At 37.9% G+C, this 72,089-nt stretch overlaps 5 protein-coding genes across 5 annotated transcripts in view; 3 read left to right on the top strand and 2 right to left on the bottom strand.

Moving 5' to 3' along the window:
* The window catches only part of LOC139721603 (G2/mitotic-specific cyclin-A-like), an 8,415-nt gene extending 2,859 nt beyond the window's left edge, over nucleotides 1-5,556 (top strand). Inside the window, exons 5-8 of the mRNA XM_071632934.1 lie at nucleotides 1,500-1,704; nucleotides 2,219-2,329; nucleotides 3,601-3,734; nucleotides 4,666-5,556. Of these exons, the coding sequence (XP_071489035.1) occupies nucleotides 1,500-1,704; nucleotides 2,219-2,329; nucleotides 3,601-3,734; nucleotides 4,666-4,717 (502 nt within the window). The 3' untranslated portion in view covers nucleotides 4,718-5,556. The remainder of the gene's footprint in view (nucleotides 1-1,499; nucleotides 1,705-2,218; nucleotides 2,330-3,600; nucleotides 3,735-4,665) is intronic.
* Nucleotides 5,557-32,699: 27,143 nt separating this feature from the next.
* LOC139721638 (neuromedin-U receptor 2-like) lies at nucleotides 32,700-33,911 on the top strand. The gene has a single exon (XM_071632969.1). It carries the CDS (start codon nucleotides 32,700-32,702, stop codon nucleotides 33,909-33,911), a length of 1,212 nt encoding a protein of 403 aa, XP_071489070.1.
* Nucleotides 33,912-42,771: 8,860 nt separating this feature from the next.
* On the top strand, nucleotides 42,772-53,259 carry LOC139721637 (acid-sensing ion channel 2-like). Its single transcript, XM_071632968.1, has 10 exons — nucleotides 42,772-43,154; nucleotides 44,354-44,521; nucleotides 45,021-45,182; nucleotides 45,922-46,046; nucleotides 47,034-47,218; nucleotides 49,221-49,365; nucleotides 49,877-49,933; nucleotides 50,842-51,004; nucleotides 51,661-51,755; nucleotides 53,138-53,259. Exons 1-10 carry the CDS (start codon nucleotides 42,772-42,774, stop codon nucleotides 53,257-53,259), a joined length of 1,605 nt encoding a protein of 534 aa, XP_071489069.1.
* A 4,247-nt stretch (nucleotides 53,260-57,506) lies between these two features.
* LOC139721636 (uncharacterized) lies at nucleotides 57,507-59,829 on the bottom strand. The gene is made up of 3 exons (XM_071632967.1): nucleotides 59,512-59,829; nucleotides 58,483-58,666; nucleotides 57,507-57,916 (listed from the first exon to the last, which is right to left on the bottom strand). Exons 1-3 carry the CDS (start codon nucleotides 59,827-59,829, stop codon nucleotides 57,507-57,509), a joined length of 912 nt encoding a protein of 303 aa, XP_071489068.1.
* A 1,037-nt stretch (nucleotides 59,830-60,866) lies between these two features.
* On the bottom strand, nucleotides 60,867-71,309 carry LOC139721635 (uncharacterized). Its single transcript, XM_071632965.1, has 5 exons — nucleotides 71,175-71,309; nucleotides 64,231-64,366; nucleotides 63,037-63,300; nucleotides 61,824-61,934; nucleotides 60,867-61,063 (listed from the first exon to the last, which is right to left on the bottom strand). The coding sequence occupies exons 2-5, from the start codon at nucleotides 64,286-64,288 to the stop codon at nucleotides 60,867-60,869; spliced, it is 630 nt and encodes a 209-aa protein (XP_071489066.1). The 5' UTR covers nucleotides 64,289-64,366; nucleotides 71,175-71,309.
* Between the last annotated feature and the right edge of the window lie 780 nt (nucleotides 71,310-72,089).

Raw genomic sequence — 72,089 nt, 5'->3', positions numbered from 1 at the left:
ATGAAATAATAACAATTTTGGTCTGGATTTGCCCTTTAGCAAAAATAAGCATGTAGACTGACATTTTAATGCAGTTTAGAAATAGTTAATAAGATTTGCTGGGATGTAGGAGGAAGAAATCCTCACTGCATGGGATGGTGAGTTGACGGTGCGGGTGGTGGTGTACTCGGTGCCCGAATAGCGAATACCGAATACTTCTATGTGAACACAGCCTAATAGAAGGGTAAACTGCACATGGTTCACACCCAAGATTCCAGCACTCTTCATAGAAAACTTCCTTTCAATATGGGCTACCACTTTAAGACTCGCTAGTCCTAATCCTGTTTTTAACACATTTCTAAAGCTGAGCTGTTTTTCTAAAGTTGTTCAATCTCTGCAAGTTTTCAAGTGCTTCTAAACCCCTGGAAGGTTAAGTTTGTCCACTACAAGACATCTTCGGTTGACAATGTAACATTATCCTGTGTTTTGCAACATGGTCAAGGACACTTTTCCCCATTTACTTTGTTACTTCTACTACTTAAGGCAGAAAGGGAAAAAAATCCAGAGCCTTGCAAAGGCTGGAGTTGGATAGGAGGAGGCATGTGATACTCATTATTGTGTAGATGCTCCAAGCAGTATCCATTGTCTGTATCTGTAAAGAGGAGACCTGCATGTGTTTTAAAATCAAACCCCTGAGATAAAAGCTTGGGAAGCCATTGTTCGCTAAAAGGTTGCATGCTCCAGTGAACATGACTTGTATGATAGATGAATGAAAGCCACCACAATGCACTATTGTCTGATCCTTTTTGCTGGCTTCATCCACAAGCAGCAGTTAAGCACACAAGGTATAATATTCCCCCTCCCCTCAGATGGTCCAAACTTGTGTCCGAGTTGCATGGCTTATTTGAGAATCCAGAAGTTTTATAAAGGATTTGAGAATGTACTAATCCTTGTTAGCATGCACAAAGCATTGCTTGATTGCCTTATGAGGGAGGTTAAAAAAATCAGTAAAAAGGGAGGGGGCATGGTCATCCTGAAAGTGTGCTCAATTGCCCAATTTGCTGGTGTCCAAACTTTGTGCATACATCAACAACAAACCTTATTCCCTGGAACCAGAAAGCTTGCAGGAGGTGTGTTTGACATATAGCAACCATGAATAATATGCAAAGTGGCTTCAAAACATTTTGCAATCGGAGCAATTGAAAAGCTCATTTATAGGTACTTAGGAGATTTGAATTAATAAATGCATACAAATATCAATTCATATAATACAGAGAACCTCGGTTTAACAAGGACATGAAAATCGTGACAATTACCTTGTTATTGGTATCGGGTTTCTCATTGAATGAGGGCACACAAAAAAATATGGCCTGCAAAATCGTCATTTTGTTATATCTGGCCTCTTGTAATATATTGAAAGGTTTGGCTGTAAACGGGCCTTAAAAATATTTTCCTGTTTATCTTCCAAAATATTTCATAGTATCGTTGAAGCAAATTTCTTGCTGATCCTAAATATGCAGGAAGTACGAGGAGATCTACCCACCCGATGTGAAGGAGTTTGTCTACATCACCGACGACACGTACTCCGTCAAGCAGGTACTGCGCATGGAACACCTGATCCTCAAGGTTCTGTCCTTTGACCTCGCCGTGCCCACCATCAACTCCTTCCTGCCCAGGTTCGTCAAGGCGGCTCAGGCCAACACCAAGACGGAACATCTGGCCCAGGTGAGGACCATTCCCACATGGATCTGTGGTGGACCAGTTTTAATAGCTTACACTTTAGCCCAACTACCCCAGAAGAGTAATCCCTGGCTAATGGGCTAAACAGAAAGGCATGATCTACACTTCCCAGTCAATATAGGTTTCATTCCCTCGACCGTTGTAGCAACAGGCAATCGGAAATTTGTCATAGCAGCAAAGAGTTATCATTCCATCTTCTATGAATGGAAGAATAATAGTAGACATTCTTGTATAGCACATTTTTTTTTTTATTTACATGATTTTTAAACTCGCAAAAGTTAACCCCAGCAAAAATGTAAATTTGCTTTCCCTGAAGTTGCTTACTTTTTTTGTCAGACTTCTATTAATATTTGATATTTCTGCCTATATTACCTTACGGTATTATTAAAACCAACAAGGTAGAGACATTTCTCTAAATCCTTCCCCAAAAGGATGACATTGGAACTTTCCAAACAATGTCCAGGGTATGAACAATTCTTCCTACCCTTGTTTCTGATAGTACTTGGCCGAGTTGACGCTGCAGGAGTACGACTTCATCAAGTACATCCCATCCGTCATTGCAGCCTCGGCCGTCTGTCTCGCCAACCATACGCTCAACAATGAAGGCTGGGTAAGTCTATGAAGCCTCTATGGTTATACGCTCTGTATACAAAAACTGCAATAGAATGCATTTTCGTAGTTGTCTGTTACAGAACAGTAAATTTACATTCAAAAGTGCAATATATTGCCAACACTGCAGACTGGGACTGGTCCTACAGTCCCTAACCAGTAAAAATCACTGTTGGACCAGTAACTTTTTCAAGAATTTACCACTAAAACAGGGGAAAACTGGGTACCTACTGGTCTCTGACAGACAGGTTGGACCAGTAGTAGAAATGGGTTAGTGTGCAGCCCTGATACTGCTCATTAATGTTGATTGTCTACCACAGGTGCCCCAAGTCCGCTTTATTCTGAAGGAGGCCTCCTGAAAATGTCAATTATCTCTTCGTGTCAGATCAGAGAATATAAAAGTCTCTCTGAATAGGGCTTTATTTATGCCCATAGAGGCGCATTCTGTACGTGCAGCATGTCAGTATCGCCTAAATTGCTCTTTAGAACTGCACTGATTTTGATGGGTTAATGTGTGCAGCCCCATCTTTACACATTGAGCGGGAAATGTTATACTGGTGGCCACAAAGGAAATGTAGTTGCCTAATCTGCATAGTTCAAATCTGATAGGACTTGAGAATCAGTTTGACCGAGGCAAAATTGAACTGATGTGATGTGATTAATCCACACATTATTTTAGCCTGAATCACTTGACTAAAACAAAAATCCAAACTCAGTAACCAAGATATTCATAGTTTTCTGGAGAGGTAGCAGAATGTATTGCCCCACTGGCCCAGCAAGATGAAAATTAAGTGCTTTATTAATCAAAGGGCAGCCTAGCTTTGTACTGGAGACAACCCCCTCCCATGCTGTTCACTGAAAGGATTCTACCTGTCACTCAAGTACATGTATCTTCACAAAAGAGAGCTTGGGATGTGGGCCTTGTGCAAATGTAGACTGATGTGGAGAGCAATTTGAATATTAATCATGCTAATTAATGCAAAATTTAGCTCAATTTTACTAATCAACATGTTTTATCAGCCCTTGAGAAGCTTTGACGCAATTGAGAATGAGAAAAAAATCTTTCATAGAGATCAGTCACTTCAAACAGTGGCTGTACATTATTTTCCGTGGTTGCTTATCTGTTCATGATATTTGTTCAAAGCAATGCTGAAATGAATAATATGAAATGAAGTTAAAAAAGAAATGCATGTCAACCAAACCCATGGGGGCGCAGTGTGGATGATATCAACTACCCAATGTGCAAATGTTTTTCCATCCTTTTAAATCCAGAATGCAACAATGGCCCATTACACCGGCTACCAGCTGTCCGACATTTGGCAATGTGTGCAGGACCTTCATCAGCTGTTTGCCAAAGCTCCCACAATGGACCAACAGGCAGTCAGGGAAAAATACAAGTCACAGAAGTGAGTTTTGTTTTGGTTTTTGTTTTTTGTTTTTTTGCTTACTGGTCTTGCTTGGAGCTCTGATTTGTTGGTTTTCATAATAACAATCTCTTTGGAATACTTTCTGTCAGGTTCATTCTTATTTTGATGCTTTTGTTGGACTCGTCAGTCAAAAAAGTCTGGGATTCTTCACCGCAGGGCATTTGATTTGAAACATTTGTTTATATTACATTCTGTTCATTACAGTAATTGTGGAAATGTAGCCAAAATCCATGTCATACTATCCAAACATCACTTTCTGAGTTCATTGTTGAGGTTTTATCTCACACCAAGGTGAATTATCAACTGATATTTTTATGCCTCCACCAACGAAGTGGCCGGAGGCATTATTATTGAAAAGTAGCTGTCATGGACACAATCTGAAGGTCTTGTATTCCTGCATTCAAAATTAGTGACAGCCTGTTTGTGTTATTACAGCTGCCATGTGAACAAGTATTGCATGCAGTCCTCGATCGGAAACCCAGCAGGAACTGCAGATGTTGACATTCTAGGCAAAGAGATATCATTTGCTATGCCACATGACATGCTAGAAGAATATACCAGTACCGGTACATTTTTACTACTTTTGCACTTTTGGTACCAAGGGTACAAGGACTCAAACAAGGTTTATCTCTTGACCACGAAGACTGTATTTGTGGTCACAAATCTGTTGTTACCATGTGCCAATGCACCAACTATCATGGGGGTTTCCTTCCTGAAAAAAAAAAAAAAAAAAATCTGGTTGACACACCATTAAATACATTATATGAAAAGTTTAATGTCCTGAGCAGCTTAATTGATTCTATGAAGAAATGCTTTTGATCTTGTGAGGAACCTTTTGTCCCAATGTTTTACAATTTCAAACATTTCCATGTAAATCCTTGTTTTCTTTTGCCTGTTTTGTTGTCATTAGGTACAGTGGTGTTTCTTCGACTCCTGTTCCGACTACTCTGCCGTCGCTATGAGGGCATCACCAAGGGGAAATGTGATCAATGTTTGCTAGCCCAGGCGGGGATGTGGGATCGCTGTGTTAACAACTCTTGAATCATGACTATCCCATGCATGGAGTTGGGGCTAACGTAGAAGTGGATGTTTGGTGCAATTCTATCACACGACATGTATTCACTCGTAGGTGCTGGATAGCTCCCACGCATTGATTTCGCGTACTTGTGTGTTCTAGCTGCCACTGAATCCAAGCGTTGGTGAATGTCTGACTGAAGAAGATCATCTAGAGGCACTAGAAGAACCTTGCATTGAAGTGCAGAACATTTAATTGCATCCCTTTTGTGATTCATGTATTAAGTACCACCAATTTCTTCAAAATCTTTCTCAGACTTGCATCATGTCTCAGATTGTTCAACTCGAGGCATGCCCGCCAGGTAGACTGATCAATGCCTCGTGAGTTGAACTTGGCAAAAGGTCAACATTTTGTTCCTACGAGCACTGTAACATGTGTAAGCTTTGTTAGTGCCAAACGGATTTGTTGGTGAAGTATAAACAGTAATACCTCTTTGCTGTGACTTCACACTAACATAGGCGGGAGTGTATAAACATGAAATGCTCCGATGCTGAGTGTGTGCCTTTTATGTGGATGCAAGTCTGTACAAGGTTGCAAAGTGATGTGTATTTAGAAATTGCCATTCACCGAGTGGCGTATGGAGATATATTAAACAATATGTCAGGGCCCAACATTCTTTTTCAATCACTTGTCCATCAGGCATATTAATTAAATCATCAGATTTCACATTTTTGCCATGCCCAAAAGAAAGAAAGAAAAGTGTGTTTAAAAAAAAAAATCATTGATTCGAGGAGCTTCAGATTATTTTATTAAAGTCAAAACTTTACTTGCCTGATTATAGTCAAGTAAATTTTCAGCATTTTTTTATTTTCACTTGTGCGACATACAGTTTTACTTGTTCCAGGTAAGTGGGCAAGTGCTAATGTTGAGCCCTGCATATGGTACAATGTATTTGAAACTGTTTTGGGCTCTACCCCGCACAAAATTCAATTCACTCTTAGGGTCCAATACAGTCAACTTTCCTAATTTGTTTAAAAATAAAGTTTTAGGATGTTCCTACCAACCTTGTACTTTCTTCAAATGGGACTCGCCTAGGTTTGAACATGTCTGTTTGGTTAACTTGTCCAAGTGCAAATGATCATGGTTTATGGCACATTGCTCATATCACACAATGACCCGCTGTTGCTGTCCTTGCCTTATGTAAACAAAAACAAAATTTTATCAAATCTTGATATGGCAAGTGCTTCATATGTGAAAAAAAAAATGATTTGGACATTATTTAAAGATGCTTACCTTGTTTCTTTCTGTGGTACAAGTTCTCGTCCTATTGCATTTTTATTAACAGTCATTTAAAAAATTTGCTGTTTTAAATCAAGAGAGTAACAATTTGTGATAACTGGATGTTTCCATTTGTACGACTTTGCAACGTTTTTATCAATGGTTTTGTGAATCTATTCTGTGATTGCTAAGTTTTGAGAGCTACAGCAAATCAGGGAAAGAAAAAAAAACTCTTTTATGTAGACAAAAATGGACAAAGTATAAAAAACAGTGATTTTTAACTTCATATTCAGCAGGTGTCGCAAAATAAATGAATACATTGTGTTATTGCATCACTTTGAAATTACATCTTCATAAACGGATTGTTGTACTGTTTATATTCTCGCCATCAAAGCATAATCACCACCATCAGCATGAAGTTTATCACTTTCGATGTCTGGTATTTTCAGCTTCTTTTTAAGTTACTATTTTATCACACTGCTGGGTGCATAATCTCTGTTGTACATCACTGTAAATAACAATTTATGTTCTATTTATATACTTTACCTAAACTTGATTCACTTTAAACCGATTTTTTTTTTCTGTCTTTATTAATGCTCCCTATTTATTTATTTATTTATCTTTTGATTGAGCATTATGCTTTCTATTTACTAGTACTCTTTATTTAAGAGAATAATCTTTGATCACAAATCCTCAAAACCATCACAAGTTTTGTGTGAATTGTCAAACATCAGCAACTTGTATTTCTCACCAGACATCTGCAGGTTTTGTATTTGATTTTTTTTTACGAACCAGGTCACGACACTCTCTCAAAAAAAGAATGCATTTTAAGAAAAACTGACTTTCATCCAGGCACCAATGAAAATGTCCATGTGAAGTTGAAATTTTGATATCGTGTAGTACTTTGAATGGTCTTGTAAATAACTCTTTGTAAATAGCTGTTTTGAGATAGCCAATTTTAAAGTTCTCTTTGTAAATATTTTATGAGAGGCGAATTTCATAGATGAAAAGGCAGAGTTTGTCACTTTTTTAGAGGAAAATTAAAATTTGAGGAAGATCTGAATTTGAACCTTGTGCGCATTTCAAAAACAACCATGCTTGTGATGTAACATAGTGATTTGAAAAATTAGAATCTGGAGTGAAAACAAAATTGATGGTCTTGTCATAATAGTGCAACACTGGTATTGCCAGTAAAGCTCTTTTGGAGGAAAAACCTAATTATGCAATATAAACATTTTAAACAAAATTTTAGAAACTGGATTAATTTGAATGGTATACAATACATGGCAAAGTATGCCAAGTCTTCATAATGAGCAGTGTTGCAATTCCAAAACTTTAGCTTACATATCTCTATGAACTTGTTCAGTCTTTGAATTATGTCAAGCTTGGCAAAGCAGTCATTCTATTTCTGTGTTTAGTCTGGCCAAGTTTCTGCAGAATTTGTTACGATTTTTAGCATTACAAATGGATTACGCCTCTGCAAAACCATCATATTCTGTCTTGTAGGGTAAAATGTTTTGTGTTAACTGTACACATTAAAAGCATTCCACCATTGAGACCTGGTGAAAGGAATCCATGTGATATGTGGAGAAGTGATTTCCGTTCCATAACCGGCAACTTTTTATTGTGTGTTCTCTACTTGCACAGCTGCGTAATGCAGCACATGAAAATTGCTTGTTTGCATTAGCAATCATTCATTTACTGGACAGTCACAATTTTTTTCACATGGGGCAAGAATGAGTGCACTCAATGAGAGTCTTGGTTAAACACAGGTAATCATGAGTTTGGAAAAAAAAGAACAAACAAATGTTGATTGTATTTTGTAAACTCTCGCCAAACAGTTTGCAGACAAATTGATGTCAAACAGGTTCAAATACTTTGAATGTTTTTATGCCAGAATAAAGTGACTAAGCAGCCTTTTTACAAAATAAAGCAAACATTCTTCTATCATACGATATGGAGTACCGTTGCATTCATTTGTGTGTAAGGTTTTAAAAAAGCTTTGCTTGAATCGTTTTCCTCCCATGGTCTTTCAGTGTTGTATGTGTTATTTTCCTTAGCTTCTTTCTTCTACACACTGTACCTACACGTGTAGTTCTTGTACAAGTTATTTTTCCTTTAACCCAAACTAGCCCCACCCCACATTCTTTGTGATATGTAGCCTTCACAAAAAGCTATCGACACCGACACAATTTCTTTTGGGTCCTCTGAATCTTTTGAGACCAAGTTTGTGACACCCTGGGGGCGTTGTTTCAAGTTACTTAGTATGCACAAGTATGTACAGTATGTGCATGTCGGACCACAATGTGCTCCAAAACGTGAATTCATATGCAATCAATGCATTTTGTGCTTTCAAATTTCATATACACGTAGCACTATTAGGGCATGATTGTTTTACCTTATACACTGTATTAATGCAATATAGAAAATATGTTTTCATGCTCGGAACAGTGTTGACAACAAACTTTATTTTAAAAAAAAAAACAATTGGAAACGGTCGTAAATACAAATACATGTACAAGTGTACAGGAAAAATTACAAGAAGTGACAAAAAAATTGTTTTTATGATATTTTTTCACTTGTCTTATTTTGATGGAAAAATTAGTAAAGAAAAAACAAAAATATGCCTTTTTGGAGCTTCATTGATTTATACATGCAGCAAAATTCTTATTTTATATTTACATAAAGCACAAATTAGTATAAATGATAATTTTTATAAAAAAATCATTTACAGTCTTGTAGATTGTTTCAGGTAGTGTGTGTGCTGATTCATTTCAAAATGTTGGGGTTGGGGAACTGTCCCCCTGGCTGAATCGTATGCAAAGTATGCGGCACTGGCCCGATAGTCTGATGTGTGTTCAATGTACATGTACAGTGTATTTATTATAGCTGTACATGCATACGACATTCAAAATCTTACAGTTCTACATTCAGTCCACTACATGAATTCTTTTCTCTCTCCCTCCCTCCCTCTCTCTCTCTCTCTCTCTCTCTCTCTCTCTCTCTCTCTGATGTACTGCACTGTACATTAACGTTGGTAACAGCAAGTGTTAGGGAAGTTTGTTTTTTGTTTTGTTTTATTTTTTATGACAAAATTTTGCTCCTTCTGACAGATGAGTTTCGTTGATTTGTTTTGGTAGATATACAGTAAACCTTGCCAAAGTCGATCTTGCATAAGTCAAATAATCGCCATAATCAAATGTCTTTTTTATCAAGTCCTCTCTATATTCTAGTCTCTTGATTTTAATCCCTCATAAGTCAAATTTTCTCTTTAAGTCGAACCTATTTCTTCAGTCCAAATAGATTCCACTCAGGCAAGGTTGACTGTACAATATAGACACGTGTGTAGGCTTATACTTGTAATTTCCTATTTCGCTACGCATGTACAGTATATGCACATGATCATGTCATTTGTTAGGTAGAAATTCGACTTCATTTTGTACCATGTAAAATTTCTGATTTTTTTTTCTTGTTTTGATTCCTACCTCTTGAACTAAGACAATTTGACAGGTAAAGCAACTCTCCAAAACAAAATGGAAACCCTCACACAACAGCTAGAAAGAGTATGAACACTTAGCATACCTGCAGGCAGACTGTTTTTGTTTTGCAGTAGTAATGAATTTGATCTTTTTTTAATTCTTTTTTTTTTTGGGTAGGAAGTTTTTTTCTTTTATCAATGTATTCCTATTTCTCAGAACTCATCATATCAAACAAGTAAAATAAGAAAAAGAAGAAGATCGAAGAAGAGAGAGAGAGAGAGAGAAAAAAAAAAGAGGCCTTCACGTTTCAAAAAATTCGTTTAACAATTATGGCTGTCAGGTCTCTCCCCAAATCGAACTGACAAGCTAAGACCAAACAAAACAAAACAAATTAAAACTTTTAACAAAAGGAAAACTTTCGGAGTATCTTTGTGACACTCGGAAAGCCATATTATGTCTACGCTGCGAGCTGACGCGTCAAAAAAATATGCCAAAAACTCAAGCAATGTTCCAACACAAGACTATTTCATCGAGTTTCTAGTACACTAGTGTTTGTAAATTGTACAGATAACATATTAGAGGTGGGGGAATACCCTAGACACTAATGTCGATGATGACGTCATTGCCGTAGTGGTCTCGTGACAAATCAAGGAGTCGAGTGACGTGTTCAATATTAAATCACCGTGGCAGCAATCGAAAGCGTCGCGCCTGTGACCCGTCTAGCTTTTGGTTTCATTCGGTGAGGTTCCTCTTACCTAATACTACTCTGGATTTCGTTTACAATAACACGTAGATTACGTGTACATTTTCATTACATCTCATGTTTCTTGTCAGTTTCTTGCCATAGAAAAGGAGTGATTTTGCTGGATGAACTAGCGCTAGCACGTACGTGTCACAACTAATGTTGCACCACAGCGTGTGTCATTGCGCAATGACAATGTTATTATACAGCGTATACACACGGGCAGCCGGCAGCTTTACTTGCACTTGCAGTCATAGTAAATATACCGTAGGCCTATTTTAAACACTTTTTTTTTACCTTTAAATAATGGCGTGTGAAGATTATGTTCTGGCTTAATATATAGACGTACACAACAATGTCAATGAATCAATGACAAAGAAATTTTGCTTCAAGAAAGGTTACGTTTACTTCAACTTGTCTCCATAGATAGTTTATGATCTAGATTTAGGTCTAGAAACCAGACAAGTATTGTAAAGTTTAGTAGAAATAGAATTAGCTAGAACTTGCTAGCTACACATTCTGACATTAACTAGACAGAAAAATCTGATGGTCAGGGTCAGGGGATTCTTATGAAGTCTCCGCAGAACATATCCCCAATGTCAAGATACTGACTGATCTTTCGGTCAAGATACTGACTGATCTTTCGGTCAAGATGTCTACTGACTGATCTTTCGGTCAAGAGACTATTAAACAAGGCAAGGTTATTGAATGAATACATCTCACCAAAGTAAATTGTTAGCTATCTTCGATCTGATCGTTTACAAATCCATCAAGTCAACAACAACAACAACAAAATGTTTGTGGTTAATTGATGGTGAATCTTCATGCAATATGATGGAATATGATATTTATGAATTATTGCTACTATGAATCTGGGGTAGAATAAAAAGAATAGTGTGATAAGGTGTGTCTTTATTAGAGTCCCCTTTTCATTTCTTAATAGCCTTGTACACACTCCTCACTCTCAACTCTAATAACCTTTGAAAGGATGATGCTACTGCTTTGGAAGTTGGCATCAATTATGGGCAGAATGTGTTGATAAAGGCATGCTTAATTTCTGTTTAGTCTGATAATCCCTTCATTGCTGTTACTCCGGTGATTTACATCCTGTTTTTGTCCCATTCATCACACAGCCAGCACGGCTTGGTAAAGATTTAGCGCTTGAATAGACACTGTACTTCAGAGCCTCTTTTCTCAGTTCACACTTTTCCTGAGTGCAGGGATGCCAAGTTCAAAAAAATTTTATGAGTGAGATTTTCATGACTCGGCATCTCGGCATGCGAATGTGTGCACGAGCGAGGGTGTGGGAGGGGTTTTTCCCCCTGTGGCCTCCCACGGTAGGGAGCTTTTTCAATTATTTTTAGCACTAAATGGTGCGATCAGGTGCATACTTAAGTGACTATTTTTTACTTATTTTGAAAGACAAAGGGGAAATATACCTTCATCTGCAACTATCACTTCAATCTTTTGAGCTATACTCATTATTATAGGCCCAAGTTGCAGACTTGGCCCGATGCGTGAGAAAAATGGGTGTCATGCGTGAGATCGTGAGATTGCCCCTAAATGCTTGAGTCTCACGCAGAATGCGTGAGACTTGGTAGCTCTGCGAGTGTGTGCTTTCTTTCCTATATTTAGATAGGTTAGAAGAGTCCATTTGATTTGAGTTATACACCATTTTAAAGCTTAAAATCTGCTCTTTCAGAATATGCTCTAAACTAAAATTTGATGTGTGGCGACTTTCTGTTCGTTTTGTGATGCAGGGTCACGTATACAGAAAGCTCAAAATTAGTACCAATTGATAGATCACTCCTCATATGTGCATTGTATGAGTGCATGTAATCAGAGATGCCAATTAGTTTCCCAACTGGCTGAGAGTGAGTAGGTATGGCTTATCTTTCACTGAAAGTATAGCTGTCTGAATTTATGTATACAGTGTAGTGGCTTTGTGATAATGATATTGAGTGATGGATGAATGTAATAGTTTTGCCATACATTTTCCTCTTTTTTTTTGGGGGGGGGGGGCTATACTTTACTCAGATGGAGAAATGTGGGAACAATCCAGTTCTATTTCTCTTCTTAATTAGATCCGAAATGTTGAAAACAGGGAGAAAATGCAAACTCCTGCATTTATCGGAAATAAGGAGGATAGTGTTAAACCGGCTTTCCATGAGGGTAAAATTTCAAACACTGTCACAAAATACAGCTCAGATTTACACTTTTGCACATATTTTCGAACGGAATTGACTTTTGTTTTTTATGCTTTGTCATTAGGTGAAATTTCAGTGCATTTGATATATAAACGAGTATATACCCGATATCATGTTAGCGTTAAAAATGAATCTTCAGATTGCTCAGAAAGATAGCGGCTTCAAGCATCGAACATCAAAGGCACAAATGCACCTGTGGTATTCTTTTGTCCATCCATAGAAAACTGACAGCTGATTGAATAATCATAGTCAGTTGTAACTCCATCTCTCGAACCTCCTTGGTCAAACCATCCTCAACGGGTATATCTGCGGTAATGTGCACATCATATCCATTGGTATGGCTTTGGGCATTCGGTTCCTCCACAATTAACATGACAGCTAGTGCATCGATCAATCATAGTTTTTCATGTCGTATCACCAACTTATCCTGATTCATATATCGACAAACATATTTAATATTTCTCTCTTTTTTTTTTCAAAACATTCAGCAGTCTGATGACAGCCATTTCATGACCAAGATGACTCGCCTCTTCGGCCTCATGGTTTGCATAGTGATGTCAGTTTTTGGAAGTGAAAATCAGCCAGCAAATCACTTAGTAAATGTGAGTTAACTTCCACTTTTGTGCAATGAAATCCATTCCAATTTATCAAACCAGTGGTAGAATATTATTATTGATTTTGCCTAGTGCATGTTTTTTTGAATTGTTAATCGATCATTTTGAGAATATCTTCAAAATTGCACTGACTGTTCATATTGTTTGTAAGCTGCATACACTAATAATTTTCATAACTCTAGATACATATGGCAGCTCATGCTTTGGCACAGACTGCTCCCCTTACGACTAAGAATGATTTGTGCTTGCAAATTAATTGATTATCTCACAGAGATGCCAAGGCTAGAGAAGAGATATAAGATAGGAGTTAGGTTTTTGCAGTGCCTCTAAGGGATAGTGCTCAAAGAGAGCAGGTGGGGAGGGTGTGTCTCTATCTCCCCCTACCCCCCTCCCCCCTACACACACACACACACTTCGCATCCCTACAAATAACTTCAATGAATGTATCAGTGTATTTGAGCATCATTCGTGGGGAGTGTTTCATAAAGCTGTTCGTTAAGTTACGAACAACTTACAAGCAACTGGTGATCAGTTCTTGTGCTGAATTATGGACATTCTGATAAGTATAGCACATCAGAACTGATCACCAGTCGCTCGTAAGTTGTTCGTAACTTTACGAACAGCTTTATGAAACAGAGCCCTGCGTACACTTCTTTTTGCATACAGATATTTCTGCGAATGACGAGGTCAATGGTCATAGACATTTTTGTGAGATGTTGTTTTCGCGAATCGACACCAACGCTTACATTAATGCTCTAGTAAGAAAACACAAGGAGGCATTTTCGCGTGTTGTTAAATTCGTGATCCAACTGTGATTCATGAAATTGGCGAAAATTAAACCCTCGCCAAAATCAGCTTATACAGTATATCATGCAACTCATTCTATTTAAGCAAAGTTGGACATTGAAATTTTCTAAATTGACTCACAGTAGTGTCTAACAATTTTTTTTAGCAATGTCTGCCATCATTTATATAATTCTATACTCTGCAAGTGCTAGCTAGTGGAAAGAGGAACACAGAACTTCAAGAGAGCTCAACATTTCTATTTTCAACTGCCCCATGCATGTAGTCGATATTAGGTCTCCTTTTTCACCAGTTCAACTGACCCATGCATGTATAGACATTAGGTCTAATTTTTCACCGGTCTCTACAATCTTTTTAATGCCAACAGACCAACGATGTTCCAGTAGCGTTGGTTCTGCAAGAGCCTCTTCTGGAATCAGAGAATGTGCTTGAGGTTGATGACAACCATGTTGTGAAGCGTGATGCTCTGAGGGAGCCAAGAGCAGGGCCCACTCCCCGCTGCCTTGCAGATGAATTCGTTGACTGGAACAGACACACATGCCATTACTGCACCCGCTGCATGAAAGGATTTCAACATCGGGTCTCGGATCCCGAAAGAGAGGTAAACAAAAACAAAAACACTATAATTGTTGTTGTGCAGGTGTCTCTTTTCATCAATGATGAGTCGACCGCTGCTCATCATCGAGAAGCATAACATATGTAGAATGAGCGCATTTCATTCGAGATTAATTATTGCAAAGGCGTTCTGTTTTAAAATGCTGCATTTTGATTATAGAGTGTCCCAACAAAATGGAAGGCTGTGAATGTACATGGGAAGTGTCCCCTGGTGCTATGTTTCCATACAGGCCTGTGGCTTTGGTCATGGCACCAGTCTCCACTGTGATCCGTGCCCCGATGGCTTCTACCAGGACCGGGCCGACTACCACATCCTTCGGTGCAAGCCGTGTTCTTCATGCGCCCCCGGTGCTGAAGTTGTGCAAGGTTGCACGAAGCAGAGGAACACCATATGTGGCCAAAGCTGCCCGCCAGGGTATGATCTCTACTTTAATTCAATTCAATTCAGTTTTATGTAGCCATTCAGTAAAAACATACGTATTCACATGCAAGCAAAAATATATGCATGTAATTATATCGGAAAGTGTACATATGTAGAAGACATTGAAAGGTCATGGATTCCTGTGAAGCAGGGCTTGTATCGATGGGGCCCCAGTAACAAAATCTGACACAAATCAAACTTTATATTATACAAATATTTTAAAAGTTTTTACACAGACATACCTACCTACTCACACACAGGCACTTTTTGACAGTTTACAACTAGCCGAAAATCATACATAAACAGATTATATTTGAAAATGTAGTAAAACTTTGTCTTATATTTCTTTTGTTTTGGTTTTTTTTTCAGATTTTGTACTATAGTTGCTTAAGTATTATTCTAAAACAGGCAAAAATGTCTTCATTATTTTCTATACACATTCTAAACAGGTTGAATCATTAGTTTTCAAATGCTTACTACTGGTATGGGTGTGTGTATGCTTTTAACATTCTATATAGTGGATGGTTTCAGTGTATTCTGCTATCAAATGTATGTAGGGACCTACTAGTATAATTAAAGGATGATGTGTGTACATCATTATGCATGTTATGCAGTTAAGTATTAAATGCCTATCAACTTTCATGTGTGGGAATGTCAAAACAATTTTTTTTTTCTGTAAATGGAAAAGACTCCAGACTCGTAGTCAGGATATCTTGATATATAAACTTGTTCATGAAGTGTGAACAGCCCTTGGACCATAAGTGATTAAAGGACAAGTCCACCTTCATACACATTAGGATTGAGAGAATGCAGCAATATTAGTAGAACACATCAGTGAAAGTTTGAGGAAAATTGGACAATCCATTCAAAAGTTACGAATATTTTAAGTATCTGCGCAGTCACTGCTGGAAGAGAAGACTACTACAGTGTATGATGTCACATGCGTACAACTATATAAGGAAAATAAAAAGAGAATTTCACAAAACTTTACTTTTTGAATAAAGTGCACATTTCTTCGACTTGCTACTGACGTATGTTAAGGGTAATATTATTTTCCCTGCCTTCTGAAAGAGAGAAGTCGAGTGTTCTTTTGTTATGCGAGAAAAAATGGAAATATGTTGAATTTTCTTTATTCCTTCTTTATATCGTTGTACTCATGTGACATCACAAGCTATGGTAGTCTTTTCATCCAGCCGTGACTGAGCAGAAACTTCAAAAATTCGTAACTTTTTAACGGATTGTCCGATTTTGCTCAAACTCTCACTGATGTGTTCTACTAATATTGCTGCATTCACTCAACCCTCATGTCTATGAAGGTGAACTTGTCCTTTAATCGTCAATTTCCATCTCAATTCAGAGGGGTGGAGGGATGACAACAAGTCGGCAGTTGATTTCCTCCTCCAATGAGGTTATATTTTTTGTTGGTGTTTTTTTTTTTTGTCTGTCCGTTTGTCTATTTGTTTGTCTGTTTAAAAAAAAAAAAAGTATTGAATGGATTCGGATGAAATTTTGATGAAAAATATTGAAAATGGCCCAGGGAATAGATAATTAAATTTTGGTGGTGATCCAGATTACGGTTTTTCTTTTTCTTTTTTTTTTTTGTCAGGATTCTTTATCAATGGGATATAGGGCCATTTTAGCATAATATTGCTCTATTATGCACTTGTACTTTGTTCTGCTCAAATAAGAGGGTTTTTTTTCAGTAATGTTACTGCCAACAAGTATGCTGATCATGGTTAAACCCATGCGATGATGCATTGAACTTTACAGGTGGTTTCCACACGACATCGGCTGCATCAAGTGCACGCATAGGACTGACCACCAGAACTGCCGTCAGGTGACACTTACAGCGGGAGAAACTGTCGTCGTGAAAACAACCCTACCTCCTGTTGTCAGGACAACAACCCAGTCTCCATCTCAGGGCCTGCAGCATTTATCTCCCCCTCCAAATCAAGAAACACCCTCAGAAGTGCCTGCAACTGGCAGGAGTAAACTTGGTAGGTTTTTGTTTTCATTGCATACAGACCTGTCCTTTGTACAAAACTCTTCGATTGCAAATGAATCAATTGTAGTTTATCAATATATGACAAGTGTCACGTACCTACATCCTGAATGATGAGTTAATTAAGATGTGTAAGGTCTGTGGCTTAACCCTAACTAGGCTGGGCTATTTAGGCAGTTGATAGAGCCGGGGGGGGGGGGGGGGGGGGGGGGGCCTCCCAGGCCCCCCCTCCAGATCTCGGCCGTCGACCGTGCGATCGTGACGAAAATTGGCACACACATTGCCTATGATGTAATCTAAAATACCATGAAGTTATTTTTTCAAAAAAAATCATCATTTATGCTAAATTATGCTAATTTATGCATGATGATGCATAAAATCAGACTATTTGGTATAAATCACAAAATAAAGCTCAAAACAGGCACATTTTTTGTGTAAATATTCTTTTTAGTGTCCTTAGCAAATGTAATGAAAAAAATTGTGATATCAGAAAAAATTCTTAAGTATTTTATTGTTTTTTGGAATTTCTTATGTATTTCTTTGTTTTTTCGACTTTATGTTTTCCATTGTTTTTTCGATGAAATTTGTCCACGATATCGCTCCGAGCAAGAAAATATGTTATTCATTGATTTTAATCAATAAAACACCAAAATAATCATGCTTTTATGAAATTTGCCTGTAAGCACAGTTTGCATTGAAATTGTACACAAATTAGGGCCTGACATGCATGTACATATCTATGCATAACTTCGGAACCGCGCGCCTGGGTGTCGCAAATTTGGTGTCAAAAGATGCGGGAGACTCGAAAGAAAAAAGTCATGAAACGTCGCGGCGATAGCTTTTTGCGATTGCGATACATCGCGCGGAACGTCGAGTGGGAGGGGGCCTCCGAGGCCCCCCCCCCCCCCCGGCCTAGTTAGGGTTAAAGGGTCTGTACAGTACTGGTTGAGGTGGGGATTCATGTTTTTTACATTCCTAAGTGAGATAATGAGATAGTGAAATAATTGAAAACAAAAGGTAAAAAAAAAATAACATACATAAGAAATTAACAAAACGATATTAAGCAAAAGAAATTGATTTTTGGTTGTGCTATTTTTTTACAAGAAATTTGTTTGATGTGTCTTGAGGAATTCTGACACAAAACTTGAGCAATCCTTCAACATGTTTCATGAAGTTACAGGTAAAAACTATGATTTCATGCATAAATTTGCATAATTAATTTACTAAAAATAGAATGTCAATTTTTTTCTATTATATGATTATGTTCAGGCAAATTTTTTGCAGAGGCAATCGGCGGCTGAGATCTAAAGGGGGGATCAAATTGACCCCCCCCCCCCCCCCCCCGTAAAAATTTAGTCTCAAATAGCCCAGTTAAGATAGGGTTAAAGGTATTGTACTGACTGTCATATCACATTTTATCATTACCAATTTCAATATTATCAAAATTTGTGAAAATATGAATTATCTTTACATTTTCGTGAGTAGGATGTTTACTCTCAGACATTTTGAGTATTTTTTTCCACTTTCTTTCCTACCTATCCCTGTTAATACTTTCACTCTGCGTTAAACAGTATTTTCTTTTGCCATACATTACAATTATGTTGTCAACTTTGGATTTACATCCTACGTAAGTTTGCTTTTATAAGATTCTATCTTGTTTACCAGCTTGCATTTGCGTGCTTCCTTACCATTTGTTATTAATTTGTTAGAATTTTGTGATTATTGTTAGATGTCCTTTGCATGCATCATCATAATCATATGCTCATCATGTTATGAAATAAGAAATAATTGATAGAAATATGGAATTTTCATTCTTTGGCATTCTTGGGCATGAGCCAGATTGTTCATACTTGTTGATCCATTTCAGTGTGGGAGAAAGTGGCAGTATGATATTAGTATGTCTTTTATACTGGGGTTGTGAAACATACATTGTATTTGCTTTGTTTTATTTTGTGTGTTTGTTGTTGTTTTTATCTCCTCATTTTCTCTCCTACCCCCCCCCCCCAGAGTGCTTTACTAATTTGTACATTTCTTTCTTCTTCTCTTTTTTTTTTTAGTGTTGAGCAACGTTGGGATAATTCTTACAGTGTTGGCCATCGTAACTGTTGTAGCAATGGTATCACTCTGCATCTTCTGTTATTGCAGGATTCGCACTAGTAAGTAGTTTGATTGAGAGTTGGTATGTTTTTACACTGTCACTGTTACTTCATTAAAAGAAGACTGTACTGACATTTTCTAATTGTCTTATGATTCTTATCTCCTTTTTTTAATGCCTACTACTGGAAAGAGAGGATATTTTAAAACCCTGGATAAGCCTGTAATGTTTTTTTGAAAAAAAAAAGATGAAAACAAGCAAGCCACAGAACGATCCACACAAATAGGCCTACATCACAGGCGCACAACTTTGGCAAGACAAACTACACAAGTTGCTGTAAAACATTATATATTCGCGGCATGAATTTTTCGCGAATTGGAGCCGATGGCCTTTTTTGCGGCATAAAATTTTCGCGAACTGCCACTGGCATTCAATGCATATAGTGTAGACGAGAACTTTCGCGTGCATTTTAATTTTGCGAATCTTGACGCTCGCGAAATTCGCGAAATTAAAATGCACACGAAAATTTCTCACTTTTACAGTAATTTACCGATGAAATCGCACACGAAGTACTGCTAAAACTATTATTTGGTCAAATTGCAACATGGCAAACAATATTCATTAATTTTCAAAAGGAATCTCTTCAAAAGCCTCCTATTTAAATCAGATAAGATATGCGGGGAAATTTCCAGATATGCAAAATGAAATTGGCATCATTATCCATAATACACAGATTTGAATACCGTTTGGAACTTAAAGGTCCTGTTTACCATTAGGAGCAGTGGTTTAAAACATTTTTGAGATATCTCATTTGATGCTCATAGGTGTAGGTAAGTTGTATCAGAAAACATCTTAACATGTAAAAATTTGGCAAGAAAGCCTAAAATGTATGGAGATATCACTATTTTTCTCTGTAAATCATAACTGTAGACAATTTAGTCTGGAAACATTTTTATTATAACCATTGTTCACATTTTGTATGTATAACCATACTTAACATTGATTATACTGATTCAAATTCTTACATTGGTTGTTTCTATTCCTAACTCACATTTTAGAAATATTTTGAACCACAAATGCTGAGTTTTTATTTCATCTGCAAATAGTAAATTATGCCTTTACCTATACTTTTGTAAATTTACTGAGAGGAGGAATACTCTTTGCATGCAGACACTGCATTTTTATTTTTGAGGTACATTTTTAAACTTTTTCATACTACTATGACTTTGTGTGTCCCCTTTTCTACCAGGTGATGTCGTGACTACAGTTCCAACAAGTCCTTCTGAGACATCCAGGTGAGAGTCACTTTTGAGCATTAGGTTCCTGACAAGAAAATTCTGATTGTAACAGGTCGACAAATTGCCCTACATTGTTGTAAATAAGCACTGAATTGATCAGTGTCTATCAACGACGCTGACCAATTCAGTGCTTATTAACGTCGATGTAGGGCAATTTGTCGATCAGTTGCAATGAAAACATCTCAACGGAAGAATTTCATGAATTTGAATACTGGAGTAAGAAAATATTAGTACACCAGTGGTACAATAGGAGCATCATCTCTTGTAGAATCATGTGCTGTAATGCTCTGAGCAACACCAGTGTGCATCTGGAAGCAAAACAAAGCTCTCAAACATTTTGTATGAATACAGGAATGAGTCACACTGTGCATACTTAGGTTTGTGGTATCTTGGAGGTATAGTTTTCTGATAAATGAAGGTAAATGTGATTGACACATCATTATTGGAGGTGATGAAAACAGAGCAAACGTATGAATTCAGAGTCAGGAGGGAATGATAAGGTTTAGTATTAAATAGGATGACATAAAACTTCTTCTTACTACTTCTACTTACAGTGGTAAAGTGGTCTTCAATTGTAATGGCAGTGTTCCGTATATTGCTGTTCCAATTGACGCGAACGAAACTAGTCCATCACCTGAACCACCGCCCCCCATCCCCGCCGATCCACCAGGGAGTATCATCAACCCACCACCAGGCGTCACTGAGCCTCATGTACCTGAGCATGGAACCCCACCTTGCAGCCGTGGCAGCAGCTGTAGTAACGTCCAACCCAGCACACACAGCAGCACGGCCACACCGACTGATGGATCTGGGACCCCGACAGCAGCCAATGGAAACACCCTGGAGTCTTCGACGTTATTGTGTTCTGCCCCCAGGACACTGATGTCTGGTCCAGAGGGTGGGTATGTCGGACGAACCCCATCGATGGCCATCCAGGAGGATCAGGAAGAATGTGATTGTCATCCTTCTGACCATCAGTCAGGAGTGGACGAGATCCGCTCCCTCAGAAGTTTTTCAGAGTGATTAATTTATATGGAGGGCTTTCAGCTCTGCTAGCAATAGTGGTGGGGTTTCCAAATAATTTTCTTTTTTATTCATAGAATGCCAAGGGTTTTTTGTTGTTGTTGTTGTTGTTGATATGATGCTTTTATTGGTACCATGGGGTAGCATCTAATATTTTGTCATTTTGTTGAATTACTTATCTGTCTTTTGCTCTGTTTGCTGAATAACCAAATCTGGGCAAAAAAAGTTTTTAACTCTTCATGCAAAAAAACAACAACATAGATTTATTTCTTAATTTTCTTTTTGATTACAATATTAAACAGTATGACACAAATGTCATGCTGCTAGAGTGATGGTATAGGTAATGCATGCATGTGCAGCTCAGCAACAGAAACGCATGAACTACCACATTATGCGTAAGGAGTCCTCGTACTGAAATAAAAGTAATGCTGGGCCGAGTTTGTTGATTTTTTGAAAGAATTACTAATATTTTATTGTTATTTATTGCATCATGACAGGGATGACTGGGCATTAATATTGTTATCACTGATTGCTAAAGGTTCGCTGCCATGTGGCTTTGTCTGAATATACATTTTAAGGAAGTCATGACCCAGGGTATGACAGTACACCAGATCCAGGTCTATGGACTCATTTAGAAATCAGAGGGGAGATCATGAATTATGGCAAGATTGGCTAGGAATGATGTTGATTTTAAGAATAGCTGTACTCCGGAATAATGATAAATTCTGTAACAATTAGGGGAGAAATCATAAGCATGATTATTTAATAGTAATTTTGATGATGATAGAGATTGTGATTCTTTTGATTATTGTTATTGTCATCATCATTAATGACAACAACAACAACATTCCTATGATTATTACCAATTCTTATAGCAATTATGTTGAGGGAAATGTATTTAAACTCATTTTTCAAAGGATTCTCCCTCTTGCTAAAACAGTATTTATATTTCTAACGTATTCTAATTAACACTTGGGTATTATGTATTCCAGGGTCATTTGTATTTTTCTACTTGATTGTGTAGTAACGGGCCCTAGCATTCAGCTTCAAACCAAATTATGCAATGGTCTTTCAACTTTGGGTAACATCAGGAATACATTTTTGTGGGACCATATAGCTAGATGTCAACGTGTTAATGTATTGTAGCATTGTTAGCGTTTTATATGTTCAGACCTGCTTATGAAAATGACCACCAGTAAAGTGAGAAGAAAAGTGGTGTAGGGTGACCTAAGATAGTACACAGTTCCACCTGAAATGCAGAAAGATAAAAGCAAGGGGATCTACACTCCGTGACTACCAGGAACACAACTACTCTGAGTTTTTCTGATATGTTGGCCTCAGAGGCTTAAATATAATCAACATAATTTACATCAATTGAGTATTTAATATACTAAGTGTAGACAGAGTATCATATCTATGTAGTACTGAGCAAGGTATAATTATAGTTGTTTTTAAGTTGGTCTGTTCAAGAGACTTTCATAAGGAATGTAGCATGCAGGTCATTAGGTGACGTGAACAAATACAATCGGAAACATGTAAGGCAGTAAAAGATACCAGTTCCAGTTAAAGGATTCAAAGTCTGCTAGGCCAGGCAATGATTATTTAGGATTGAAATATAAGTGGTCCCTGACAAATTGTACGGAAAGTAATGCATATTAGGCTGACTACAGTAACAAGGCAATATACAAGCATGTTCAAATTATATCCCTATAGGGGGGAGGATATGTTACTGTGTGCCAAAGCAAGAGTTGTGAATGACCATCAGTATAGGGTCAAATACGGGGTCTATAATAGCCACTTCGATTGTCATGAGTATGTTATGCAAAGGGAAATGGGTGACCATCATAGTGATATTTCAGACAGCATGCAAAATCTTAATAATGCTTCACAGGAGCCTTTTATAAAGCAGAGGCAAAAAATATAGCAGTATTCAGTCGGCTAAATGTATGTACTTTCTATAGAAGTACTAGTAAGTCCCGTGGACTGACGGATGATGTGTGTTCCACTAGATCTTTGAGCAGTAGTGTGAATGTGTGGACTGCATCGCACGTCATTATTGTGTGGGGTTGCTTCCAATGTAAGGACAACATCTCACACTAAACCAGTACTTTCCAATCAGGTGCCAACCTAAACCTCCTTGGCCATGTGCAAGTGGCTTCCATTCTAATCAGTCATTGCCAACTTAGCTTTCCATGTCGAGGAAGGCATCGTCCCCAGCTCTGTGCTTTTGTTTGTGTGTTTCTTTGTTTGTTTCTTTGTTTCTTTGATTGTGCTGGCTTAATGCTGATATAGTTATCTTTGTTATGAGTGTTTCATTTCGATACCTTGCAATCAACAGGAACAGTAAAATGCTGCAATTGCGCAAAGCTGAAATCACACATACACAATTGCAAATGACATCCTAGATTATCAATGATGTAATGTTTTTATTTCTTGCCTTTTTTGTTGTTTGTGTTAAGATTGCCCAACAGTACCTTTTTTTTTTTTCAAGCACAGCAAAACATAATAGCAAAGCCCAAAGTAATTTGGATTTATTGCAGATGTAGGATGTACTTTTGCTTACAAACAGTACTGGCAGCCCATGCTTTTTCTTTAAAAAAAAAAGAAAGATGTGTAGTTCTATAGCTTTTTAGGAACTGGTATAGGCAGACTATATGAGAGACTATGATAAGGTGATACATGCTTGTTTCTGGATAAGTATAGATGTAGAGACATCATGGTCTAGTAGTTGGTGCATTTAGGGTTTCCACATGAAGGTCTAGGATTCAGGCTTTGCTGTGGCACTTGTGTCTGTAAGCAAGACATGTTACTGTAAAAGCAGAAATTCTTCAAAATCAAAATATAGATTAGTACAGTGTATTATATGTATAACAAGGAAAAATTTAGCATGTTTTTGTTTTCACGCTAGTTTCATGTTGCGTGAAATGCACGAATATTGGAACTTTTGCAGTTATCTGCAATGTTCCTCTCCTCGAAGGTGTATTAATGGTTTCTTAGGAGGAGGCTGAAAGTCAGAATGGTTGGATTTATAACATGATATCATGTGTGATGTAAAATGGTGACATGATGTCTATAATGCTCCCCAGAGGATGGAATGAGGGCATTGTAGATGTTCAGATGTGATTTAGCTACCAAAGTGAAGGTATATGTTGTAAAAACACCTGTTAGCTCCAAAGCGTATTTTAAAATCAAAAAAGCTCCAAGAAATGCAAAATAAAAAGAAGAACAAAAAAGGAAAAAAATGCAAATAAAAAACCAAAAAAAAATGCAAATAAAAAACCAAAAAAAAATTACAAAGAGAAAAAAAATAGTATGGGTCGATCTTTTATGAACATGATTCGGAATGACAGATTGAAATGTTCTACACTTTAGTCCTTTCCTCTTATCTTTTGTTATCCGTACAGAAATATTTATTCTTTCCTTTGTCTTTTTTACTGTGTAATATTTGCAATGCATTTATACATGTAGTATTCCATAATTTGTTCAGAAGTGTTTGTACTACATTCGAAGTGAGTTTGTGTGAACTTTGTTCGATGTTATGTTTTAAAAAAACTTCTTGGACTTAAGGCCACATGACTTAGCACTTCCCTTTCTAAAGATAGTATGCATGAAATTATGACAGTGAGATGAAAATATGGTTGCAAAGATGCACTTTAATTAAAAATTGATGAAGTCAAGAATGAGGTCAAAATGTGTAGAAGAAATCAGTGGAAAAAAATCAAAACTAAGCAAGATAGCAAATTTTTGGTGATAGTTTGCACAAATGAAGTAAAGGGATATTACTCACAGATATATATGCAATGTGTCTTCTGTTGAGAACCTGGAGACTTTTTAACGGATGATAAATGTGCCAAGTTGAAAAAACATCATTGCCTTCTCCTTTAATATGTGCCTTAGTGTACCACAGAAGCACAAGTCTTTCCTAGCCAAATCTTCTTTCTCGCTGAGGGGATGTTTCTATGCACTTTTTGTACAGATCTTGGTGTGTGAAGGAATTTCTCACGCTTGAAATCAAGAGGCTATGGTGGTGTTACAGAAGGCAGATGCAGAGAGACTTTTTTTGGGGGGGGGGAGAGACACATTGTGGCCTTCAGGTAAATGCTGAGGCATGGTTTAGTGCTTGGTGGACTAAGTGTTGCCATGGTAACCTCAAGTTCTAAAAAAAAAGGTGAAGTGACCTGTTTCTGCAGTTGTGAGGAGTTGTAGTAGAATCTGTTATGTGTATGGACCTTCAGATGTTTTTGTTGCAGACATGTTGTTCAAGTGCCATAATATTGTTGTAGAACAAGTGATCTTTAAATGTTAGTTGATCATGAATGTACTTAAAAACTGGTGTCATAACATTCCTTTCCAATTTTTTGTGGGTTATGTTTTTACAGCTTTTGTTTGTGTATCAAATTTGAAGCCTTGAAATTTGAAGTTTAAGGTATGAAAGAGAATGGGAAACAACCAGACGTTCTTTTCTTTGAAAACTTGGAGTTCTATATCTTATGTTTAATGAAAAGTCTGAGTGAGATAATCCCACTTTGTTTTATTGTTTGGAACATTTTAAGCTGAAATATGCAGACACTTGGTATGTTATATTGGTGCTTGAAATTGACAGAACTGGATGATAGCAAATACAGCAAGATTTTTGCACATACATACATATGTGTCTCATATTGAAGTTCTCATGATTCGGAGACAGGACAGGAATGGACATGACAGGACATGAGTCTTAGTGACTCGTCGACTCGATTGTGTTTTGGTGGGTTCCATTACATTTGCTCCTGCGACAATGGCTCCCATGAAATATCTGCACGCTAATTAAGCCAAGTATAAATTCTACCCACAAACATGATAATATTCCTAATCCTAATCCTTACATCCCTATCACAACCCTAACCCTAATCTTCATATCAAACTCAAAGCTACAACCCTATCACAACCCTAACCCTAAATCCTTGGAGAAAATAAGACCGGAGCAACTGTCGCAGGAGCAAATATTGTGTCACCGCTTAACATGCGTTGTACACTCTTTGTGAACAGTGCCTTCCTCCCCCGTCTTTTTGACTGTCTCTTGAGCTGATATTTGCATATCTGTGTGCATCATGTCGTTTTTGACGCTCAAAATAGATGAGACGGGGAAATTAACAGCAGAATACAGGAGGGGATTGTGTCATCGTATTAATGTTGCCTGAGTTGGTATTCGTCATTGAGTTTCGGTCATCAACATGCTTTTTTGTATGTTTTAGTTTGTTTGTTATTTTCTGTATTTGATTAGCTGACAATTGCAAAAAAACATAGCATTTTGTCCAGAGCCTAAGGTATTGCTACAATTATCATAAATTCCTCTGTCGTAATATGACATCATGTGTTGCGGGATTTTGAACAAAAAGAACGTCATCTCAATGTTGGTGGCACTCATTTGCATTTCTTTAATCCCATGTTCCACCATGTGTCATCGGCACTGGGCACCTTATATCAAGAGAGTGAATTGTAACTGAATTATGATGTTTGAGTAGAACAACAACAAAAAATTGCTTTCTTTAAAACCCATCTAGGCATTCAGCATAATCGGTCTTTATGTGTTGATAATAATGATAATAATAGCATATTTGTATTGTGCAGTTTCCATAGGAATATACTCAACTTTGCATAAAAGCCATAATTCAAGCAAGGGAGAAACCAGGTGATTATTAGATGAATAATATAAATTGAATATATACTGGAAATCTTACTGTACAGCATTTTGAGGATACAGATTGAAATGAACCGATGGTAATATAAATAAAATCATAACTAATAGGAGATAGTTGAATTCCTAAAGAAATGTGTAACAGCAAACTGAATAACTTCCCTGGAACAATTAAACTTTCAGAAGATTTTATGAGGAAAGAATTAGTATTATTGTATTGAGTGTTATACTCATTGGTCACATGCAACCCCCGCTTCCCTTGGTACCATCTGAAATTATGCAAATTACTGTGGGACGTGAAAGCAAACAACATAGGCCTGTAGAATTATGATATTAAAAATGACTTTTGGATACCTGAATTATGAGAAATGACCAATGCATTTCAATGATGAATCCATGGCAACAAGTTAAGAACAACAATGATAGGAACATGTGTGTAGATAATTGAAATATCTGTATATACATTCAGTATTCTTGCATGTTTGTAAGATGTATTGTGTTTTTGTATATAAGAACGGTGCTGTGCGCCAAATAAAATATTTTGTGTGCCGTGATGTCATGTTTTCAAGTGTTTGTTAATTTCTATAGTTTTTGTTTCAGAGTGTGAAAGATCAACAAAGAGTCAAGGAGTGGGAGAATGAGAGATACAGCGAATTGATATTTGATGATTATAACATCTGTAGTCGAAATAGAAGTAGTAATAATAGTGATGATATCAATAATGGTGATATTGATAAACGAAAATGATAATGCTGCTGCTGCTACTACTACAACTTACAGTGATCATGAAAGTTGAAATGACAATGATGATAATAGTAATAATAATCTTGTTTTTGTTATTATCATAATTCTTCATTGTTATTATTATTATTATTGTTATTATTATTTTCATTGTTATTATTATTATTATTATCAATATTATTGTTATTGTTATCATTATCATCATCATAATCATTTTTATGATCATATCATTTCCTCATGATTCAGTCATTGTAAAAGTGCAGTTTTATAGTTGAAAATGGAGGAGAGCAAAGATCTAGTACTCTTATCAAGTGAACATTTCCATATTTATCCGTATAGTCTTGGCAGACTTCTGCATTAGGTTGATCTATTCATTTATTCAGTCATATATTGATTGATTGATTGATTGTTTCATTCATTCATTCAATTATTCATTCATTCATTCAATTATTCATTCATTCATTCGTTCATTCATTCATTCATTCAATCAATTATTCATTCATTCATTCATTCAATTATTCATTCATTCATTCATTCATTCATTCATTCATTCATTCATTCATTCATTCATTCATTCATTCACTCACTCACTCACTCATTCATTCATTCATTCATTCATTCATTCACTCACTCACTCACTCACTCATTCATTCACACTGTATTCATGTCTTATTCAACTTTCAGCGTGCACATACAGTTTGATAACTGCTCACAATGGCGCCTGTATACGTGTACGTTCAGCATTAGGTTGATCTATTCATTTATTCAGTCATATATTGATTGATTGATTGATTGTTTCATTCATTCATTCAATTATTCATTCATTCATTCAATTATTCATTCATTCATTCATTCATTCATTCATTCATTCAATCAATTATTCATTCATTCATTCATTCAATTATTCATTCATTCATTCATTCATTCATTCATTCATTCATTCATTCATTCATTCATTCATTCATTCACTCACTCACTCACTCATTCATTCATTCATTCATTCATTCATTCACTCACTCACTCACTCACTCATTCATTCACACTGTATTCATGTCTTATTCAACTTTCAGCGTGCACATACAGTTTGATAACTGCTCACAATGGCGCCTGTATACGTGTACGTTCAGATAAAATGTTAAGGTTCCTTCATTCTCTTACCGAAAAGTGTTTCATGACATTCCATATTCTCACAACACTGAATTAGGGGCAATAAGGGACATTTACCACTTGGTCTACTCCCACTTTGTCTAATAGCCATTTAGTCTTAACCCACATGGTTTAATCCTGTTTCACATACAACCAGTTCGTCTAATGACCATTTAGTCCAATTGCAACTCAACCTCATTACCAGTTGGTCTACTTCCAGATGGGCTAGTAATGCCCACTTTGTCTAATAGAATACCCACAGTTCATTAGACAATGGGAAAAAGTCTAAGGAGACAAAACTGCAATTAGACCATCTGTATTATACAATGTAATTTATCTTATTTTTGTTATGCTGAATCAAATGTGTTTTGTGTTTACCCATGTACATGTGCAATGTCTGAAATGCCGAATAAAATAATGATAATAATAATAACTAGGCAAAACGATAGCCAAACTGGGCATTAGACCATGTGAGAAGTAGACCAAACGGGCATTTAATTAGACGAAATTCATAGTAGACCAAATGAGTTAAGCCGAAGTGTTGATGGACGAACTGGGAAGTAGACCATCTGATAGTAGACCACAGGTTGCAATAAACCGCACTAAATACTAGTACATTGAAGTTGGACTGGCAGCTGATCTCCGAAGAATTTAGTTGCTATGGCGACCTACGGCCGTCTGCCTCCGTCCGCGCCTCCGCCTTTCGTCCATGAAGCAATTATTTTATCTTCATGTCAGGCCGGATGAAGAGAGCGGAACAGGTGATGAGTCTATCGTATGCCAATCAAGGACTCAACCCAATCAAAGATAGATGAAGACGCGTTTTGATGATACTCCTGTCTACAAATACATAGGCCTGATGGAGTGATAATGGACAAGGCGTTGGTATACTGTCTCGGCTCGCCAATATTTCGTGCGTCATCGATTCAGTATACCTATATACACCAAATATTAATGACGTATAAAAACTGCAATATATCACCAACATTTTGGCAAGTACGGCAAATACATATTTATGTAGAATGAATATAATATGAAAAGATTTGAGTAAGTATGAGTAAGTAATGCTGTTACGTTAAAGGATCATTTCACGAAATATATATAAATGTTTCTTTTACAGAAATATCGCCGGATGATGAGCAGCACTCGCTCATTGTTATCTGCGTGGCTTCCTTTTTCGTTGATGGGGATGATGTCTGATCTTGTAAACGTGGATGTATTCGATTCCTGTTTTATGTCTCAATAAGGGACATGTTTTTATGTCACCGTTGATCCGTCTGTTATCAACATCATACTAGTAACTGAGTTAATTTTATTGCGTAGTGCCTTTAATCTTTGTGTTGATCTAGGATTTCACAGACTCCTCCGTTTCGACATGATACATAGGACAAGGTCACCTTTATTATACGTTGTACAAGGTGGAATATATCATTCTCCTTTGATAGATTTATATGTTGCGAACTTTGATGGCGCTCTAATGGCTTGGCTAAACATCACGTGGCAGAAATGTCGAAGTCAAGGAAGTGGAATGTTAAAGGGAAACTCCGCTTCATGCTGACAAAAACTTTCTTATCACAGACAAAAAGAAAGGGGGTGCCTTCATGATAGATTTAGACATGAGATAATACCCAAAAAAAAAATGTTTGCGTGAATTTAGCAACAAAGAGGTCTCCGTTGCTTTAAGGAGACAAGTTTTCATCTTTTCCTGATTCCTTCACTTAGTGCCAAAGGGGAAATACAGTGGAGATCGTGTGAAAGCTGGCTGGAAATCATTAAGCTTTGAAGTTGGCATGTCATCTGAATTACATGTGTGAGTGTGCCTGATTCACTGATATCCTTATTTAAAAAGAAAAGAAAAGAAAACATAAGAAACTTGTACAAGAAATTGGGAAACATGGTGATATTCGTGTAAATCACTGTGTCTTGACTTACTGCTTTACGTCCTGTTTTTTAATTAAATGTTGCTTTGATGTATCGGTACTTACGTCGATTGTACACCGAGAATTGTTCTACTTTGATGAATATTTTTGCCCTTCTATTTGCTCGATTTCATTCTATTTATGGTACTGTTGTACAGTACATATAAAAAGGCCCTGGATTTGTAAACAATCGTTTCGAATCCAGCACAAGGCATCATGATCGACATGCATTTATGTTTTCCCCACAATGTTTCTCTTAATTGACCCAGATGTATAAATGAGATATCTGGCAATGTTGCAATGGGGAGACCATTGAACGGCACTTGGGGAGAGCGGTGTTAAAGGTCTTGTTTACCTTTGGGAACAGTGATTTTAAGAATTTTCAAGATATGGCATTATGCAGTGTGTTGGTCTGTTGTACCACAAAACATCCTATCATATAACATTTTCGTGAAAAAGCCGAAAATATAAGGGGATATCTGTATTTTTATCAATACACCGTAACTGTAGATGGATTAGTCGGGAAACATTTTTATTATAACTTATGTTCACATTTTGTATATTTAACAATACTTAACATCAATTTTACCGATTAAAATCTTTACAGTGGGTGTTTCTATTCATAACTCACATTTTAGAACTACTGAGTATTCTAAAGCACTAATGCTGGGGTTTTGTTTCATCTGCAAATAGGTCTTTAACACTGAAGGGGGTAGGGCCTGGGTAAACAATTTGATCATATGCATTGACAATCAAAGAGAGATTTTTCCTTTAATATCTCGCCATGCGCCACCCGTGGCGCACGATCTAATCGCTTGTTCCTTGAACGGATGGAATCTCCAGGGCATTCACTGGAAAGAAAAGAAGGTATCAAGGGTTGAGACCTTCTCATTCATCACTCCAGTCACACGCGACACCAACGTCAACAGAACGCCCTCTGTCTGGATTTATTGAACAGTGCATTTATTTCTCCTCGATAAAACCTCGCAACGTAAGTGGTGAGGAGTCACTTTCGTGTTTGTATGCTTGTGTTATTTTATTTCTGTAATTAGCGATCTACAGTAAACCTATCTTTGCACTGACTGACTGCCGATTGGCTGATTTATAGGGATGGTCGTGTTAGTCTACTGGTTTCTCCCCGTCGATGAGTCGTGGCTATGCTGAGAGCGGCGGACAGTAACCCAGTCTTTGCAATTGATTATATCGCGACTGACGGAAAATGTCTCCATGTACATTTGCTGTGATAGAGTACGTAATATTTTGTTTCCAGAGGACCAAAGGTAATGTTAAATCTTGTCCATAATGAATAGCGAGAAGCGCAAACTTGCATAATACTCTGAGCTCTGCATCTGCTGATCAGATATGACATAATTTTGACCTGCAAGTCGTGGTACCCTCAACTTCACGACGCGTGTCATTGATGCTGCCAGTGGAAGCATATTATTGTGATTAGGGAAATACCCTCGTCTTTTCAACGAGTATTAATGTTTCAAATTGACCCCTACTTGGCCCGTTGTTTGTTTCCAGTCTTCGTCCCCATCATTACTTGCAAATGAGATACAGTAGAAGGACCAGCGACAAAACGTGGAAGCAAATTGGACCCGGCTGGATCTACTTTTCTCAAATCTGACCGAAATGTACAACGTTGAATGCTGAGAAACGGATTTCATTACACCCCCCCCCCCTTCCCGGCCTGAAAACACCGACTTTTGGATTGATAAAACAAGGAAAGTGTCGACTCCGTAATCTGCAACTGACCTGTATCAGGTGCTATCGTACAGTACTAAAAAACAAAGGCCTAACGTGTCTGCTGTAGCCACATTAATATTTCCGCGCCAGGAGTACTTTTGTTGTTCAATAGATTCGAGATGGCGGCGGTCGAAAATGCGTACGATAACGGTTTGCCGACTGTCAGTTCGATCAAGGACACCATGTCAGTTGATTCGTTTTGGAGTGATGATTCCATTTCCTATGTGATAGACAACTGTCCAGAGCAGAACATCAGTGAAGCGAGGCAAATGCTGGAGAATGTGGCGCCGATTTACACTTCCGGGGATAGGGTATACATGGGTGTGATTTTACCCCTCTTGTTGAGCGTTGGTGTCGTCTGCAACGTGGTCTTTCTCTTCGTGGTATGCACCATGCAATCTATGCGCACGGCTACGAACTGGTGCCTGGCGAATTTAGCCCTGGCCGATTTGATGTTTCTGTCTTTTGCCATCGGCGAAAAGATATGGATTTACCACAAGTCTCCTTTCGTCAACGATCGTCTGTCACTAGGGGAGTTTGGATGTCCCATTATATTCGCGTTTATAGACGCCTCTTACTTTGCCGGAATCTGCATGATAACGCTTGTAGCCGTGGAACGTTACTACGCGGTTTGTCGTATTCACAGCGCGCGCGTCAATACGCGCAAACATGTGTTCATCGCTTTGGTCGTGTCGGCGTGGGTAGCTAGCTTCGCACTGGCAGCAGTTTTTGTGCCCGCTTCCAGCTACATGTACGTCGGCTGCGTCGTCTGGCCAAACATCGAACCCTACAAGGATCTCCCGTCCACCATGGGAACTTGCACGGCACCCTCACACTTGGAGACGTACCCAGTTTACGTCAACATTTTGAAGACGCTCCCGTATTTTTCATCACTTCCTTTGAACGTCTGGCTGTCGTTTCGCATCATCAAAGGATTGACGCGCGCGGTGCGAGAAACGCGTATCCTGGGTTGCGCGGATAACAACGTCGCTCAGCGTGACCAAGTGGCCCGTATGCTAATCGTTAACGGAATAGTCTTCTTTATATGTCTCTTCCCTTTTGAGCTTTTCTGTCTGTTGCAAGTAATCAGTTTCCGTGATAGACAAGCTTTCTCCCCGCGCAATGTCGCCACTCTGCGATTTGTGTCCCAATTTCTCTCCTATGTCAACAGCGTCGTCAACCCGTTCATCTACATCGGTCTGAGCACGAGATACCGCGAAACTTTCAAGGACGCCCTCACCTGTCGACCCAATGCGGGTGCTGTGAAGAAGCAGTCCTCGTCAGCAGACTCGGCTTCCAACGTGCCAGAGACAACCACGAATTTTGTCTGATCTAGAGTTGAGAATTCATCATACTTTTACATCTTATAGATTCACAGGGATACGCTGATGATGTGTATCTCTCAGTTATTGACAGTAACTATTATGTGTACACATTGTTGTATGATGCAAATAAACGTTTGTCAAATATCATTATGTGAGGTTTAGAGGGAAAGTCAGTTAAGCCAAATTACATAAAACAAAAGGAGAATGTAGCGAGATTAGGAACTGTCTAGAATTAAGGCGGTACGTGCATTTGGAAAGCCGCATGCAGAGAGCAATCTTAATCATGTAACTGTTAAATCTGACCAGGTTATACCTATATACTTTTCATGTTGTAAGTTATTCTTAATTTGTAGGTCTACTTGAATTCGGCCACTTCTACCTTTTGTGCACGGGTCCTATGCTGTAGATTGTTTAGTTGAATTGAGTGTTAATGAAAAGAGACGCATCACTAGAAGAAAGTTACGTATCAAACAATAAAGTGTAGGAAAATAAATTGCGCGCGTGCGCATGTCTACGTCATGGAAATTCAAGATACAGGGCAAAATGCAGCTCTTAATTCTAATGTATGCAAATCAACGCTAACTGCACAAATCTGGGCATGCACGTATATCTGTCCAAAAATTTTTAAAATAATAAGATAGCTACGGGGTGGACAACGTATTAATCGTGCATTGTGCCAGTTGCTGATATGGGGCATTGTCCTCCAAGAAGTAAAAGCGCATGGTGCAGACATAATCAAGGGATTTTTCTTCTTTCTTTCGTTCTTTCAGACGTTTCTTTAAATTATTGTTCTTGTCGTAATTTTGTGGATTTCAGGATAATGTAACATCGAGTGGAAATGCTGGAATGGCGAGAAATTAATCGTACTGAATAATTTTTTGCTTAGCAGATTATCTTTCACGCCTGTCCTTTATGATATAATTTCGCGGGCAACTGGCTAAACAAATGAAAAGTACACTGTATCTATACTTGGACAATCTGGTGATGTAAATATAGGTTTTCCCGGCCAATTTCGCACTTTTGTCAGTCCATTTGATAAAAGGTTCATTCAATTTAGCGAAAATCCTCGTCACTGCACATTCTGTCATTCAAAATTGCAACTTGTTCGTTCAATTTAGCATTTCGGTCAATGAAATTCGCACATGTGCCTTCAGAATTCGTAAAACAGGCATTCAAATTGGCACGTGCTCTTCAGTCATTCAAATTCGCCAGCACTGGCGGAAAATGGTATTTCAGTCATTGCGAAATGGTGCTTGTTTTGCGAATTTGACCTGAAAAAGTGCTGATTCGAATGATGTAAAAGGTAATTTGAATGCTCCAAAATGAATTTGAATGAAAAGATTATAAAATTGAAATACCGAACATGCCGTCTAGGCTAAATTGTGCTAAATTGAATGCAGCAATTAGGAATAGGACTGAAAAAAGTGCGAAATTGGCCGGGAAAACCTATAAATAACACAATTCACCATGCTCTACACAAATTATATCGTCTGTTCTATATCGTACTGCAAGTAATCTACGTGGGTTTTTATCGTCATTTGCGCTTTGCTTATGCTTTTATTTTAATAAAGGGAGAAATGAATGAAAATTTATTGGCTTTTATGGTCCAAAGATATACTTTTCGCAGAGAGAAAAGTTACTTAAATTATATTTCTCTATATGCATTTGTGCTCGTTTGATGCATTTTTTCTTCCTGTCGCATACATATTATATTCTACAGACTATATTTCTCTCTTTATTTTCCTGACATAGTCTACGTCTTCTGATTTATTTATGTATCTCTTTATATGGTCTATTATGTATTTTATTACTATATCGATCCATGTATTTATCTATTCATTTATATATCTTTGGGTGGTATGGTGACCACTTTTACCATTGTTATAGAAAAAGAAGTAATACATTATAATGTATTGTTTCCATTGATGTGCATCAACTTAGGTTTTTATTAAGGCTAATGCACTATAAAACAAAATCTTTTGTGCCTCGAAATTGAAGAGAATTATATTTCGTAAATCTTGAAAATACGTGAAATAATCTACTAATTAATACTTACATATATTTCCAAAGATTTATATCTTATGTTGGGATAATGTTATATTCACATGTCTGTGCTTATTATTTGTAGCAACTATTGTCTCTTGGTATTGTATCAGATAACATCATTTAAATATCAATGTCAATAAAAATTTGTTAATTCAAAATCATCTCTAGATAAAGACTGCCAGTGCAAATTTGTATGGAAAGAGTTATTTTTTTTTTCTCTTTTGAGGGGTGGGGGTGGGGAGGGTGCCATGAGAGCTTACTTTCAAAACTTTCAAAAACTAGGATAGATACCAGACACAACAATGATAATAAGGGTGGTTTAGTGAACGACCGGGAGTCCATTAGATACCTACTCGCTCTTATTGTTTTAAAAAAAATCTGAATTTGTTTCAGTCGTTATTTGCTGTTGTTTTCTTTCTTTCGGTAATGTCAACAATTTTCAGATATTCGCTCGACTCCGACACAAATACATTCAGGTATGAATACAAGCAACTAAAGAAAACAAAAACAAAACAAAGCCAAAAAAAAAAAGAAACACCATGAGGTGAATTTACGACATTTGGGTATATGTTTTTCTCAAGTACCACAGCTGGAATCTACCAGACAATCCGTCCTCTCTTTCGGAGCCTGTTCTGGAGGGAGAAAGGTAAATACTCAAGGAACTCTTGTTACATTCCAGTAGATGTTGACTTTACTCTCGTCAATCTCAACTTGCATAACGTCGTCTCTAAAAGATGCCACTTTCACGCCACTAGTACCACTCTTTCTCAGTTGATTTGTTACAAAAGACAAGTCGAGAGGGTGCCTGTGTGTTCAGCTCACTCGTAAACACAGAAGAATCGATATCTTGCTTTGAGCAGTCACCGATCATTTTGTTGCCTCCATAATAGCGCCTTCTTGTTCCCTCTTCAAATTGACAATGGACTGGACATGTTTCACGAACAATAACTATAACGGTATGGTGAACCATATACAGCTTGACAGACGAAACTCCTTACTCGTTTATAGAAGAGGCAGCGAATTAAGTATAATGATGTGTTAAATATTTTTTATCATATTCACTTGCATTTATTTTGTCGTGGAAATACTATGGCTGATGTTTTTTTTTTTTTCAAAAACAAAATGTCTTCATTATTGGACGGAAGAGATAAACTTTCGCATTTAACACAGGGTTGACAAATTGTGATTTGAATATAGTTGAAATTCGTTGCTTTTAGAGACGAGGTAAAATGCAGAGAAGGTGCCTCTGTATTCGGGAGTACATGCATGCGTATAAAGCAATACCAACTTCTGAACTATGGTATTTCTCATCTATTCGAAGGCGAGATGATGAGTGTTCCATCTGCAAACAGTTGCTTGATTGAACTTTGATGGGGGAAATCCTTTAGGAAGAATTACAGGCTAGTGATGATTTCATCAGTACACAGGTTTAAGGGGTGAACTTTCTTCACAGAGATAGCATGGCATACTTGCAGTGGAAATGACGTAAAATATACGCGTACATACAGTCATGTACCAGCAGAGAAAACCGAATTTGGGCGGTTAGTTCACTGTGCATTAATTGTTTGTATAGGGATCTGAAACGAGGTAAATCAACAGTCGGAATACCTGCAATTTACATGGTGCGAGACGAAGGTGAAAGACTGTAATTATGCGTTTGCAATCCATAATGCACAAATCAATGCGAGATTCCTTGTTTACCGTTCCGTGTTATCTCAGCAAACTCACTGTCAACCAATAGCGGATCTATAATAGCGCATATGTTGAATATCAAGCTATACCTGTATACTTCCACATGAGATAATGTAGACGAATGTACTTTTCAGGGCATGATCACGTTTATAGAGAGAATGGGAAAAGGAACACTGATTATCTAGGAAGACACACGGAACAACTGACCTGAAATACCACGCTGATCTATTTCACATTCCATCGATCAATATCAGTGAACCCAGACAACAGGAGAGTATCACTTCAGTAGTGCTATATTTGGATGGTGGTGGCAGAATTGAGGTGGATAGTGGTGTAGTGGAGGCGGTGGTGGTGGTGGTGAGATGCGGTGGTGGTGTTGATACGTGGTACGGTCGGTTGTGGTTGAGTAAGAGGATGAATTTAATGGAGATGGTGGACGGGTTTTTAAGTTAAAGGATCAGAATACTGCTTTTGTACTTGGTGTTACAAAAACATTTCCCACTTTTGACGCTTTATATCAGATAAAACTCTCATTGATATGAGTAATAGCTGAATAGTGTACAATTTAGTTGGAAGTGATTTGAATATGAAAACCTATATCAGTTTCATGAAATCCATGATTGATTTCAAAGTTAAGTTCCAGATTTTGGACAAATGTTAACCCTCTGTACTAAACCTGAACTTTACACTGGAATTAATGATGTGTATGTGAGTGTGTACTTACAATGACCCTGAACAGTGGACCTGGATATCACCTGTTCAGAGCTCTGCTCCAAGGCACATGAATGCGTTATTAATTATTCATGATGGATTGCCCTGGGCACTGCTAGCCTGAATTCCTAGCAAAGGGTGAAATGCACGCATATGAACAAAGTAAGCACATGTTTCCATGTGCTTGCATACATCACATTTCAGAATGAATAAAGACTAGCTGTGATAGCGGAATTCCTTTTGAATAAATAATAGAGCATTCAAATCCTGGCCTTTGTCCAGGACCATTAATTGTTTGGGTGTCAACTACACATTCCCATACACACCAATTGACTTCTCTGCAAAGTTAAAAAGGGAAGCAGTCCTGAGATTTTCACTGTACTGATAATTAAGAAGAGTAAAAAATATAACCTTTCACCAATTTATACGCGTGGACATCAAAAATTGTCTCCGTACGCGATTTTTAAAAAATAATTCCTGCAAGCGATCATGTAAGAGCCGGCAAAAAGGTGCAACGTCATTGATGCCCTACTCTCAAGTTGACAGCCGTGCCTCAGAAAACCAATTTAAGTGTTCGAAATAATCATATCTGATTTTTTCATAAAATTTGACAATATGTGGTTTTATTATTTCAAACAAAATATTTCAAGCTTATTTATATATACAATTAATATAAAAAATAAATAGTAAACATGTATTTATAAATAACTAGGGAGCGTACGCATGACGAGCAGAACACCGCTGGAAAGAGTTGTGCATCGATGACGTATGACTCTCCGCCAAGACTTGCTCATTAGCATATTCACCATGCAGAGTCACACTTTTTCAACCAAAATGTACGAGCTTATTTGGTGATTTGAAAGTTTGTTTTTGGTGAAAGTAGTTCATTGGATGTACCAACAACAACATATTTTTTTTAAATTTCGTGAGGAGTGCGTCCCTTTAAAGTTTTGTACAGAGGGTTGAAAATAGAGCAAAATCTGAAACCTAACTGAAAAACTAATGTTTGATTTAATGAAACCGAATTATGCTGTCCTTTTAAAATTGCCTCCAACTAAATTGTACACTATTCAGCTATTGCTCACATCAATGTCAGTGTTATCGGATATATAGTTTTGGAACTATTATATCAAAAGTGGGAAATGTTTTTTGTAACACCTAGTATCTCATTGGTTTGAAAAGAAAGGGGTTATTATGAGCTTGATCATGACTTATTAGGAATATTCTATTCAGTCTGACAGGAGATCTGTTTGATGTCATTTTGAAATGGACTATAAGATGATTTAGATACACCGCTTTGTGGGTGTCGGGACCATTGAAATATATAGGTATAAGCCTATACGCCTTCAAACGACTCGATTGGGAAAAAATACTTTTCACACGCACACACACACACACACACACGCACACATACAAAGTGGTATTAATAGGCACACAAGCACATTTAATAGACGCAAAATACATACGCAGGTATTAGGTACATTAGACAATGCGACAATGTCATTTCCTTTCAGTGCCCCCTCTTTATCATTTTTCTTTTCAAAAATAAAAAATAAAAAGCATAAATGGGGGATGCGGCCCCCCCCCCCTTTAATTTTGGAAAGGCTCCTCCCCCTACGGAATTCCTGGATCCGCCCCTGAAGGGTATCTTCTGGAGGTCATATAAAAATGACATTTAGTGAAGATTTGTGTGTGTGTGTGTGTGTGCGTGCGTGTGTGTGTGTGTGTGTGTGTGTGTGTGTGTGTGTGAGCAAGCGAAAGAGACACTTGTGATGACATGACGTTGCCGTCATTGTCTCAATTTACTCACATAATTAGGTGAATCTGACTGACATCTCCGATCGGGGGAATAGTAAATGAAGCTGTAAAATTCGGCAGCTTTTTCCTCTATATATCATTTGATAAAACATTAATTCGCTGTTCACTTTGTTTAGAATGCGCTATATCTTTAAGAGTCAACTTAAACACTTTATAAAGATCTTATTCAAGGTACACTGTACAATGATGGATATCTACAGAGAGACTGTGATATAGTTTACGAGCCAGTCTCCTGCTGTCATCGATCTGAACATGCGCAGACTGCATCATTCTTAGGGTCATTTTATATGCAGGGGTTCAGGACAATAACTCGCAGCTAACAACAGCTAGACACTAACCACAGATAATCACTGCCTTAGGCACAATGCGGTTTGGGAAAACCGCAATCACAAGGAAAAAAAATAACCCCGTTAATTAAAGTTTCTTGGACGAGTAAGTCTATCGGGCAGTAATCACCGAGAAAGTTACGATTTCAGAGAACAATCAGAGGCTATCTATAGTTTGAGGATTTCCAGATATATTAATTCGAGTTAATACGTGGTAGGTTCTGCCTGTTTAGATGAGACAAATATATTCACAGTAGTTTTGTCTTTGTGCGCCATAGTATTTAACACCAAATGTCAATCGATTCGTCAATACGTTCTAATGACATTCCCGGGGGTCGAGGGGGTAGGTGAACTTATTGAAAAGCCGTTGTCAGACAATAATATCCGATGTCGATTGGTCCCCTGCTCTCTTTACACCTCCTCCCCAATCTCCCTTTTTACCCCTTTACACTTTCCTTGAGGGGTAAAAGTGCTTGCGGCAGATACACTCTCCCAAACATATCGAGCGTGTACAGAGTATCTACGGGAAACAGGCCATAGTATGTAAATCGTGAGATCCCGTTTCTGGCACCTTTGTTCGCTTTCTTTTGCTGGAATTTGACGGCAAACTACACATGTGACGTCATACCGACTTGGAACGAGCTGCTATTTGCTGAAGACTACAGTGTAATCACGTTGAGGGAGTATCTCATTTCTAGCAGTCAGCAAATGTACCGTTTTTTCAGTTTCAAGGTCGTAAACTACGTGGAAAGTCTACTCCTTATAAATGCGTGGTAAGTCTATCCTTATATTTCTGGGTTTTTTTCTCTTTCTTTCTTTCCCGGAGCTAAGCCATTATCATTATTTGTCTCACCTGTAAAGGGAAGAAGAAAAATCCATAACAATGTCTTTTCTCAGCCAGCGTCAAAGAACTTTACATGTCAAACTTTGCCATTGATACTAATTTGTTACCGTCCGAGGATTTCTTGTGAGGTATACAACTTTTACCCGAAGAGTAATGCTGTATACAATGTTGCTATCTGTTTGTTAAAGGATTTTGTTCCTGTGTAACTCAGCCTAAAGCTACATTGATATTTCATCAGCCAATATCTACATCCAAAGATTTTACGCCAGGGTGGGGCCTACAGTGACATTTTCATGATCACGGTTTCATGAGCAAGTGGCACAATGGCATGCTAATGTCCAGGAGGTGTATGAGGGGAGGGTAGTATAAGCGCCGCGCCTATAGGCCTACCTTCTTTGATAAAAGCTCTTCAAAGGGTCGATTGCCTTCAACTTGTAATAAGCATTGCAGTGAAGATAACCCATCCTTGGTTAACGCATGAGATGCATAACGTAAATCTGAAGGATATAATCTTTAGATCTAATCTAAAGGAGGGAATTCATTTAGATCTATTCTAAAGGATCTAATCTTTAAATGTAGTTAAAAGAAGGGAATTCATTCAAACTCGCTTAGGTATTCATGAATGCCATTACTCATTTATTTACTCATTCATTCACTCGCTCATTCATCCATTCATTAATTCGTTTACTAATGCATTCATTCATTTATTAACATCTTCGTTCATTGAATGCAGATGCTCATTTCACCCATTATAGCTTTAGCTTTATCAAAATGTATAAATGATTTTCCTTTTCTGTTAATTTTATTTTGTATTTACGCGTTGTAATAATTGCAATTGATATTTTAGTCCGAGGTGTCGTGGAGGTAACTTTATTTTAGCTATTTATCAATACTTGCCACCGCTGGTCCATAACTTGTCTGTTTTTTTTTTTCTAAAGGAATGATGTACTATTCATAAGAATATGTTAATCATTTACCTCATTCATTAATCATTTCAGGAATGATCATACCCACTCTTCCGTTGATTCATAAAATCTTCCCATTTTAACTATTTCTTCCCTCTATCTATTTCTTCAAATATGTGCATGTTGTACCTTTGTATACCACTGCAAGTAAGTTAATAAAAATCTAGATGTATTTGAGACAAGAACGCACATATTCCTATCATTTTCGACAAGGTTGCCATAGATCTTTGAACATAATTCATTTTGATGCAAAGTATTTGTGAGCTCACATTCGATGGAACCAATATTTACTAAATCAATTGAATGTGAATCTATGATGTTTGCTTCCAGTATATAGGTACACTATTTACTAGAGAAAGCTTATGATTCCCTGAAAACATTTAGACAGATTCTAAGTCATGGAATTATTTGTTCCATTTTAACACTTCCTTTACACAGACTGACTCCCACCCTAGAATACGATCATGCCTACCCACAAAGTGAGCGTCAAGCCCGCAGAGAACGAGGCGGACGGGGCGCCTAAACCCGGCGCCAAGAAACCGCCATTGGTGACGAGAAAAAGCAAAGTTTTCGCCGTCTCCGACCCCGCGCCGAGCATAACGCGGGACAACGCTCCTAAAACTGGTAAATCAAAGCTTACTGACGACATCATCGCCCAGATCAACGCCCAGGTCAATGACATCAGCTATAAGACGAAACCCCAAGACAGTGTTTCCATACCAATGCCACCGCCGGTGTACAAAGACCGCGTGTCATGGATGGCCATCTTCTACAAGTCCATACCCGACTCCATCGGCGTGGCTGGAGTGAAGTACGCACTCAACGTCGGAGAAAATAGGATGAGAAGGTACCTATAGCAACTTTATGATTATGTTTATTATCAACGCATAATACAAACGGGGTGTAAACATCTTACCTCCACATAATCACACAACAAGCATTCGTTGGCAGTTATTTAAGTACCTTCCAACCTCACCAATAGGCCTATAATGAGACTTGCCGGAGGAAAGATAACAATGACGACAACGACGATGATAGCGACGATGATCATCATCACATTCAAAGCTTCTCATTGTTCAAGGAGGTTTAACGGTGCGTCACGTTCTACCGCCCTGGAAGCCTTCAAAAATCTTATCTCATTGTTAATGAATGCAATTTAGGCGTTAAACTGCTATTACTGTTTTCAGACCTCCATGATTCCCAAAGTTTAGTTTTACTATATTTGCCAATTGCAAAATGTGGTAATACCTTGGAAATTGGGTCAAGGGTCGTCTTTTATTTACTTCAAAACAATTAGAAGTTGTAAAATTATTTGCTTTATCTTCGGATTAAAAAAAAAATGTTGTGATCCATGATCATTCTGGAAGCATGAAAGCAAAGTGTATACAGTCCACGATTGCACTTACCAGTATGTACCATCCAACCAAGTCCAAAATGGTAAGTTCCCATAATCTTAAAAGTCTTAAAGGGATTGTATAGTTGTGGTTGAGAACTATTCAGGTTTTTAACATTTTGGTGAGATAATGAGAAACCTCTTATGAAATGGGAAAGAGCATGCAATTCCATGAGGAATTCAACGTTTATTTGATGAAAATTAGTTTTGAAATTGCTGAGATATCCAAAACAGAACGATTCTAATAAAGTGTGGGACCCACATTTTATTACGATCGCTTTGTTTTACTTTGTTTTTGGATGTTTCAGTCATTTCAAACCTGATTTTCATCAAATAAACTTTGAATTCCTCATAAAATAGTATGTTCTGTTACTATTTCATAAGTGTTTTCTTGGTTTCTAGCAAAAAAGTTAAAAGCCATATTCTCATCTCCACCAATACTGTAATATCCCTTTAACTTTTGAACGGACAGTCCGACTTTGTTTCAATTTAACACAAACTTATTGTTTCACTAGTCTTTCTGTAGTTACTGAATAAACATGCTGTAAGCTTGGGGAAAGTATTCCATTTAACTGCGCTCTTTGGTTCCTAGCCTCTTTTGTGGTCTTCTTCCCCCATGACCTTTTTCCATCTTCCTTCCTCCTGCTTTTAAGGTTATTTTGGATTTTACTGATCTTATCGGGTGTTGGTCTGACCAGCTACCAAATCGTCGATCGCATCAAGTACTACGCCTCGTATCCAAAAAGTGTCGACGTCGCCTTCAACTACACCAAGGAGGTTCCGTTTCCCGCCGTTGCTATCTGTAACTACAACCAGTACAAGTAAATATCTCGTCCTCGTTTTCATCATCATCATCTTCTTCTTCTTCTCCTCCTTCTTAATTCTCGATCCTTCTTCTTCTACTACTATCTCTTCTTCTCCTATTTCCTCTTCATCGTCATCAACGCCTTTTTGTTTTTCTTCTTCGTCCTTCCTCTTAATTGTTCTGCCTGTTCGTTGTCTTTTCTGTAATGTGTCGAATTCCTACATTAATTCAACTTTCTGTTTCGGACTGATCATACAACATGTCAAATACAGTTTTGTCCCATTACCATAGATTTGTATTTCAATCTTAACCTTCATTATGATATTTGTGTAATGTTACATCGTCTGATAACTATAATAATCATCATATCGATGAGGAAGTTGTTCATTCTCTGTGATGATCACAGGGCGGCACTTCTAAAGTATTGTCAAAAGAGAGATGATATTTCTCGTCGAATCCCCGTCTCTCCTCCCACATGAGTTTGATGTAATTTTCTCTAATTTTCATTTTCGCAGATACGATCGCATAGCTGGCACCCCCTACGGCGACCTGGTCTCGCATTTTTCGTTTGACCCCTCATCAATAAACTACACACTATACGAACCGTCTTTGACCGGTGTGAACATGACGGAACTCCTTTTCGATCTTAGCTCCGATATAGAGGATACCTTTTACCAGTGAGTACCTGTAGGGCTCGCATATACCAAATAACACTGTGTAAACCACTACGGCAAATTGATATACACCCATTACCGCAGAGAGATATAGTGTATTATCGGAGTTAATTATTGATCGATTACATTTGATGAAGTTAGACTTCACATGATTTATTATTTATGCTATACAATAAAATAAAACACGATTAAATAAAAAAATCAGGTCTTTCTCCTTGCCTCAATAACAAAGTTTATAGATACGTCGGGTATTGCAAAATATGATATGTTACTGGCATTATGACAAATTGTTATGGTTATGATAATGACTATGTTATGGTTATGGTTATGGTTATGGTTAAGGTTAAGGTTATGTCATGGCCGTGATCATGGTTATGGTAATGGTGGTTATGTTTATGGTTATGATTACGGTTATGGTTATGGTTATGGTTATGGCCATGGTGATGGTTATGGTAATGGTGGTTATGTTTATGGTTATGATTACGGTTATGGTTATGGTTATGGTTATGGTTATGGTTATGGTTATGGTTATGGTTATGGTTATGCTTATGCTTATGCTTATAGTTATGGTCATGATTATGGTGATGGTTACTGGTTATAATGCTCATGATTATGACAATGATATTAGTAGTAGTAGAGTACCTTGATAATAGTAGGAACCCTAATAGCACAAGTAATTAGTACTGGTAAATATCGTGGAATCATCATTATTAGAGCATTATTGTTATCATTTCCCTCGCAGGATAACTTTTGGAACAACCATTTTGTCGCCCGCAAACTTCACAAAGAAGTTGACAAACTTTGGGGTCTGCTTCGCGTTCAACACAGGCGAAGATGGGTCACCGCCTATCACGGTGAAAGCCCCAGGTGGGTAAAGCTTAAGGAAGAAAGGAGTGCATGGGTTTGAGAGAGGGGGGGGGGGGGGGGGGATTTCACCCCCTCTGTCCTCTCCCCGATGCACTTCCCTTTCTTCACCTCTTACATTCTTCTAGTTCAATTTTTTGTAGGTCATCATCCTGTTATCATGGTTATTCCTCTTGTGATTGTTTATTTCACTGTTTTTCACGATGGTTTTTCAATTTCTTCCTTTCCAGATTTTTTCTTCTTCTTCACCTTCACACTCAACATCCAAAGTATAGGTCCTACTTCCCACTCTCTAACTAAATTGAATTGGATTGAATTGAATTGAATTGAATTGAATTGAGTTAGCTAAATTGAATTTATTTTTCATGTTTTGCAAGACGCTATGCAATACATACTGCTGGACAAAAAAAAAATATTGATTAAAGTCGTCGAAATACAATTCAAAACAATTGTCATATAGAAACTAATGACGAAGGTAGATGTAAAGATAATATGAGCAGGCAAACAACACGGAGGCTATATCTGTGACGGAACCAAAGCTTTTAAGTCCACAACGAATAAACATGTGGATAATAATATAAGTAATATGGCAGAACCAACTACAATGAGCGATGCTTGTAGGCCTGTATAGATATACTATTCGATTCCTTCGGTTCAGTTCGCTTTTCAATTATATAAAGGCCATATACTCGCCAAGTAGACAAATATAACAAGCAGCATATATATATATATAATCATATATATATATATATTAATATAGAATAGATATAGAACAGATATAGATATATATAATATAATTTTCCCCACTAATTCACAAGGGCAATGCACGAAATGTCATATAATGAAAATCTACTAGTATTTCTCTGAGACACAAGAAAAAAAAATCATTAGAAATGCTCGAGGGGTTAGTGTAAGTACATTTTGCTTATGTTTTGAAATTCGCCTTTCGAAATTTTGACATTCGAAGTCACTTTCATTTTTTTTTTTCAGGACAGACATTTGGGTTGTCCATCATCATGAACACGGAGCAAAGTGATTACTTCTTCGAGGAGTTTAACCGATACGCTGCTGGCTTTCACATCATACTCTACGATCGCGGGTCGATTCCCGACGCCGACATCGGTTTCGCAATTCGACCCGGGACGCGATCACAGGTCGCTCTCGATGTCGTCGAGGTACTCGTCTGAAGTAAAATATTTTCGATCCTCAACGACAAGAGCTAGTGGTAGCACCATGTTGTTTAATCCTCTGCGTGCAACACCAATGCTCTGTCCATGCATAGGTATAATGCGTGTGGAATTTACATGAAGACACACTGTTACGGAAAGGGTTTATGACTTTATGAGCAAAATGTGCGTGACAACACAACTGCCTGGAAAAAAAAAGAAATTAACCGTAGTTATAAAGCCGCATTGTCATCTTTCAATGAACAAAAGTTCAAGAACATCAAACAACTGGTATAGAAGTATATAGATAAAACATCTGCCGCAGATTGTAATCGAGCCGAAAGTTTTGTACTTGACCTCATTTTTTCGTAATTCAGAGGCCCTCATTAGTGCTTTGATATTGTTTCGCGATATGATTTGTGAAAAACATTGTCAGTAAAAACATGCCATGTTATTTGTTTTTGCTTTATCCTGTTGGGTTTTCTTTTTGTCGATTTTTTAGGGGGTGGGATAATAGGACGGGATTACATGCCGATTAGGAGTTCATCATGTTTCTATTCTATAGTATCTACAGACTGTGACAATGACTTATTAGGTTGGGAACATTATTCAAAGTGAAGTTGGAATAATCTGAGTGTCACTCTCTTTAGTGTGTCTATTTAACAATTTTCTTTCTTTGTTTCTCATGTCACACAACAAAATCTCACACCAAATTACTGTCGCATCTCTTCACAAGATGTCGCACACAGAGAAACATACGAAACTGATGAAAGATGAAGACATTCCATTTTCTTTTTTTTTTTTCTTAATCAAACCACCAACGTTCTACCTCTATATCGACCATTTCTATGTTGCGGTACTGCGTCTCGATTCTACTGTCCATATTGTTTTTGTTTTGTTTTTTTTTTTGTTTCTCATGTCACACAACAAAATCTCACCAAATTACTGTTGCATCTCCCCACATGATGTGGCACTAAGGGAAACATACGGAACTGATGAAAGATGAAGACATTCAATAATATTTTCTTTTTTTTCACTTTAACCCAACCACCAACGTTCTACCTCTATATCGACCATTTCTACAGTACGGTCCCAAAAAAAATTACAACGGGACCCCCCGCAATAATATCTTTAAAAATAGTGAATCAGTCTAAATACAAATTCAGGGTATGAAACTATAACTCATTGCCTACATCTTACAGAAAACCCCATTCGATTTGCTTCAGTGGTCAAAGAGAAATGAGGAATTTTGTAGAGGATGTCGGGAATCTCTTTTGTCCAAGTTCTGTCTATTATTCACGCGCAAGAGCATTGAATTGCTAAAATTGGAAAAATTAGACTCATGACATGCTTGACAACAATCTTTATTTCTCTGTGACCGCTAAACCAAATTGAATGAGGTTTTCTGCAAAATAGAGCTAAGATGTTATGTTTTAAGGCCCCGAAGTAGCACTTAGACAGGTCGATCACTTTGGATGTTATCAATTCGAAAATTTGATTGCAATTTTTGAGGGACATACTGCAGTATGTCCGACAAAAATTACAATCAGATTTTCGCATTGATAACATCCAATATAATTTTTTTTTCAATGCTACTTCAGGGTCTTAAAATATAATATCTTAGCTCTATTTTGTAGAAATCCCCATTCGATTTGGTTAAGCGGTCACAGAGAAATGGGGATTGTAGTAAAGCATGTCATGAGTCTAATTCTTCCAAGTTTAGCACTTCGATGATTTTGTGTGTGAACAATAGACAGAACTTGGACAAAAGAGATTCCCGACATCCTCTACAAAATTCCTCATATCTCTTTGACCACTGAAGCAAATCGAATGGGGTTTTCTGTTAGACGTGGGCAATGAGTTATAGTTTCACACCCTGAATTTATATTTAGATTGATGCAATATTTTTAAAGATATCATTGCGTAGGGCCCCGTTGTAATTTTTTTGGGGGGACATACGGTATGTTGCCGTACAGCGTCTCAATTTCACTGTCCATTGTGTTTTGCGAAGGTGAGTAACTTGCCCGCCCCCCACGGCGAGTGTCAGGACAAGGAGCTTGATTTCTACGACCGCTACGGCTTGCAGGAGTGCCAGCTGGAATGTATGACGAAATACATCGTATCGCAGTGCGACTGCAGGGCAGCTTTCATGCCAGGTAGATTAACCATAATGACGGGAAATTAAGATTTAAATAATATCGATTACTACGTAGTAATATTGTTTGCTTAATTTGATTTCATCAATTATGTGATGCTCATTTGTGTTGATTTTGGTATAATTATGTAGTTTAATTTTTAATGAATTCGTATTTATGGAATCAATAAAAGACTATGGACAAATAGAATAATGGTGATTATGATAGTTGTAATCATCATTATGAATCTGACAATAACAATACTTATATAATAGACTATGATATTGACACTATATACTAGTTATGAAAATGATAATAGCAATTATTGTTATAATGACATAATATTGATTAACGTTATTATTATTATTATTATTATTATTATCATTATCACCATTATCATCATCATAATTATTATTGTTATTATTACATGTTTACCAATCATATTACATCAGTATGTATCCCTAACATCGGTCATTGCTCAAATTGATTTTATTATATACATTTTTCTCTTCTTCTTCTTTTTTTTTTGCAGGCAACGCATCAGTATGTGATCCAATAGAGTACTTTAGATGCGGTGCTCCTGCCTACGGTAAGTTCAAAGCTCTCGGAAGTGGCTATAGTTTGCAGAAGATGGAACTAATCAGGTTCTTTTTATATAATAATAATAATAATAATAATAATTATAAGGTCTTATTTACCCAGGATAGCCTCTTCAGTGTTGCCACTGCTCTACCAGAGGGCCCTGCTATTATTATTACCCTAGCGTTGCCAGGTACCCATTTATACACCTGGGTCGAGAGGGACATTGTGGGTAAAAACATCTTGTCCAAGGATGTAAGCACTGGGCGGGATTCGAACTCACGGTCCTCCGTTTGGGAGTCGGGAGTCTTATCCACTATGCCACAGCGCCCCCATATGAAATAAAAAAAAAACAGCAAGTGACATTGACAGAGACAATAAAAAAAATCAGTGCGTCAGAGCGATGATCATCTAATGCAGCTTAAATTCAAAGCAAAAATGATTATGGGTCAAGATGTAATATGATGGTTAATTTTGGTAAATGATTTACTAGTAACAGGTTGCTGATGAAGGATATACTTACTAATAAATCGACTGATTGAATTATTTTTCTATAAATGAAATGTATATACATATAAATAGATATATATATATATAGTAGATAGATAGATAGATGTAGATAGACAGATAAAGAATATAGATATATAGATACAGATATGAAAAAATACGTATGTTATATATTCAACTTGCTCAGAGTAGGGAGGTGAGACGAGTCATCTCCCTGGTCAGAGGAATGACTCTTCTGTTCGTTGCATGTGACTGTCTGTGAATACACACACATAAGTGTGGTTTCATGCTTCTCTGCACAGCTGTGTCATCATCCAAACAACGAAAATGCTATTTACCAATCCCATATACCATAAGTCTTAAATCTACCTGATCACCATTAATTGATATTGTAATTCCTCCAACTTGCAGCGGGATATCTGGAGTCCCTAGGAGACTGCGACTGTCCGGTACCCTGCTTCAGTCGCTCCTATGTAGCCACCACCTCGTTCACTTCCTTCCCCTCCCTCTTCTGGGCGAACACGCTCACATACACGCTCTTCGCTGGCCAGAATCTCACCTCATCTTACTTCACGTGAGCTTTTAAAATAATATGTCCTCCTATCCTACATTGATTGTCTTGCTTTTCCTCAGATGAACGAGAGAAAACGTAAATACATGATATATAGATAACAGTATAATTTGTATCTACTATACTTTTTGTAATTTATTGTAATGTTTTATAGCATTTGTAGTACATGTATGTTGTGACAATAATGTTATCAAAATGGTTATTGGAGGGACATCATCTATGAATCTCGGAAATGCTACCAGACTTTTAAGTCAAAGACAAATTATTGTAATAGCGCATAGAGACTTTATCGTACCACGCGCTATATAAGGAAAATTTGTTATTGCTATTGTCGTAATTACAAGCTCATTTGCCACATCGTATAATTGTTCAACAACTTCAGCTGCGCATGCGCTTATAACCAGTCTTCTTGGTTTAAAGATGATGTCAGTGTAGTGGAGAAATTCGCCAACTTTGGAACGCATGCCATACAATAATTTGAAGTGTGATAGCGAAGAATATATCAAGAATCTGATTTACTACACATTCGAATGCGAGATGCCTTTAACAAAATTTGACGATCTTTGCAAATGCAAGATATTTACGTCTGCGTACATCCCTCGACATTGTTTTATTTATTTGTTTGTTTGATTTTTTTTCCTGCTTTGGTTTGTTTACAGCGACAACATGATTTATCTTATCATCTACTTCAAGGCGCCTCTGAGCATTGAACAAATTTCACAGCAAAAGGCTTACACGTTCTTCAGTTTACTATGTAAGTTTGCTCGATGAATATTTCTATTACATCTATGACATCATCCTGGTTCAATAAGGGGTCATCCCACGAGCCCGACACCCACGAGTCATCGCATGCGGTCCACAAGTTCGACACTGGAAAAAAGGTCCTGTGTGATGAGTCGCGTGCAGTCCACTATTCATATCCAAACAGCCCATTGGTTCGACATTAGGAAAATAAGGTTGATGAGTCCGACACAAGGCATGCTAGGCAAACAAGGTCCACGAGTCCAACACTATGGCCCGAATTCACGAAGGTGGTACAAATGAAACCATGGTTTAAACCATGGACAAAAACCATGGAGCGCCAAGTGTTGCGCGGAATATTTCGTTACGAAATTGGTCATTTCGTCGACAAAATGACCGTTTCGTCAACGAAATTATCATTTCGTGGACGAAATGTTCATTTAGTTACAAAATGTTGTCATTTCGTTACAAAATAATCATTTCATCGACGAAATGACTGATTTCGTAACGAAATATTCCATGCGACACTTGGCGCTCCATGGTTTTTGTCCATGGTTACATTTGTACCATCTTCGTGAATTCGGGCCTATAGGTCCAAACGACATTACATCACGGGGATCAGTGTGGGCCTTGTTTACCTATAGTGTCGAACTCATGTATGGAATGTATGACTCGTGGGCGGTATAACTCGTGGGCTGTTGACTCTTGGGATGTAAGACTAGTGGGCGGTATGATTCATGGGTGTTGAACTCGTGACGCGCATTCGTTAGATAATGATCCCGAAAAGCTTTAATGCTCACAGGCAAGGAAAAACCTGTACATAGAAGCCTGCACTTATAAACATGACAACCTTTATTCATTAAAGCCAAGTTTGCTAATGCCCTCTGGACCGATATTTTTTGGCATATTTTTGCACTCCTTAATACGGTATATCATCTGATTGATTTTGTGATAGCTGATGCAGGAGTGATTCTTTGCTAAAATAAGTCTTATAACTCTAGTTAGTGTAATAAATGTCTTCTGTTATGATTCTGTTATAATTGCCAATATCGTTATCGTTTGTACGATATGATTATTGCTATCATAATCATCAATATTACCTTGAACGCTATTTTTCTTAATTATAACCATAAATATGTATCTGATAAATATGATGATACAAATTCTGTTGTGATTACAGAACATGTATCATTATCAAAATCGTCTTCATCGCTGTAATTATTATCACTGCTAATCATAAATGATATGTAATTGTGCAGCATGTGACAGCAATTTGAAATAGGCACAAAGTTGTAGTTCTAGCAGAAAGGACTGTTGCCACAGTGTGTATTATCAATGTTACTTTGTAACCTTCAGAATAATATGTTATCTCCCACTTCATGCTTGTTGACCCAGGTGATATTGGCGGTTCGTTGGGTCTCTGGCTGGGTGGCAGCATTCTCACCATCTTCGAATTCTTTGATCTCTTCGGCAACTCCGTCTACGTCTATACCAAGCGAATACCTCATCTTCGATAGATCGATAGATTGATTGACACACGAGGCAAGGTGCTCGTAAGCTGGAGCTGTTCCGATTGGATGTATACTGTTTTATAAAATGGGTTCAAGAATGTAGCCAATTGGAAGCGCTGAAATGAGTCACGTGTGCCTGCATTAATTTCTCACTAACATGCACGGCCTGACGTCACAATGTTTACACTAGCAGTGCGCACTCAATCAGTTGTTTCAAGTGCGTCGCGCGCTACTATACGCGCTGTCAATCCTGTAAACAACTTCTAGTTCGGGCTGCCGGCCGGCCTTTCTTGTGTGCATAACATGTGTGGCGTACGTATACTCTTATACGTACAGATGTGCGGGATTTCCGAGTGCGACGTGCGTAAATGTTTGGGACGAACATCTTCGGACATCTTGACTCTTGAGCGAGTGCTCCATGTAGCTGACTGGTATTGACCCACAAAGGTACGTGAAAAATGCTGTTAGTTTTTGACCCATTTTATAAAACAAATGATGCACAGGATTATTTCGTGGCGTTAGTGGAGATGCAGCTCACTCTCGGGTATTTACAATGTAGTGCATGTTTCACAATTGTAAATACCCTCGAGTGCGCTACATCTCCACTAACGCACTCTATCCTGTGCATCATTTGTATAATATCGCACCATTGAAGCGGACGTGCGATCGGTCAGGACGATATCGGATGCGAATGTCACCGCGATCGGCGTTGATCGGATATGTTTTATGACGTCTGTGACGTAAGGGAGATTCCACGAGTGCCTTTTGAAGTCTTCATGAACAACGCAGCTCTTCATAAAGCTCATGAAATATACTCCCTGTATATTTCACATACACATGATATGAAGACCCTAAGATAACGAAGATGTGCCTTGAAGTATACTAGTACGCTGTACTAATCTTGACATATTATTCATAACTAAATTTCAATGCGCATTTGATGCCTACGAGAAGAAGAAGATATCAGTGTTCCTAGATTTGCCACAACACGTGTTGTTATGGAGTATTATCGTGTACACGTGTGATGCTTTCGGGTACATTAAAAGTAATTTTACCGTGATACCTAATCTTGGTAATGATTTAAAGCGTAGGCTATGGTGTTAAAATTATTTGGGCATAGGAAATTAAAAGATATTTAATACTTATACTAATCATTTGTGACAAAAAAAAGATTCATTTTTAAAGATTAGTTTTATATGGAATTCTGACAGTATTTGCAAACGTACTCCTCATATCTGAGGCGATAGATGGAGGGGGGGGGGGTGCTGTGAGTAATATTCATCTGCACAATCGAAACGTTACATTTTGATTAACTAACAGGTGTCGAGATTATATCGCATGGTGTTATATCACTGCTGGTATAAACACCTGCCGAGCATATCGAAAGTAATGGCTGTGACATTTATTATGCGGTACACTTTGTTGCCATCATCACCGTCGTCACGATAATCAACATCCGATGCTTTTCCTTCTATGGTTGGTATCTATCATCGCCCATCATCACTAAAATGTACGCTGCAGAGCTGTAGTTAACTAAAATAAATAAACTATTTTGGTGCGTATTAATGGGTATATCAAGTTTGATAAGAGAGAAAATATTAGTTCTTTTTGTATGTAATATATCTAAACTGTATCACTGTTCAACGATGGCATATCACGTTGTAATCAACATTTACCTATCATGGTAGCACTTGACAATCAAAACTGAAAAAAAAAATGAGAAGAAGAATTAAAGAACATTCCAAGTAAACATAATCGTTTTGATTTTAGTTTCTGTGATCTGTTGCTGAAATATGCCACGATTTGGAACCATACATAAACTACTTGCTTCGCTATACTTTTCCACTCCTGATACCAGTCATACTCACACACCCATATATTCTTTTTTTTCTGTCTTGAAGGAACAGATTTTCGTCCACATTAGTCTGGGAATATATTATTAATAAAATGTAAGCAGTTGAGATTTTTAAGGAATGAGTAAATGCTGTTCTTAATGATCTCATCATACTTGTGTCATCATCTATAAATCTCTTATTGATCTCTTCACATACCCTCACTTAGTGTTGTTATTGACATGTATTCAGAAAGAATATGATAAGAATAAGAATTAGATTAAAACATGAGTTTAAACCAATAGAAGGGGAGTTGTGGGGTGATAATAACTGTATTTCTTCTAGTTTCCCAGTATTCGATTTAAACATAATGAAACTTTAATATTCAATAATTTCTTTATGTTCGACTTGAATCAAATTTCTTTCATTCTAAACTCATTCGATTCCATGCTGTTGAGCTACACTTTAAAAGTTCCCACGCTGACTAGACGCCTCTCCGGTCAAAGCGGACCCTCCGGCAGCGGGGTGTCTTTTTACACCCCGTGAGTGAAACCCGCTCCCTTCGGCCTTGCAGCGGCGTACAGTCCACCACAAAAGTTGTCTTCTTACCCATTAATTCCCCATGTCTGCCTAAAGCTTGCCTGCCAGTTATTGCACGGCAACCCGAGAAGTTTTCAATATCTTTTTTTTTCGTCAAGGTTTGATTACTGTTATGATGGCGAGTATGACCATAACGGATATGCAATTACAAGGATAAGATTTATTAAAGAAAACACCAAACAAAACAGTTAAAATAATGTCAACGCCAAAGTTTGAAAAAATCGAAAACAATTTAATGGTGGGAGCGATTTTTGTGTAGGTGTTCTTAGTCACATCAAGCAAAGTTTGCATAATATGCTATAATAATGTGTTTATCGTAGTGATGTACAAAACACACGACTGTAGTCAAACACGATTAGAGCGTCGGAGAAAGTTCACAGAAAATATGGAAAATTTATTGGTGAACATGATATTGTACACTCTATGATAATGATAAGAATGACATTACAAAATCCCCTATAGGGGAGCTGTTGAATACCTATCGAATCGCCATGCACATTTTCTCGCAATGGAATGATCGAAGCGAGAACTCAGCTTGTTCGAAAATATGACAAAAGTCAACTTTTAATAATAAATCATGTTAACATCTTCTTTCATCTTGCACCAATACTCCACAGCAATACTGGTAGCTCCCGTATTGCAATGTACACTGCTTGCATAAGTGGCTTGTAAAATGTTTTGTTCGTCAACCGCGTTCAAGCAAGAGAGAGAAAAAAAGAATCTTCTAGAATAGATCTCTATTTTAGCATATTAAAAGATCACTTGAAGGAATACTCCTGTAGCTTCGAGAAGAGACACAAATGTAGTCGTTATCTTTCCACTTCTTCATAAGATATGAAACTCCTTCGACATTTTTATACGGAGCGTGAAGCCCTTATGTGAAATAGGATATATTGACGACAGTCCAAAACTATAATACGATTACATTGTGCAGCTTAAAACTACTTCTTTCTGATAAGACAGTAAATTTGATATCCTATGAACGATTATTACAAGTTCAAGGTATACGAAGTGATTGCTAAGATAAGCAACTCCGAAAATACTATGCATGTATCCTAAAAAGATAAACACCCAACATAAGGCAAGACAAGGCATAGTGGTGATCACGTTCAAAGTGCGTAGTGATTACACAAGTAATTCCAATTTAAAATAATCAGAAAATAATTTCTTTAAGACAAACAATATTCTCTATTCACACACTAAGATAAAATTATAAGACACTTGGTTGCGGGGCTAAAGATGTGCGACTTGTCAAAACAAATGATGTGTTAACATCATATTGCCTGCCGTATGAGTGGAATGACGATTCGTTATTGTGTACAATGATGTATCACTACACTAGTATTGACAATGATCGTGTGGGTCAGGATAAGTGATTCTCAGACATATACACAAAACATACAGTCACACAAGCACGCACAAAAGTTATATACACTCACACACACGCTCACACACACATACGCACACACACCCACCAACACACACACACACACACACACACACACACACACATTCTGTCATGGCCTTACCCACATAAATTTCTTCCGTCTTATCTTTTGTCCTCGGGACGTCAAATTCGATCACAATAGAACTAACTATTCGACCATCGAAGACTCGCAAAATGCTTTCTGAGGTCATTATTTTATCCTCGGAAAGGTTCTTTGGCTCCTTTGGCTCCAAAACACGTGGTAATGAAACTCACGCACACCGCATGAATATAAACACTCGTAAACAAATATGCTCAAATACATACGGTCACGTTGATATTTTACGTAGACTTTACTGGTTAGAAGTGAAACTGTGAAATCCTGAAATTAAACGTTAGTGTATCATATAACGTTTCATACGATTAGAGGTACTCGGTTCGATGCCGGGATCGATGTAATCGTAGTCTTCTTCCGGCGTCATCAAAGGGTTGTCGATGCCCATCATCGACGCACCGACGTCCGAGCTGCCTTTGGTCAAGGTGTTCGTGTCACCGGACGAATCGGTCATCTCCGAGCTGGCATCGCAGCTCGTGCGCGACTGCAGCGTGCCGCTGAGCAGTGTCGGCGTGGGCAAGGGCGGCGGCGGAGGAGGCGGGGGAGCTGGCGGAGCTGGCGGCGAGAAGACGGGTCGGTTGTTGAGGGTCGAGATTGAGTTGGATGGGGGTCGAAATGTCCCCGATGACGGTGGGCTGGAACGGCGAGAGTCGACGGACGAGATGAGATCTGGATTCACACTGCTATTAGCTGGGACTGCACCTGTTTTGTAGATTTGACAATGGGGATGAAACAATCATAACACAACGGTTTGTATATGAAAGTATGTATCTTGGAAAAAAGTCATTATATATATATATATATATATATATATATATGTTATATATATAATATTGATAGAATATAACCGTTGCATGTTACTTGGATAAGAAAGATCTAGCTATCCTTAGTACATGTATGCATATTGATGGATAAGATATCACAAAATATATCAAAATAATACAATAGAAGAAAAATAATGATATAAAGAATGCAGGCAACAAAATGAATTTTACGAAATGGACAATAGAATAGAATAGAATAGAATAGAATAGAATAGAATAGATTGGAATTGAATACAAAATAATATGCTTATGTATTATATAAAACAGATGTCATAACATAAGTTATTATAGAGAAATATAAAGAGATGTCGTTTATCATGTTATATATGAATATATAGAGACGTCTTATGCTATTCATAATTATACAAAAAATGTTGCCAACAGCAACAACTGTGACCCAAGCAGCTGTGATTGTAATCAAGCTGCTCTCACCGTCTATAAGTGGAAGATTCCAGTCTGGTAGACCACTGCGCCCAAAGTCACGATTATCTGGCGTGTCCGGGGTCACCGAGCCATGACCTGCAGGGTCAATGACCTCGTGGTAATGCTCCTTGATCTCCTCCGAGTTTGCGTACATGAACGATGAGGTCGGGCTTGCTGGCGGGTGGCCTCCTCGCTTTAAAGTTAAATTAAACAAAGAAGAAGAACAGCAACACACAGATGGAATTACGAAAAGATTCATTGCAAAAACGTGAAAAAAAGGACTCTCGTGTTAAAGCTGAAGTTTAGAGTTTGTCGACTTTCCAGTATAGAAAAATGTATTACGCCGAAGCAAGAGTATAACTGACTTGTGGGGGAAATGATTTCACAAAAACGTCGTTTGCTATTACTCCAATAATAGCTGCTATTTTTATTTTTGTCAGATATAGTGGCATGTGCAATAGAAGAGAAAATTAATGGAAGAAAACTAAAATTGCAATCGAGAAAATAAAACTGTTGAAATGAAACAATGATTCATGTATTTTAATTGTATAATTTCGTCAGTACTGTGATTTACCATTCACTGCTTTTCGAAGTGCTTTTCTTCTTTTTTATGCTTTGTTTGCAGTCATTCACATCATTCCGTTTTACGAATATAAGTGTTCAATTATAATTCCAATCAAATAACTTCATCCCCTACAAGTGTCCTAATATTTCGTATCTTTGTAACTTTATACAGGTGTACTGCACAATGATCGGTTGAGAACCTTTTTTTTATTTAAAAAATATCAAATACTTTATCGGGAAGTTCTTGTACGACTTGTTGAAATCAAAATCAACGAGAAGAACAAGAAATAATTACCTTTTTAAAAACAAGTTCTTATATTTTGAAATGACACCCGGACGTATTTATTGTAACACCACAATATTATTGATGAGCACCGGAAAATTTAACACAAGTTCGGTGTGTCATATTTAACACCCAACTTTTTGCAGTGTACAAAAGAAATAAAGAAACTAAAATCCAACCAAGCAGTGTACCTCCTTGTCATCGTAGCGATAAAACTTGCCGTCTGCCCCGATGGAGCTGTAGATGCTGCGAGGGCGCGGGATACAAGTGTGCGCCATGTTGAAGTCGGTGAGTTTGATACAGGGCTCGTCTCGGATGTCGAACGACCGCGTGCTCTTCTTGCACATTTTCCTCATCGCGTGGTGGACGACGACGATCAGCGCCAGGAGGACCACGAAGCCAACCACGACTCCGATGACGATATAGATGAGTCGCTGTTGATGTTCGAAAGGTAATCCGCTCCCGTCATCGTCGGTAACCGGTGGGGCGCCCGAGCTAGGGCGGGACATCCGCGTACGGCTCGCTGTGATATACAACGGACTCGGCGGTAAACACTTGTCCGTTGATATCTAGTCTGAAGGCCCGGTAATTATCTCTAAGTCTGTTGCGAGCCTCCACCACGTCAACCCGGCCATATCAAATATAAATAGAGTAAAATTGACTTCCATGGGATCACATGACACCTCTGTGACTGTAATTCTAGATAAGTTCATACTAATATGAGAAGATATTGATGTCTTAAAGCGCTCTATAAAGTCTGATTTGTTGACAATAATCACGGAGCAATTGCCCGATAAAACCATGGTGCCTTGGATGGCCACACCAACGCCTACACTTGCAGTAGACCACCCGTTCCACTGGTTCGTTTGAACTCGTTTCCGGCTGAGATGTGCTTAGAGGATCAGTGACGAGGGCAGTGAAGCCCGGGCTCGTATACCGGTCGAAGAAATTAGCATAAGTTTAGGCGTGCTTTCTGTGATGTTGCCGGGAACATCGGACGAGGATACAGTGGAGTCGATAAAATTTGTGTTTGATAGGTTGCGTCCATTGCAGTTGTGAACGTTGCGGATGGCGACGGGGTAAATTCTACAGACGTCCCGATAAACTCCGGTGTCCCACCGGCAAGGGGTGTAGGCGACAGCGCAAGGGGAGTAATTGGAGACGACATGGACGTGGCGTAATCATACGCGCGCGTCTTGCTGCTGTAGATGGAGATGGTGTTCATTGAAGACTGTATGGGCGTGACATACGGTTGTGTATAAGACGGACTAGTATAATCAGGAATGGGGCGTGTCTTGCAAAGAAGGTGACAACATCGCAGAACTCGTAATTGCGGACAGTTTTGAAAATGCAATTGAACTCAACACTGATGCTGAATTAGTAGACGACATGCTTGGGCGTCAGCGTTCCTATCAATAGATTCTCACTGGAAAAAAGTAACTGGCTCTGAAGGTAATTTTGTCGCTGTAGGCTAGGGGTGTCGGGGTTGCTAAAAAATAGCGATGGTTTGTGAAGATGCTGTGGAATCAGTGATGATGGAATAGATTCAGTCTCCAGCGAATGAAAAAGGGCTTTCTGTCGGCAGTGGCGGAATTGGGGAGGCAGAAAGTCTGCCAGCGTTAGAGCTGTAACTAGCGGCATGTGACTGAACCGGCGTCGACAGAATTATGCTCGCGGTTGACGATGGTGGCGCTCTCAATGTTGTCTCTTCCAAGGATACCATTGGCGTCGTGATGTAAATCTCTGTTGTTTGTGCAAAGAAAGAGGAAGAGGAAAGTGGGGGAAGATAACTTATTGATTTTTTATGATTATTTTTGTAGTACACTCTACAAGCCAGAGAGGTCTGTTTGGAGCTGAAAATCACAAACATTGTAAATTTGTTAGTCTCAACCTTCTTGCTCGTCCTACGTTCTATATCAACATTATTTCATTCGATTTGTTTTCTCATGAAGTGACCGATTCTTAATTTGTGTATCCTGGCAGTAACTCAAATGCCTCAATGCTTCCAACGATGATTGAAAGCAAGGAATGAGACAGGAAAGTAATCTAAAGATAATGGAAAGCATTTGCTAGGTAGATGAAACGTTTTTATACGAGATAATACTATTATCTCATCACATACCACAACGTAGTTCTGGGCCTGTATTGTGTAGAACTATTATCGAGTTACTGCCGTTTTTAATCTTGAATTGAACGGCAACAATCGGAGGAGAATAGCAATCCACATCTTAGCTATATTCCCTTTGCATGTGACCCAGACACTTTTATAAGACTGCTAGTAATTCAGCTAAGAAAAGTAGTTCACCTTATTTTTAGTTCTTGAGCGATGTCTCTATCACTGCCAATAAATCAAATGGATTAAAAAAATAGCGGACGGTTCACTCTAAAGGACTGGTCACTACAGTTAGCCATGTGAATCAAAGAAGTCATGTTGTTGTTGTTGTTGTTGTTGGGTTTTTTTTCTATCTAAAGGTCTCCCAAACTAGAGGAATTTGAAACTTACCAGTGATTTCATCCGTCACAATCAAACTATCGGTAGTCACTAACACCGAGTCTGGCGGGACGCTAGAGGCTGTGATTGATGCCGAGACAAAACCTTGACTGCCCGTAGAATCTGCAAGATGACAAACCAAAGACAAAACGAAGTAACTACATAAACAAAACTTTAAAGGGGATAGCTAGTAACTGATCAGTGGGAATCAGTGGGAATGCTGGGGGATGATTGTTCCAATCCTTGTGGCATTCATTTAAGAGTACATTATATATCTATTGTGGTGTGAAATTTATTTGCTTCAGAATGGTCTCATAATCAAGTAATGTGCAGTTTAATGTCAACGATCGACCCGTCACTTACAGACATGCTAACCTGGAAACAGTAAACTGCACATTACTTGAATATGAGGCCATTCTGAAGCAAATAATTTTCACACAACAATATATATATAATGTACTCTTAAATGAATCTCACAAGGATTGGAACAATCATCCCCCAGCATTCCCACTGATTCTCACTGATCAGTTACTAGCCATCCCCTTTAAACTTGGATATGAATACTATAATTGCTTGAAATATTTCCATGCTGTTAAATCATGGGTGGGCTGTTGTTGCGATCTTCCAATACTTTCTTTGGCATCGATCCGTGAAAATGACAGAATAAAACATTCTCACAAAAAACTATGTAAAGTATTACAAATTCAGCTTGGGTGATCGAAAGCGCTGATGGAAACACCGGTCAATCTTACACAAATTTACAAACGATCGTCTACCAGTTTTGTCCATTGTCACATCCAATCTTAGATATGTTTGTAAGGCACTCACAAAATTTGCAGCTTGTGCCGTCCGGAGTAAATAATCACGCCTCTTGGACATTAGAGTTTTCACTGATTATAATAAATATTCAGCTTCTGTTTGCAAAATGAAAAGCGTCATTCAAGCGCCAAATCCATTCGAAATGATTCCAGCGCTCCTTGGAATTTGCTCAGCGAGAATATTGCGTTTCATAAAATTTTAATCCGTAAAGGGAAAGGTACACTGATAATGGAATGAAACACAAAACTGCCACTCTGTAAGAATATCACCTACGATTTCACACTCCTGTATGTACATAGCCCATTATTTTATGAGAAGCAACGGACCTTGATATTACCTATAGACGACTTATAAAGGCATTTCTTTTTATCAATAGAAAGCGAAGTGGTGACACTTATACTCTTACTGTTATTCATCTGTGCAACTGGAAGAGTCGCCGTTGGAGATATTTGTATTGACGTCGGCAAAGATGAATACGATGGCGACGATGATAACGGATTCGATATCGACGACGTCGTGTTGTCATCCGTCATCGACGAGGAACTGGATATAATCGTAGAGGTGGGCGATGCAGACATCAAAGATGACACCGTTGGTGTAGCCGTCGGTAGCAAACTAGATTCTGACGAACTTATTCTTAAGTCTCCGCTGGGCAGTTGCGTTGACACTTCTACGAGTCAAATGCAATTATGAAAAATAAAGTTTATATCATTTATAATGTATATCACCGTATAAGCCCTTTGCTGTAAACCCTACAACACTTGATGGAATATCTTACATGAATGTAGCATATGATGAATTAATACATCGCATATCAACCTATTGAAATATTTATCGGCTGTGACAAAATAAGCAAATCTCAACAATGAATTTTCTTTTCAATGCATAACGTGCACTTTCAGTATATTATTTACCCACTGGTCTTGCTTATTTTTTTCTTCACATTTAATTTTCATGCATGGCAACGAATTTATTGCAACGATGTTTTTGATGCTGTACAGCGGACCCGCATCTGTTGAAAATATTTGAAATGTTTCCCCAGATTAGCTTTGAGAAAAAGAAAATAATCAAACTCCCAACTTGGTTTGAAATGCAAGACTTTCATTGAAACACCTGCTTCTATACGTCTACACTTTCCATTTTGCAAATCTCAATAAATCACACAAGTCTATGCAAGCTTATGTGCATTTGGCCATTGGAGTTAACAGGTTGTTATATAGTGAGCAGTGATTAAATATTGAAGAGATGCCTTGAGCTATCAACGAAAATAGGTTTGAAATTCGACCAGGGTTGAATCCATGCAACAAAGCCATGTATCATAACGTACGCTCGTTTATCAACAGCAATGGTTGGGATATTGCTGACTGTTCTCTCTTCAGCCTTTTTGCCAAAACAACAACCTAGGAGCAAGACACTCGTACTGTAAATTTGAAAGAATTGTTGATATAGGCAATGTGGTACATTGGGAAGACGGATTTACTTTCAAGCCTGCGCTTCGTTGCAAATATAGCTAACTAAAACACAGAAAAAGAAAATAAATCCGTCAATAAATGCAACTTAGAATAAGCTGTGTGGCTTCAACCACTGAGATATAATTAACCTGTTGCTGTACGTTGGAGGCAGACGAGAAAAGCTATTACTGCGAATGCCGTTGCCATGGCGATCGTGTAGAATGAAATCTCGGTCCCCCTGGTGACGTCTCCGGGTAATTTACGTCTTGATTATGCTTTGCAACCCTGCGGGGAGGGGGGGGGGGTGTTGGAAGAGGACAGAGAAGAAAAATGTTGAATACTGTATGTATAGATAAAGACGCAGTCGCTATAAACATTATACATCATACATGTATACCCTATCTACAGCGTAACGAAATATCATGGAAGCATACAATACGAATTATCTTTCTGTAGGTCAGGGATATATATTCCACATAGAATAGAACTTGTCCGTTGATAGTGTGGTACATTAGAAGAAAACAGAAAGAGACAGAGAGAAAATCATCTTAGGAGTAAGTAAAGAGGGATAGATGGAGCAATGAACTCGTGGGATACAATAATTAATTTGTGACTTTCAGTGATGGTAGCAATGTGATATATCATATAGGTATCGGTTACGTATACAGATTGCTCCTTTATTAGTGTTAATTTTTTACATGTGACAAGAATCATAATAATAATAATAATAATAATAATAATAATAATAATAATGATAATAATAATAATAATAATGATAATAATAATACTAATAATAACTCTTATATAGCGCTTAATACTAACGTTTATAAGCGTATTGATACGAAAAAAAATTGAATTAAAATGCAGCATTATGTATAACAAGAACAACTCAATTAGGATTGAGTAAGTATATAAGTTTTCAGCAATTATTTAAACTTATCGACACTTTCAGCATGTATACATGCAAGATAGACAAGATAATAAAAATAGCAACATGAGAACATCCAAAATGAGAAGAAAAGGAATTAGATTCATCCACAGGGAGCGATGTAAACAAAATCAGCCAAGACGGGAAAAAATGCCAAAGACATGCAATCGAGACGGTTGCATACAAATCTCGCTGGTTGCATACATCGTAGCAAGGATTACTCATGTTCGACATGCCAGGTTATCATGTTGACGAACACGAGGAGAAAACAGGGGTATCACATGATACACTGATAGTTTAAGGTTCAAAGGTTCTCTCTCGACTGCTGCAAAATCACCTTTCCCAAGTTCAGTAGACTAACTGAGAGAGTTCACGGGCTGTCCAACTTTTCAGAACATGCACTTGGTGTTTATACTAAGGATTGCGTTGCTGGGAGTGCACGGCTTGCCTAGGACTTTTGTGGTATGGGATGGAGCTTTGAAATCGCAGAGTCAGGGTTCGAATCCTGAAAGAGATACCCCGATACAGATAGGACCATGGTGCACTCTAGAGATATATTACCATAAGTCAGAGATAATATATATGATAAACTACAGACATAAGGTAATATGCTTCAGAAAAAGAATTATGATATGCTCCACAGACAGGATTTATTGCAACAATATAATCATATACTCCAGAGAAATGATTTTATACTCAAGAGATGGGATCATATAGGCCTACTTCAGAGATGAACATACATATTACTACATGAGATTGCCTGATTATATATACTCCAGAAATATGATAATTTACTCAAAAGATATGACTATAATCCAAAGATAGGAGCATATACCCTACTCCAGAAATATTATCATATACCCCAAAGGAAAGGATCATACTCCAGAGATTGAATCATACTTCAGAGATATTAATTATACTCCCGAGATGGGATCACATACCCCAAAAATATTATCATTTACTCCAGAGATAAAATCATATACCAAAGAGAAATAGGAACATACTTAAGAAATAGGATCATAATACATCAGAGATCAGATCATGTACTACAGAGATTGGCTCATATGCTCCAAAATATTGATAAGATTATACTGCAGAGATAGGCTCACATCCAGAAATGTTATCATAATTCTCCAGAGATGAGATCATATACATTATACTCAAAAGATATGGGATCATTTATTTTGATTCATAGGGAACTTGATAAAGTTATGAAATATAACTGTGACATATTTATACGAGACACAATGGAGGAGTCGAGAGATATATAGTCATTACAAGTGTAGCAATCTTTAGAATAGACATATCCGTGGAACCACCAATGCTTATAATGCTTGACTTCTGCGGCTTCACTTACCTATAGCAAGAGCATTGTATTAGGGACAACTTTGACTGAAATCATCGAGGGTGGTAGCAGCATACCACACACAATGTGTGTGTGTGTAATGTGTGCGTAAGAAGCTACCATTATATAACCACAAATGTTTGAAATAATCAGGGAGGTCCCACATCCCTGAAATAATGGTAGGAACGGATCCATAACCAGACTGCGGTGGCTTTGATTTCAAGCGCTCACAGAGGATCAGTTTCCAGCTATAATTCCACTCCCTCGTGACGGTATAAACCAGTTTCCACAGAAAGCATAGTACATCCCTGCTATAGATCTATCTATGCGTATCGATTTAATGAGCGCCAGTTTGGTCTTACGTATGGCACGTCATTTGCCCAATAATTCCGAAAAACTATGTTTATCACCGATAAACACTGTTTATCGGCGATAAACAATGTTTTTCGATAGATAAACTAAGTTGTTGTTTTTTCGCCCAATAAACATAGTTTTTCCAGAAAACTCTGTTTATCACTCGATAAACATAGTTTTTCAGAAAAACAATGTTTATCGGCCGATAAACAAAGTTTTTCGAGCGATAAACTTAGTTTTACCGAAAAACTATGTTTATCGCTAGATAAACATAGTTTTTCGTGATAAACTATGTTTATTCCCGAAAAACAGTGTTTATCGGCGATAGATTATTGGGCAAATGGCGTGCCATACTTACGCACTTTGTACCAGGGAGGTGGGAGTCCACCTCCCTGTTAGTATGGACGACCCATTTCAAGTTTCAAGTTTCAAGTTTATTTATTCATTTGTCTTTCTTCCAACAATAGGCAATATAACAATAACATAACAATAACATTGACACTTTCTTTCAAGAATATGTAGGAACAACAACAACTAAGGGGCGTGCTCAAATTCGCAACCCCGGTCGCAAACCCTCGCGATTAAACGTTTCCATCACCTCATTGACTTCCATGAATAGGATGAAGCCAAACAAACAGAACTGTAAAAATCTAGTAATTAAAATCAGACAGACAGAAAGAAGTTATTAAAGGTATCGTACAGTTTTGGTTAAGACCTAACTTCGGGTTTCTTACATTTTTTGGTGAGATAATGAGAAACATCTTATGAAATATGAAAGAGCATGTAATTCTACGAGGAATTCAACATTTATTTGATGAAGATTGGTTTTGAAATGGCTGAGATATCCAAAAAAGAGTGATTCTACCCACACTTTATTATGATAGCTTTGTTTTACTTTGTTTTTGGATGTTTTAGTCATTCCAAACCCGATTTTAATCAAATAAACTTTGAATTCCTCTTAAAATGGTATGCTCTGTACTATTTCGTAAGTGTTTTCTTGGTATCTCACAAAAAGTTAAAAGCCCAATTCTCCGATCTTCACCAATACTGTACCATCCCTTTAAACTTTATCATTTCGCATGTTTTATCTTATCGATGATATCGATCACGATCGCATATGCAAATTAGGTGAGGTCATGATGTCATAGCCTCGCAGTTTAGTTTCCCATAGACCTAAACACAAATCTTCAGTAAATCCCTTCACCGAAATGAAATTAAAACTAGTTACTGAGATCTATTGCATTGAATGATTGCAGAGTTGAATTTACCTAGTCATGATGACTTTTAGGGGAGGAGGTCTTCGACTTAAAGCACGATTTTCACACCATTTTTAATGTACAAACAATGATAGTCTTGTGAGGCCATAATTATGATATCCTCATTATCGTTACATAATCATCCGTACATACATTTTGTATATACATCACACTTTATTACTTCTATTTCTTTCAGGAATTGTTTACCAGTATGAATTGACAATATTGGTTTTACTTGATCAAATCAAATCAAATCAAATCAAATAATGTGTTACAGCTTCAAGGATGGAAATAAAGACAGTATAACTGAATTGAATTGAATTGAATCATCTCTATAAATCTGCAGATGTAGGTTGAGACCGCTGCGTCGTAAAACTATGCGAATTTTCACGTTCGATTTTGATGTTACTTTATTTATAGTTGTGCTCACTTGACTTCAATCTTCGTTCGTACTTGAGCCGACTTGAACATGATGTCATGTACTTTCAGAAATGTAGCTATAAAGGTGAATGACCTTGGGCCAATTTGATATCTGCCGAAACACGATCAATTATCATGGCGAGTTCGTGTCACTGTAGAATCAAATGTCACGGTCTAGCTGAATGTAATTTTTATCGCGTCACCTACATGTATGTGGCTGATAATCCCTGATATAGTTGAGAATTACGTTTACGTCAACCTGAACTCATTCTGATAACGACTGCAATGTCACAGCGAATATTATGAAATATCAGAGATAATAAACGTGGCCGTGCATGGTTTCTCATGGCTGATATAATAATAAAAGGGGAGGGGAGGAGTTGCTTGCAGGGTCAGGAAAGTGTTTGGGGCGTTCCTCTTTTTTGTTTATAAATCTACTTTTGTCTCAACGACACACTCATATTATAATAGGAATGTACGTTTTCGCACATTTGAATTTACATCCTGCAGAAACATTCTTTCTGTAACTTCATGTTTTCCTGTCAGCAATTACGAATAATAAGATCTACATTTCAACAGTTTAATTGCAAAACCAGCTAACTCCATTCTTATCAATGTAAGATATTCGCGATTAAAAACTGCTAAAAAGGGAAATGATAAGAACTTGTGGGATATTTGTAATCATAACTTCAAGAATAGTCCTTATTATGAAACAAGTGTGGCATCATTGGAAATGTTTTATGTTGCTCCATCTGGTAATGGACTTGCTTTAAAAATATTAAAAGTGGTTCTTAATCCGTTTTTGGGATCAAACTTTCCATTTGACCAAGAGAAATGATGTATAAGTTTAGGGCTGTTTTTATCCTACAGCTATATAGATGGGAGACAGCAAGGTTGGACCATGGACCTTCGTTGTAGGTCCATGGTTGGACTATGTATTGTAAAAGGCATCACAGTAATCATTGAGATGATGATGGTATAATGGCGATAATGACGATGAGGATAGTATCAGTGATGAGGGTGATGATGACCATGATGATGTTCGTTATGACAAAGACAATGACGACGGGCATTGTGATAGTAATGACGATGACGATGATGATAATTATGATGATGGTGATGATGACGGCGATTATGACGATGATGAATTGTATCAGTGATGATGGTGATAATGGCCATTATGATGTTTTTGATGACAGTGACAATATCGACGATCATTACAACGATGACCATGAATGAATGAATGAATGAATGAATGATGATGATGATGATGATGATGATGATGATGGTGGTGGTGGTGATGGTGGTGATGATGATGATGATGACGATGATATGACTATGTGTATAATGGCAAGCACGGCTAAAGTATCATGAAAATCATGAATTACAATGATGAGGAAAATGATGATGGTAATAGGATGGAGATAATGACGTCACTACACTACTAAAGAAGATCACGATAGGCGTTATCATATTCTGTATTAAAAAAATTTGCCGACCACTCGATTTGAGTCCCTCACAAGCAAGAAAGATCTACACATTCCACATACCCAGGCACGTTCCAAAGACATTACCAAGCTGACACCCACTATCTGACCCAACCCAGAATTGTAATGGCCTCCCACACACATAACTTTCGTTTACTTCTATACTGTCTCGTTGCCAAGCAACGAATGACACGATCTCTCCATGTTTCGGAGGTGGTGGGGAAGAGGGTGGAAAAGATAGGAAAGTGAGAAGTAAGTATACGTCAGTGACCACAAATTGAAACAGGCCTATTTGACTTAAGTATTCGCACACGCCCCTGTACCTTTCAAGCAAGTTATTGTTTGTTTGTTTTTCGTTTAAATGAAAAGCCAGACACTGATAAACTTACCCCCTCTCTTTCATTCATTACTCTAATATTGCCAGTGTGAGATAAGATGGTACACTACTAGTAGTAGATGGTTTGGAATAGTGTGGTATGGTATGGTATGGTATGGCATAATGGTTAGTGTGAGCTGGTATAGTGTACAATAGTTTATTGTATGGTATATGGTATAAAGTGTGGTGCGGTATGGCACATATTATACATGTAAACATGGAATGGTGTGGTATGTATGGTTTTGTATAGTATTGTTATGTTTGGTATGGTTTGGTATGGTATGATATGGTATGATATGGCGTGCTATGGTGTGGTAGTAGGGTTGGCGTCGACTTTTGGTGTGTGGTACAGTTTATATCAGACCTATAGTATCTTATTTTCAGCATATGACATTCCTCTCACCTACAGGTTCTTTCGCCAATCAATGTCGATCCGTGCCCGGGTTAGAAATTCTAAAGAATCTCTGAAAGAATCACAAAATAGCTCTGAATCTGTCAAAATGACATAAAATTGCATTGCTAGGCAACAAAATTTTAATGTTATAACATTATGTTACCATAATCTATCAATGGTTCCACTCAAGTGTGGTTTAATTGTTTTTGGTGCGTGAAAAGAAAAAAAATATTGCAGTCCTACGACTATAGAAGGAGGAGGGAGCTTACAAAGAAAGTGCATAACAGCTTTGTACTTCCGTTTCTCGCCAGGTGGGAAAACTAAAAGTCAAATGAGTGAAAAAAGCCCGTCCTTTCACATCCCGTTGCCGACGAACAAGCAAACTACTCGCAACGTACGCACCTCACAGTCACCTCAGGGCAGACGACAAATCACACAGGACTTCAAGCGATATGTTTTAACCGGCATTCCTGAGCATGTATGGAATATGCATACAAACACCGGTAGTAGTAGGTCAGATACACAAAACTCACCTTATGACTCTTGATCCGCAATATCCAATTCGCGTCGTCAGCTTGAGCTACACACATGGGAGCAGATACTGTCCCACACTCAATTTCAAACCGTAAACACACGCTGTCTGTTCCATATCGAGTCCTGCTTGCAAATGAATTGTTTCCAAGAGTGAGATGGAATATCAAGGATGTCTTAACTCGGTGTTCACCAAGACCAAATTCTCATGACCAATCTCTAAATGTGATGTACTGACCGCGTTTTCGCCCTTGGACTTGGTGCCAACACCATGGCTCTCATTCATGGGTAGAGTGAAACGAAAGGGACGAAGATAGAGAAGGAGAGAACACGGGAAAGAGAGAGAGAGAGAGGTGGAGAGAGTTGGGTGGGGTTAAGTCTGGTAGCAGCTGGGCAGGGAGCGTATTAGGGTGTAAACCATCACCTTTTGGGCTCCAACTGAGGTCAGAAATTCCTCTACCATGACTTATGTCTATCAAAAGCGATTATACGGGGGTTGGAATGCCACTTCTTGCTGTAAGTTCATCGTGAGAGAGGAAGAGGCAGATAAAGAGAGAGGAAGGGGAGAGAGGGAAAATGTTCGCGTGTTGCCATGGTGATTATTATCGTCAAGCCGAAGTTTCCCAAATCCCCGCGCTGCATGAAGATCGGGTCAAGATTATGCCGAAAACGAAGACGACACAGTGATCTTCGAAAGTATACTTTTAAAAAGGTAACACAAGCATTCCTCTTGTTCTCAATTTCCTACATAAAAAGGGGAGGGGCAAACGACAGAGGAATATCTTACGCGAAGAAACAACTGAAGTATGTACATGAACTACTTTCACAGTTGAGGAAGAGAAGGGCTATAATGCCACTTTTCTGCTATATATAGTGTGTCATCACGCCACTAGCAACACCTCTTCGCATTGAACGAG

The sequence above is a fragment of the Diadema antillarum genome, unplaced genomic scaffold (assembly GCF_040938485.1).
Source record: "Diadema antillarum isolate AM-2024a unplaced genomic scaffold, OU_Dant_1.0 scf00000146, whole genome shotgun sequence".
NCBI lineage: Eukaryota > Metazoa > Echinodermata > Echinoidea > Diadematoida > Diadematidae > Diadema > Diadema antillarum.
The sequence above is the reverse complement of the archived record's forward strand: the minus strand, read 5'-3'. Positions and strand labels throughout refer to the sequence as shown.

Excerpts from the sequence above, each read along its gene's own strand:
- LOC139721638 (XM_071632969.1), top strand. The coding sequence starts at position 32,700 with ATGGCGGCGGTCGAAAATGCGTACGATAACGGTTTGCCGACTGTCAGT.
- LOC139721637 (XM_071632968.1), top strand. The coding sequence starts at position 42,772 with ATGCCTACCCACAAAGTGAGCGTCAAGCCCGCAGAGAACGAGGCGGAC. Across the intron at positions 46,047-47,033 it reads TATCACGGTGAAAGCCCCAG|GACAGACATTTGGGTTGTCC; the intron begins GTGGGTAAAGCT and ends TTTTTTTTTCAG. Across the intron at positions 47,219-49,220 it reads TCGCTCTCGATGTCGTCGAG|GTGAGTAACTTGCCCGCCCC; the intron begins GTACTCGTCTGA and ends TGTTTTGCGAAG.
- LOC139721636 (XM_071632967.1), bottom strand. The coding sequence starts at position 59,829 with ATGTCCCGCCCTAGCTCGGGCGCCCCACCGGTTACCGACGATGACGGG. Across the intron at positions 58,667-59,511 it reads ATCGCTACGATGACAAGGAG|CGAGGAGGCCACCCGCCAGC; the intron begins GTACACTGCTTG and ends TTAACTTTAAAG. Across the intron at positions 57,917-58,482 it reads GAATCTTCCACTTATAGACG|CTAATAGCAGTGTGAATCCA; the intron begins GTGAGAGCAGCT and ends GTGCAGTCCCAG.
- LOC139721635 (XM_071632965.1), bottom strand. The coding sequence starts at position 64,288 with ATGGCAACGGCATTCGCAGTAATAGCTTTTCTCGTCTGCCTCCAACGT. Across the intron at positions 61,935-63,036 it reads AGTTGCACAGATGAATAACA|ATTCTACGGGCAGTCAAGGT; the intron begins GTAAGAGTATAA and ends GTCATCTTGCAG. Across the intron at positions 61,064-61,823 it reads TGTGACGGATGAAATCACTG|AGATTTACATCACGACGCCA; the intron begins GTAAGTTTCAAA and ends CACAAACAACAG.